Genomic DNA, 72,089 nt, shown 5'->3' on the forward strand with positions numbered 1-72,089 from the left:
TAACAGTTACATTGAATTGCTTTTAAGGCTCGAAAATGATTTATTCCCACTCATTATTGATTGATTTACAGTACATCTAAACCATTCTTTTGCCTTTATGACCAGAAATTATAAATTATTCATAATTCCTACTTTTGTTCCCATTGAATTGTGATTAGTACGTTTGTCAGATATAATAGTTTGTGTTCATGTATTGTGAATGTGTAAATACACTATACCTAAGGCTTAAGGCTTGGATGTTAGATTACTTTCTTTGGAAAGTAACAAATTTTTGAAAATAGGCTTACACGATTGAGTAGCTCTAACGCACAGTAACATATTCGCTGCGTTCACAGGTTTCATCAATGTCTAACCTGACATCAACTGTGTGCCTGTGCAATCATCTGACTACATTCACAATTGTAAAAACGGAGTTTCCATAAAAAGGTGAGAGAGAGACAGACGGACAAACCGACCGACAGACAGAAAGACCGACATAGAGACAGACAGAGAGACACAGAGAAAAACACACAGAGACACAGAGGATAGAAACACAGAGACAGAGAGCAAGACTGTCAGTTGAACACCAGAACGAAGCTTCAAAGAAGAACAGGGGAACAAATGCGCATATTGGCAAACCCGGACACAGACGAACCGTCAATTTAGAGGAAGCTCAGACAGAAATTTACTAATGGAACATTAATTATCAGTTATATACTTACCTAAGGGTTTCCATTGACGATAGCTCTCGTATATACTCTAACCAACATTGACTTGTTTGGGTATAATCTGTCAATTCCTTTATCAATGGAAAGATGTGCGATTGAATTTAGCACGACGAAGAATCCAAATAATATTTCGTCGATGACGTCACAAGGACAACAATGTTATGACAAAAATAGTATACATTTTAAAGAAGTTAAGATAACTTGAGTTTTAAGTTAGCATATTGTTAAATTATTCACAGCTTGAAATGTGGTCAAGACGACTTATGTTGTGTCCACTTAATATTGAAGAACAATTTTTTCAAAGACTTTTGATTTAAATATAGATTCATTGAGACAGCTCACAGAACTGGTACTGCCTGAGAAATAGCTTGAATTCGAGACTTGATGTTCGTCTATTGAGAGTATTTTGGATGGCCGAATGTCAGGAAATTGTCCATATTAATTGTACAGAAAAGTTGCTATATTTAAATCCATCACTCATTCATATCTATGTTTGACTTGACTTCGTATTCACAGAATACGTGTTTGTTATAAGATAGAGGTTCTGAACGTTATTTATCCTTAAATTCATTGATAACTTTGACATTGTAAAGCACGTTTAATTGTATTGTTAACTATTTTGTAAACGTTATTTATCAGTAAATCGATTGTTAACTTAAAAACTGTAAAAACACGTTTAATTGTATTGTTTACAACTTTTAACGTTATTTATGAGTAAATCAATTGTTAATTTTAAAACTGTAAAACACGTTTAATTGTATAGTTTACCATTTTTAATGTTATTTATCAGTCAATCAATCGTTCACTTTGAAACTGTAAAACACGTTTCATTGTATTGCTTACCATTTTTTAACATTTTTTATTAGTAAATCCATTGATAACTTTGAATTGCAAAGCACGTTTAATTGTATCGTTAACCATTTTGTAAACGTTATATATCAGCAAATCCATTGTTAACTTTAAAACAGTAAAACACGTTTAACAGTATTGTTTACTATTTTTGAACATTGATAACTTTGAATTATAAAGCACGTTTGATTTTATCGTTAACCATTTTGTAAACGTTATCTATAAGCAAATCCATTGTTAACTTTAAAACTGTAAAACATGTTTAATTGTATTGTTTACCATTTTTAACATTATTTATGAGTAAATCTATTGTTAACCTTAAAACTGTAAAACACGTTTAATTGTATTGTTTACCATGTTTAACGTTATTTATGAGTAAATCAATTGTTAATTTTAAAACTGTAAGACACGTTTAATTGTATTGTTTACCATTTTTGAACACTATTTATCATTAAATCCATTGTTAATTGTGAAATAGTAAAGCACGTTTACTTGATTATTTACAATCTCTGAACTTCATTTATCATTGAATCCATTGTAAAGCACGTTTAATTGTATTGTTTACAATTTTTGAACGTTATTTATCAGCAAATCCATTAATAATTTTCAAACTGTAAAGCTCGTTTAATTGTATCGTTTACCATGAAAACGTCACCTTCTAGTTCCATAGCTAGTACATTGACTCATATATAACCAGACTTCAGCATTGCATTTAAAGTTACGGAAGCATTTATTGGTAGCCGTAATGTTTAGATATAAATTTATTCGTCAGAGACTATTCCCCACCAAAAATCGAAACCAATAAGTTTTGAAATGAGATTAACACGAAAGTATGCATCCAACTTCACTTATGTGTACTCCCCTAAAAGATGATGATAAAGTTCTGTAACTCCAACTTTAAAATGAGCCCCAAAATGGTAGATCAGAACAGAACTGTGAAAAATTGAGACTCCAAATATCCGTCCTGAGCCACATTGTACCTTAACATGATACTCTACGTGTATTTTTGTCAAATTGAATGATTGTTCATAAAGGATTAGTTATGTTTTACTTGTCAAAGTCATATATGATGTTCCATCAACATGAAGTCAACGTCCGACAAGGTATCATAAATCGTTGTGTAGGATGCTAAAAAAAGTCTTGGAGGAGTGTATGCATCGCCTCCTGAACAGCTAAGAAAATGAATCGTTTACCGATGAGTAGTTTGAACACAAGCAGAATGTTTTTATTACTCTTCATGTCAATAACGTTGGCAAAATTCCACCATTACCAAATTGTATTGCATTGTTAGCGTATTTTAAGGCTTTATTATTCTTTGCTGAATATAAGGCTCACATTAATTCTTTGCTGAATATAAGGCTCATTTTTTCCCTCTGCGAATGCGTTTTGAGGTCGAGGGGTACAGTGGTAGGGAAACACCAGTGTAAATCCATAATGTTGATGTTCATAATAACTATTGTTGCATAAAGAAGCACAGTATGTAATCTTACTTCATGTCAACAACCGTGACAATTGGCAAAAAGAAACTTGTTCCCACATTTATCCCTGTATACAAACAAAACAAACCTCTAGCCCTTTGGGTTAGCTCGGAATCAGACATGTATATATTTGATAAGGTACAGGATTCGTTGCCTTTAGGTAGTTCAACCCGTCAAATATGGAGGCATGAAGCACTTGTGGTCACTGGTTTATAGGTATATTTGCGAAGTTGAAGTCAAAGGTCATCTCGGTCACATGGTATTTTCAATAGATTGTTTCCATATTTATCCCCGTTGATAAAAAAATCAGACCTCTAGCTCTATTGGTTAGCCCAGAATTAGATATAAGCATAATTAAAGAGGTAAGTATACCCATCATAACGAATATAAAGGGTGTAGACCTTGTGGTTACTGATTTATTGGCATATATGCATATTCGAGGTCAAAGATCAGCGATGACACATAATATTTTGGCAAAAGACTTTGTTCCCATATTTGTCCTCGCATACCAAAATAAGACCTTTAGCTCGGTTAGCTTGCCCAGAATGAGGTATACGCAAAGTGAAAAGTGAAAGTGTGGCGCTGTAAGGTCCCCCACCATAGTGAATATGAATGATAAAGCACTTGTTTAACGGAGTTATAGGCTTATATGCATATTCGAGGTCAAAGGTCATCGAGAACGAGTGACATTCTGTCAAAACATTCTGCTCCCACACTGAACCCTGTATACCAAAATAAGACCTCTAGCTCTCTTTGTAAGCCCTGAATTGAACATGTGAATACTTAACGAGGTACAAGAAATGGCTAGTCATGTGACATTTTGTGAAGAAAGCTTTACTCTAATACATTAAATCAGACCTCTAGCCCTATCGCTAGGCCAGAATTAAATATGTGCTTAATAAATGAGGTACAATATGATGTGAGGCTCAAAAGTCTACAGCTACCCAAAAATTTAGGTGTGCACTTTGGTCCCGTACCTGACATTGTTCACTTGGTACTAGCCCTCTTGGACTCTTATATAATTTAGAATATGAGATGACGATAGTGTAGCTGCAGAGATATAGGGCAGGTCAAATGTCATTTAAATATGTGAAAATGTCATACTTCAAACCTTCTTCTCAAAATTAACATTGCATGTGACGTTTGATTGATTAAGTTTATAAAATGAGATGAATTAAAAAGGTTTAAATAAAAATGGCTTATTTGTCATGTGACCAGTCATCATAGTGAAGAAATGAAAAATAGGTTCTTTGAGTTTTAACAATGTGCCAAATTGCATGTTATTTGGTGCAACAGTCTTCAAATGCGAGCCATGATACATGAAAGTAGGTTAAAGGTCATTGAAGGTCCTCAGAAAATTGTCAAAAAAATGTTGCTTCCATATTGACTCGTGTGAACTGAGAACCAAACGTGTAACCCTTGTAATTCTCGAGATATATTGAATTTGAATAATTAATAAGTTATGGAAGATAATTAACTTTAATCACTTAAAATCTTCTCCAATACGACAAGGTCATTGACCTTGAAATTTTAATTTAGCATTTGTATGCTGTCGCCTGAAATATTGTTAACAGTTTTTTTTATTTATCATGCAAAGATGGGGTACCCATATATATGGGGTACCCATGCAAAATTTTTGAAAAAATACATGCCAAAATTGACAGAAAACCACTAAATCTCCCATTTTGCGAAATTTGCACTTACCAGCAGAATATTTATTTTATCGCAAACGATTAACAGATCCCAGTGTGCATACCTTATATTTGCATCGCCAGGACAGCTGAATTAGTACAATCAACTAAAACTTGTGATGTCTTGTCTTAAAAATTTAATATTAGACCCTAAATTTATCATTTAAGTGTAAAATTAGTCTTTTTAAAAATATAAACTTCATATAAATGCACAAAATAATTTTCAAAATGTTAAAAAGTACAGCAATATCTATCAAACAGACAGTGTTCTTTGATTTAGAAGCAAAATAACTTGGGGTCAACACGCAAATTTTCTTACTAAACAGCAAAAAGTGACGAAAAAAAGTGAATTTTGCTAGACCAGAGATTTGACCCTCTAGCTTACTGATATTTTGTCAGAGCTACAATTGTTAATTATTCTACTGATCTTTCAAAATAAAAATAACTGACGATTTTTCAGTGCAAAAACATAATTTCGGTTCTTTGATTCATAAAAACTTCTGAAAGAAATATTATAAGGTCACTAGGATGATTTTTTTCCATTTTGTCCTGTTATTCACGCTTACCAGGTTAGGTAGTCTAAAAGGAACATGTACATCTTCTGGACAAAAGAGGGCGCTGTCCTACATAGAATGGTAGCGTACTACCTTAATAACAGTCTGGGCAATTTCCAAAATTGGCGACGTTATACCATAATATTCTTTCCATGATTAGTAAACCACGGATCGGACTACATTATCGATAAGATAGTCACGGCAAGTTCGCTAGCATTGCATTAATCACTATCGGCTACTTTTGGCCCTCGTATAGGCCGTAAAATACAAAACGTCGCACTTTTTCATGATAAATAAGACCCTATGTTCTCTAAAACCACTTTGACAAACAATAGGACCATCAAAGCAGCAACTAACATAGTTACGATTCATTTCGACTACCCCGTTCCTGATTTCCTTTACCTCTCGTGTAGAATTGTTTGATAGCTGCCATCTCCAATATCGAATGGGGTTTTCTGAATGACCTGTGTAGGTACGCTATTTATATTTCGCAGGATTTCAGGCCAGAGTCCGGGATCAAAGCAATATATTGTGTTTGAAGATGTGTGTTGATAGAGTGGCCACACTAATCTTCGAGATTATGACATAATATGGCGTGATTAATAGTTATTTCACAACGACATCGGTTCCGTATTCCCATGAAATGTGCAACGCCAAGTGTTTTGGCGAACCCCTCTTTCACAACTGACAATATTTTTGCCACGGATCTACTATAATACACGAAAATGTTATGTGAATGGTGCAGCGGAGGATTTTATAGCAATATAGAGCTGAACACTATATATATAGCGCACGTAACCATGCACACATGTGGAGGTTCCTGTGGAGCTGTGGTAAATTTGCCGATGGCGGGTTGGTCGCTGATTGGCTAATGATCTCAAAATATTATGGTATAGCGTCGCCAATTTTGAAAACGACTAGACCTGAATAAGCACCGCAAGCCCTGCGTGCAACGGTTTTGGAATCTCGCTTGGCAGAAAGTTAAAAACAGTGGAGAAGAAGATTACGAAGAAAGTTGAACTCCATGCATATTTACATTTTATTCTGGTATTTACTCATTTAAAAATCACCATGCCCACTTGAAATTTAATAGCTTGCTTACAGCGTGCTTTTTGTTGCTGGGCATTTTCTTGGTTTTTTTGCAAATGTGCTGACATAAATAATTATCACCATTCACTTTCGTCAAAAAAGTTAAAGCATTGTTGCAACTTTAATTATTGTTCGAGGATGCTTGGCGTATTTTCGTCTAAATATGCTTAGTCGTATATCCCAAGTTTTTTGTTATTACGTAAGGGTTAATTACATATTGAGTTAGTGTAATTACATAATTATTAAGTTAAGGTTCCAAGACAAGCAATTGACCATTTTAAGCTAACAATCCTCTAGTGGTCAATAAGCTCAGAACCCCGATAAATTATTTATTTTCGAGAAGTCTAGATATAGGGGAACGTTTTGATCACCATAGTCTACCGTTGTTTACGTAACTATCACGTGACTGGAAATTTGCATAACCTTTCAAAAATTGATTAGGCTATCCCTACGTTATGTTTCAATACTTTGAGACATGTTGCTAAAATCTGTGTGAGTGCAAGCTGTTTTAAGGATCTTCCTAAGTGTGTCTCAGGATTTTTAAAACCTTCTAAGACAACGTTTATGCCAGAAAACGTCCAAAGCGGTGACTTTAACCATCGTTGATTTCTTTAAAATTGTGCTGCAAAAAACTAAGCAAGGTACAAAACTTTGGATAAATTCTAATGAGTCCAATTGTGATCGCCGATCGTAAAATATCAGCGACTTGGCCATGAAACCTCAACTTACGATGGAAACGTTCCGTTCGGAGAAGAGCATGCCACGGTGAGTGGCGTCTTTCTGACTCTATAGCTTGCTACTTTCTTGCCAACACGACGTAAAAAAGTAGGTGTCATTCAACTCCTTCACTGTTGACACCTCGTGTATCGGACCGGAGAAACTTATTCGATCGGTAATGACGCTACATTTAAGAACTTTCCTCCTAATTTGCCTATCGCTAGCTCTAGAGAAAGCAACGCTGCTTGAGCGACTACAGGTAAGATGTTCTTCAAGACAGTTTTAAGACAGAGTGTTGACTTTTTGCTGAGCAAGTCGGTCACAACTCATAATAAGATGACGATGGATCTATAGCTAACCTAGTTTCTTTGTCTTATCACTGTTATCAAAATGCGATTGTTTTGACAAAATAAAAAAATGCAAATGAACGTCCGGGCCCAAAGAGACTGTAGCTTTAGTTTTTGGTTACAATTGATATTTTTTATTAGATATCAGTAGAATTTATTTATTTACACTTTTTGCAGAAAACTTAATATCAAAAGTGAAGTGCCTACACTGAAACACAACGCGTTGTGTACAGGATGCAATGTAAAATGGCCACCAAAAATCGACACTGGGACACCTAGCGTATTAGCATCATGATTTGAGGAGCAGAAATTGTATCAAAAAAATACAAAAGGGAAAACAAGAGCTAAAAAAATACACCAAAAGTTACAGCTATTGGAGCTTTAATTATTGAGGACGAGACAGGGCTAGGTAAAAATCAGCATGCTATCCATCCGGCTGCATACTTGTGTGTGGAATTTTAATGTACATATTAAATTGTGGATTTTCACGTCTGCATTTCGGCAAATTATCGGTTAGCCAAGGGAAAGCAAACTCTAGAGAAGTAATTTATGTTCTTTCTACAAAAAATGAAATTGAGACACATTTACGATCGGAGAATAGCCATGCTAGAGGTCGTCGGGATACATAGACAGAGTAAAGACTCTCAGTCCTCAAAGTTATCTTAGCTTTTTGTCTTACTAGCCATAGGTGTTCCGTATCGACAACGTTTCTTACTGAAGAGCCCGATGATGATAAATAGCTGCTAAATCCAAACTACCACCTCAGTTTATACTCGACCAACTTAATTATATTTGTATATATTCGATTTAACCCATTGTAATAATAATTCGAGGTAAGACTTAAACCATACGAACAACTCGAAAATAGTTTACATATCTTAATAAACGGCCGTCTAACTAAGTACACTAACTCCTATTGAAAGGGACAGATATCATTAGAACTGTGTTCCCTTAAACTTCTTGCGGGTTTATGAAGACGTCCGCTCGATGACTTTGTGGATGTTCCGATAGTTAAGCCTACGTCTAGATTGTATGTAAATTAGCTGGCACTTTGGAGTTAATCTACCATGAAATTTGTGTTGTTTGTCACCACTTCCAACATATAAATCTGAATTCAGAAAGTCGTCTGAAGAAAAAATGCATCGGCGGCTTATATAAAATATATCAATCTTTGTGCCGGATACAGCGACGAAGGTGCTTGCGGTGTGAGATGTCTTTGTAATAACGATTTCACGCATCAAGACGTGCTTATGAGAAAGTATAGTAGAGCTGCATTATCGATTTACATGCTGCCTTTTTTTTATTTTTTATCTTGTTCATCTTTCTTGATTTTATTTTTCCTTTTCCGCATATTGAATCAAACAAAATAAAAAAAAAAGATTAAAGAACGTAATTTCAGAGCAAAAATTGTGAAAGCTTTACTTTTCAAATAATTTTAGAGTTGTGTTAGCTGACATAAACCATTTTGAAAGTGTTGCAATTTCACCTCATTCACGATTAGCAAACAGAGAGCCCCATTCCTCAACTTAATTATGAATGCGGTAAACAGATCGACGAACAAGCCACAGAAATTCAAGACGTAAGCCAACAAATATTAGTCCATTATTTCACTGAGTCAGCCTGAAAGAAGAAAACCCACTTGCACAATTGCAATATATCAGGACATTGTGGTGAGAAGTGATGTGATAGAAAACACAAGAGCACTGTAATGTACTATTGGTTTCATTCCGAGACACAAGGAATAATGCACATGCTCATCAGTATTGAACTTTTATGTCAGGTAGTGGATTAGAACTAGAAGATTGCTTTTGGATGAGCAAGGTGTGTATATATTTAATTAAAAAAACAACAACAATCCAATTAAATACTGGGTATACGTAATTGTACTGCATTTAAACTGTTCAAAGTGCTTTGCATGGGTGTCAAGCGCAACATTGCAAACGTTTGTATTGTCCTCGACGCTACGCGTATAGGACAATACTTCCGCTGCACGATGTACTCGGACATAAATCCCGGTATTTTGTGAACAACCTTATATTATTTCATGCGTCCAGTAGTGTCTGATAAATGTCAATACATGTCGAGTCATAAGCAGTCAATTTCAATGTTTGATAACTAAGTTAGTAATTTTGTCAAAATTTTCTAGTCTGTTTACTGGATATCAAACATTATGCGAAGCGTAATACTATTAATGAACCTGTTGTAAAACAGGTGAGCACATTCAGTTCACATCTGGTTGCTGACATTATGATACTTATTACACGCACGATGTTTGGCAATAGTAACAATTAATGTAACCTCCATTAAGTAACCAGGCAAACAAAATAAAGCTAAATATGGACATCAACAGACTGAAAGAAATATTGCGGAATTTTTCATAGCGTAGTCTGCGCACTAAATTGATGCGGCGTTGAGCTTGAAAGGAAATGGGGTTGCTGGTACAGTACTTTTGTGGCTTTATAGGTCTTGAAATATCATATTACGAGCTCGACGATAATGTTACACCGATTAAATTCACGATTGAATATTACGCCATCCATCCGATTCTTGACAACTAGTTGAGAACGTCGTGATTAGTGGACACATTCCCATTCCCAACACTCTTTGTTATGGGGGGAGTCCTCTCCACACTCTAATCAGGGATAGGTACGTACGGTACGTATTTTAAACACCATAGACATATCACCACATACCCTAGATTTGGATGGATAGATGCTGCAAAATGTAGACGAACGTTAAAATCAAATTTGATTTTAATGTTTGAATTATTTCAGGGAAGTCAATGTGTTTTTGAGTATATTTAAATAAAAATTTTTGCAATTTTCTGTGTTAGTTATGGAACTAAATTTTGTCAACCTTTCTACAGATATCGATCTTATAAATATCTATTTGTCGTGTGAAGCACCGAGCAGTGTGAAGTTAATCAAGGGTTCATTTGCATAGTTAATGAAGTTTTTTGATTAGTGATAATACTCCAAAATTACAGCATTAAATTTCATGAAACGTGCTACAGATGTTGATCTAATAGATATCTAATTATCGTATATTAAATGAAATTTTGTAATAAGTGAAAGTAAATGTACATGTAATGACATGACAGATTTTTTTTCTGTGAAGCGTACTACTATGTGATGAACCTGTTGTAATCAAGTGAGCACATTCATTTCACATCGATCTAGATCTGAATTTTTACATGATTTAAACAAGCGAAAGATATGAAATTGTTCAAGTTATCAAACTAGGTGACGTGAATGCATCAAGGGGCGACTCGACTTAAACAGGTTGCATTGCCTACAATACTTGGAACACACGCATGCTTTTATAATGACAAATCTCGAGAATTGTAGGTACACGATGGATGGCGTGCATTTATATCGACGCTCACCCTTAGTCCTGCCATCCATCTGTCACACGCGAAGCTATTCTGTGATTGAAAGGCTTATGATTCAACCGCTACCATTGCGGCAATACAAAGCAGTGTGTGAATATTATAATGTGACAAAAGACGACGAAAGGAACTGATGAGTCCTAGGATAGGCTACTAATTATAATTGGTCTTCAGTCCACTGAATCACGATGTAGATTTGGCGACGAGACAATGCAGATGTGACGAAAGCTGACCAATAGTATGCTTGCAAACACTACGCGCTCGTTCGTTTTTCACGTTCGTTTAGTGAAAGATCGCTATTGGCACTATCGTTATCGTCCATGTCAACCTCGTTATTCTGTTTTCATTTGAAAGTGAAATCGAGGGTGAATCAGTCCTATTATATTATTACTACGAAGTGATGTTCACCGTGAGAATACTTTGACTTACACATTATGTATTATTATCAACCACAAAGAAGTCGGTGATGCTCGGCCGTATGGCTGAATGCACGACGTCGTCTTGTATTTTTGATTAACTCGTGACACTCTCGCCATCATTGTATTATTTTTTTCGTTTTGGTATTTCAACACTTAAGTTTGAGCATCTTCATACTTTGATAACTACTAATTATCAACAAACAAGTTTTCGTCATTTACATCTTGTATCATTGTCAAGATCCTGTAATTTGCACTTGCCTGAAGATGTATACTGAAACAGGCTGTAGGGTAAACCACGTACTAATGAGTAGTTGTACGCCTAGCAATACCTTTGCCCTTCGGAATCGCATTGAGCACGACATATTGCCTAAATTGACACCAAGCAATGGTAAAGACTCCCTATATAATGTCTAAGATTACAAACAGAGAGATGGAAATTTCGATCACATGCATTAAACAGATAATCTCTTTGGTAAAATCGTGGTGGAATCTCGGCTCTGGTATAGATCAGCATGTAACAGAGAATAATAATGTTCTATAATTATAAACGTATTTGAAATTCATCTGCAGTGCAACAAATTGGCATATAGTTCTTGTATTTATGTCGTCCTTCATGTCCATCGGGTAAGCCCTCAAAATATGCATTCTCGATATAACGCTGCTACCAATCTCGAGCATTCTCGTTTAAATTTAAGAAATTTAAATGTGGTGAGTAAGACAGTAATTTTGAAGCAAAAAATATTTCTCGAAGCGAAAACTAAACTTACCGCCTTTTTATCATACCCTTGTCAAAGTGTTGCTGTAACTAGTCTGGTCAACAGGTCATCATTTATCCGGTGTTATCTCTTTTGAACCGTTCGTAAATCAATCAATATGCGTCCTGCGAGCTTATTTCCGACACGATGCTTATTATTTCAAGCGCAAGACAAAAAGCAGATATTTTCGAACGATGTACAGTAAAGTAGGTGAGCACTGACTATTCTACATGTTTTTTGTTTCTAAATAGATATGAAACTGAATCTGTTTTCAATACGAGTGTTTGCTCGATTGGTACAAGCATGAGTCGCTAAAAATGCGTCATTCGACGAACGAGGCCGTAATCATGAACAAGAGCGGTGTGGGTACAAGCCAGCCTTTTTTATTTATTTTTGTGTAATTTCGTACACAAAAGGGAACATGTGCTCTCCAAGATATTATTTGCTGAAATTTAGTCCACAGTTATCGAGGTTTTAACAATGTACATTGTATATAGGACCAGCGTTTGGCTTGAAAATGAGGCACCTATGTTTTGCGACAGAGCTGCCTATACGTGGCACGATTCAGAGGTACAACTCTATATCTGCAAAGGTGTGAGTGAGAGCATAGATAGTAATCAAATAGTTTACTGAGTTGAGGAATCTGGAACCCAGACCCATTTATCAGGTGAAATGTTTCCTCAGAAAGTACGGCTATGAATAGTTGCGATTGTTATGCGAATTGAAGACGTACCCATACTAGCAGACCTGCTGATTAGACTCTTCGTGTAGGATTACAAGAAACATTGTTTGAAATTTCACTTCTGATCCTGTTAATTCCATGAACTTTTGTAGAAAAGATGAAATAGCTTTGTTAAAAACCAAGTTAAATTTGATGCTCTGTACAACTGTACCGTGGTTTGCTTAATTTCTGTATACATAGAACCGGATAATCTCTCTCTCTCTCTCTCTCTCTCTCTCTCTCTCTCTCTCTCTCTCTCTCTCTCTCTCTCTCTCTCTCTCTCTCTCTCTCTCTCTCATGTTATATATATACCCAAAACATCCCAACAAACACAACTACATAATATTATTTATATTATATATGTATATATATATCCAAAAAAACAACCAAAAAACCAAAATAAATACACACGTTATAAAAGTTTGAGAGTCAAAATATCTGATTCTGTGGCGCACACACTTTTGATACACAATTGATATGATTTGCAGTAAATGAAAGTTGGAACACTATCGGCTAAATAAAGGTGCTTTTCTGAACGATTTAGTTACACTGCACAAAAACACTTCCTTTTTCGTAGGTCTATATTCATAAATAGCTCCATGCATGGTGGCAACAAAAGCCTTTCTACGTCGCGATCGCTCACAGTCTGTACCGCTTCAAGAATCAACAATCATCACCATCATGAGAAAACATGCCGCCAGGAACTGTCCGGTTTCGCAGACTCGTTATGTATTCAAATATATGGCATAAAATCAGCATAATGAGGCGTTAGCTGATGACGTAGGACTATCAAGTACGGTTTCCCTGGATTAGTGGGAGGAGAACTTCGATGAGGTGCTAAATGTACTCTTTGTATAAACACCAACTGCTACTTCAGTCGACCGAACGACGGTAAAATTGTAGTTCTTATTCCATTATTCTGTGACAGCGAATTCTCGAGTTCAACGTTTATGCTGTATAAGAATTAACAAAAATCGTAAACACAACAAAAAAGAAATACAACATTAAAAAAACCAAAAACAAAATGATAAAACACCGTAACAGACAAAATGGCCGTGGAAATAAATCAGCCATCTTCAAAAGAAAAGCCGACAACAACATGAAATTCATCAAGAACCTTCCATCGCTCAAACTAACAAACACCGAAATAATAGCACTAGGCAAAGGCCTAAAATTCATTCCGACACCAACAAAACCAAGCAGAATAAAACTGCTTCAGGATTTCAACAAATATGGTCGCAAAGTGAGACTGCGCTACATCATGAGACACAAACAATTGCAACATTATCCATTCAAGGAAAAATCAAGCTGGACTCCCCGAACAACAAATAACACAGAACTTCAAAGCTATCTGAAGCTGCTAAACTCGCACTTCTAGAGATATCCTTTCAAACAAGGAAACAAGAAAGTCGCGTGCCCAAAGAATCGCGATAAACCAGCTTGCAAACAATAGACAAATTACCATAAAAACCCTTCGACAAGGGTCGGGGTATCGTCATTGTAAACACATAAGATTACGTACACGAATGCGAAGAGCAACTACGCAACACTCAGTTTTATACTCAACTAGACAGTGACGACACAGAACAAACAGTAAACAAAGTACACGAACTGTTAAACAAAATGAACGACAAGAAACACATCGACCATGATACTTATAAGTATCTTGATCCAAAAACACAAAATCCGTACCCCGCAGTGGTACTTATTGCCTAAAAGTTTACAAACCGCCGCAAAAAATCTAAAAGACACACTAGTCTAAACAAAATTTACAAAAGTAAAGAAACATAGAACAGACAAACCGAACCACCAAACGGACTCACAACGAGACCCCTCGCTACTCGAAGAGCAAGACCACTAAAATGCATTAAAATACATTTTCACAAACACAAACTAAGGAAAGAATCTACACTGCGACTGATGAGAAACCACACTCGGGTTTCGAAACGCAAGCGTCAAAGGGCCACTCTATCAACATTGTAACACCGTAGGCCCGGCTGCGTCTCGCCATAAGCTCTCCCTACACAAACAAAACATTACCGTACACACTAATCCAAACTTCCCTACAAATATCCGAATCGAAACAAACATTTCATTAACACAAACAATCGGATAAGAATGTAGGAACACATTTTCGAAAAGAATCAAACACAAACTCGACACAAAAAACATTTGGGATAATTAGGTGGGAGCCTCTTTCACATTGTTACATACGAAATATTTGGATTTTTTGTTTCACTCAAGGATTGACACTGATACTTGACTTCTTTTGTCACCAAAATAAACAATCACTGTCTTGAGTGACAGCTTACGCTCTGCATATATGCATAGAAAATGAACACGTGATGGCTAATCTATGCATAAATGCATGTCAATTAATCGGGTTCCCCGTTATTTTCACGGGTTGAAGCGGTTCGAAATCGGACACTTCCAGGCGGCAGTGCTTGGCATGATCGCCGAGTGAGGGCGTAAGGAGACCGTGTTTTCACTGTCAATGAGGCTCACCGGGTCATTAAGCCATTGGATTGTGGTCAGAAAGAAGAAGCAAATTTAAGGCGCCTTCCTACACTTAATTCATTGTGTTTAAGGTAAGAACGGCAAAAATAGTGGTATTAGTAGACTTTCGGCTTTCCCCCACTGTGAGATCGTGGAATAGCCTTTTTTTTGCAAATGTAGTCTGCATATTTTTCAAAAATTGCTTCTCCGCGTATTCCTGACAGATCCCATTCCTGATGCATGATACCAGCTCCAAAGCGACATGAGGAAGACACAGGTACGTGTCATCCATAATCGTACAACAGATAAATAGTGAAGTGAAGACGACATTCATATGTGAGACGGAGCTTTTGGATCTTTGAGGCATCTATCGGTAATATTGAGGATTTGCAATTTTTTACGGTTTATATTTATTCTCTCCACATGATGCATCTGTGGTGTTAAACAATACTGTACTCAGTTCATTCAATACTGTACTGTAGCTTATACTGGATACCAAAGCTCCACAAAACACTTACAAAGCTAGGTTTATCGCAGGATCTTCAAAATGTTCAACAACAGAGTTATCGAAGATACTGACTTCTGTTCTTTGTACTATTAAACGGGGACTTCAATCATACTGTGATGTTGTCTTTTCTCGGAGTGGTATAAATCAAATGTGGATATTAAAAAATTCGAAAGAACTCATGGAAAATTTGAAATCAAGATCTGTTTCAAAAATAACATCTATTAAAACTTTCGATTTTTCCACATTGTATACCACAATACCACATGATAAATTGAAAGAGCGCTTGAAAAACATCATCAACCAAGCATTTTTCTACAAAACGGTTCACGCCGTTACAAATATGTGGTATTAGGGTATAATTCTACATATTTTGTTAAAAATACAACTAACGCTAAAGTGTTTTATACCGAGAAAGACATTATCAGTATGCTTGATTTCCTCATTGACAACATATTTGTTGAATTTGGAGGACACATTTTCCAACAGTGTATAGGAATTCCCATGGGCACTAACTGTGCTCCCTTACTTGCCGACTTATTTCTGTTCTCATACGAGGCAGAATTTATCCAGAACCTTATCAAGCAGAAAAAGGTCTCTGTAGCTCGTACTTTCAACCTTACATTTAGATACATAGACGATGTTATTTCATTGAATAACTCTGAATTCAGTAAATATCTCGCTATGATTTATCCTCCAGAATTGGAGATTAAAGAGACTACAGAAACGGCCTCTTCTGCTTCATATCTGGACATTTACTTGAATTTGACTCTAATGGTCACCTTCTACTAGGCTATATGACAAGAGAGATGATTTCAACTTTAGTATAATTAATTTTCCACACCTCATCAGTAATATTCCACTCTCGCCTGCTTATGGGGTATACATTTCCCAGCTTATTCGATATGCAAGAGCATGCAGTTCATATGGTGATTTTGTAGAGAGACATGGCCATCTCTCTTTCAAACTGTTAAATCAAGGTTACACCAGAGCAAGACTTGTCTCTACATTCAAACGCTTTTTTGGCAGGTATCGCAAGCTGGTTGATAAATACGATATCTCTCTTCGACAAATGATCACTGATGGCATCGGTGACATGGGGCCTTAGTTAGTGACCACTACCTATCTGACTTCAGATTGATATATGGCGGGTGCCACATGTGGGGCAGGATGCGCTTACTATTTTCGAAACACCTGACATCACTTCTTGGTCTTCTGGCCAGAGGTCCATATATCTTTCTTTCATGAATATGACTTTGTTTGTGTACCGTCTATTTACTGTCTGTTTTGTGCTGTTTTGTGTCTATGTTTACAACTATTGTCTTACAAATTTTGACCTAGTGTTATTGGATTATGGATTGGTATGATTGCGATTATTTCGTGTTGATAGCACATGACAATTTATCACACAGAAGAACAAAACACAGCAGTATATGAAGGAGAATCATGCACGCAACAACACAACAGGAAAAATTGCAGACCAATGGTAGTAGTCTGTGCACTCACGTTTAGGTCAATGTCTCTTCAGAACAGTTACATTGTCACGGACTGGCAGAATACAGCCAAAACTGTAGACTCATTCCTCAAAATAATATTATTAGGTTCAATAGAGTCATTGTCCAGCAGGTTTTTGACTTCTTTCCGGAGATATTTCGCTTTCGTTGGATTCAGTCTATAGGGATGTTGTTTCACAAGCTTACTGTCCCCGACATCAACATCGTGATAGACAATATTTGTCTTCATTGGAACATCTTGGAACAAGTGTTCGTATTCATTGATCAGTTCTTAAATCTTTTGTGAAGGCTTTGAGTGTGCAAATTTTGACTCAAGATTCTCCAAGATTTCTGAATTGGAGTTTGACCAATCCCACCTTTGACTTCAGAGTATTTTCACTATAGTCACGTGTCACTATTTCTGCCTTCATAATGCTTTGAACTGACTGCACTGAAAGGTTGTGTTACTGTAGGATTGTTCCTATCTAGATATGGCTTAAGCATATTAATGTGGCATAATTGGTTTTGCTTTCGCATGTCAGGTGTTATCAAGATATTATTTAGATAACTTACTATCTTATCAATTAGATAGGGACCAAAGTAACGAGCATGGAGTGTTTTTCCAGGAAATGGAAGAAAAACAAGAACTTTTTTACCATGTTCAAACTTCCGTTTTGAGGTGTTTTTATTGTATTTGATTTTCATGGACTGCTGAGATTAGTCAAGATTTTCCCTGGCTGATTCACATGTCTTTGTAAGTTTCTGCAGAAAATTCTGACACATATTGCAAAATATTTAGACAATCATTGTGTCTGATAGGAATTTCTCTTTCAAGTGCTTAAGTGGCCCAAGGACTGTATGCCAAAATAAAAGCTCAGATTGGCTAAAACCAAGAGATTCTTGAATCGACTCTCTAACAGCAAAGAGAATAAAATACATTCCTTCATCTCACTGCTTCTCTGTGTCAAAACAGTAGCTCCTGGTCATATTTTTCAAGGGTTGCTTGACTTTCTTGGTGATAGGCGGAGGGCCTATACTGTTTGATGTCTAGCTGATCCATGACTTGTTCAAAAGTTCAAGACTTAAAGTTGGAGCCTTGATCAGACTGTACACATTCAAGAAGGCAAAATAAAGTGCAAAAATTGACTAAAACTTTCACTATAGACTTTGCCTTTATGTTTCTCAGTGATATGGTTTCTAGGAACCAAGTAGATGTACACATAATTGTCAACATGCATGTACTCATATGTGGATTACGTATGTAATCATACAAGGTGGGTAGCAGAAATTTGCCCTACACTAACTAAATGTTTCACAATATTGTACCAAATTTCTTTTTTGCACATAGATCTTTTGACTTCTACTTTAAGGAAAGCCTAGTGCAATTAGGTTGTCTTTTCTGGGGGAATCAAATGTATACTAATCAAGGTCCTCCATAAATAAGTCTGTCTTGAATTCTGCCATGATGAAAATTCGCTGATTCACAATATACTGTAGTTTGGTAATGGTTGGCGAAATGTTATAAAAAGACTTAAAATGTTCGCTCTTGGACGAGCCCCTAATTTTGTTACGTGAAAAAAAACGGCGAAGTCAGCGGATTCTTTAAAACAAAATTTATTTAAAAAAATAAAATTAATCCCTAGGTCAAGGGATAGAGTACAAACTGTAAATGTTGACAGGCTACTTATCTCAGCTGGGACGACACAAAAGTCCCGAGTTGAGTTAGACAGTAAGACAGTGAGACAGACCGATGGGTGAGTGAGCAGTTCTTGGCCTGCAGGCTTGAGTCAACGTCCACAGTAGCGTAAAGACCCCAGAATAAACCCAGCGTGGCAGTGAAGATCTTGAAATATCATGAAATTAATACTGCTGGAGTTTCCAAAGTCTGGATGTAACGTCAGTGACATGATCCCAGATGTCTGACTGAAAATTTTGCCATCCCCTATTTATACTCAAATGGATATATAAGAGAACGATCTGGAACCTCTATTATAATGCTAATTACAGTTCTATTAATATGTCTACTTATAATAAACACACAACCTGTACGTGCATGTTGCGATATTACAAAGTACTCATAAAACAAGCGTGTAAGCCAAAAAGAAAAGCAGATGAGGTTACATTTACAGATTAAAGCGACATTACGTCACCATCCAATTATCCGAAATTAGTTCCAACCGTGCCACTGGTTAAACAAATGATCGAAGCTGTCAACCAAGTATTTCCATCTGTCGTTTTATTATTCATGGTCCTTTGAGAAATGAATTTATGAGTTTTTCATCAATTTTACCTACCATTATTAATTTACGAAATTGTTAACATACTGTTGCCTAATTACCTCGCACATGGAAACTGAGCAATTGAATAAAAATAATCTCGCATCTCTCAAAGAAACATGTTAAAACACGCTCATTTCAAACAATTCAACAGATAAGATTGAATTTGCAGATTAAAGCGACATTAGGTCACCATCCAATTATCGAAAATTAGTTCCAATTGTTAAACAAATGATCGAAGCTGTCAAACAAATAGGATTATTTTTATAGATTTTCATTATGATAGTTTTTATCAATGTATAGTAATTCTACCGTAACGATATATATATATATATATATATATATATATATATATATATATATATATATATATATATATATATATATATATATATATATATTATTCCTCAATATTTTTCTTCGTTCAGCGAAGGAAAATACGAGTGACATAATGACCGTGTCACCACGAGTCGAAGACGAGTGGTGACACGGTCATTACGTCACTCGTATTTTCCTTCGCTGAACGAAGAAAAATATTAGGGAATAATATACTTATCACATGGACAAGCCAAGAATTCGTTATTTTTTGCAAAATAAAATAAGTTTTCCATGACGATTCCGCGTTTAAACTTTTGAACTACTTTAGGAATAATATCTGTACGCGGTGCACAAGTTGTCAATCATTTCCAGTCGTCCGTCGTGTGCGTTAGCGCTCACGTTCGTTCGTGTGTGGAGCAAATGACAGCTCTCGGTATACACGTAGGCTACCTTCCACAAAGTTATACTCTATTTCAAAGATAGCATTGTCCTAAAAATTTATCACAGACGAAGATACGCTATTTTTCGGGAACAAATATCGACTGAATCTCGACGGCGCGAACACTGTAAACGTCGCGCCTGACCCTGTTTGCAATGCGTACGGAACCCACGGTATATACGCGACCAGTTTCGAGTTCGTTGTTTCCGCAAATTATTCACGTAATTCCTTCGGAATATACAGGCGGTACACTCTTGTGTTTACATTGTTCGGATTATTAATGTCGTAGTCTGTGAAAATATCGATTTCATTACATGACTTTTGATCGTGGGAGAAACATCGGCCGCCATGTTGTTTGTTTACATTATTTACGAGCACACCGAAGATCGACCAAAAAAAAGAGGTCCGACGCACCAAAATTGATGACATAGACGCGGGTTGTCGTGACGTACTAGTAGAACGACCAGAGAATAAATCCCGTATTTTTTTTCTGAGACGACAAACTTGGCTCGAGTGATGTGTCCGTATTTTGACGAGTTGCGCAGCAACGAGTCAAAATGCGGACACATCACGAGAATACGACGCGGTATCGCCTAAACTTCGTGTAATAACTCCCTTATCATACATGCATGCTTTGGTTATGGCTGTTTTCCCATGGACGTTCCGAAATTAGCGACAAAATCCACTGAAATCGACCTTGCTTGCTCATCGCTGTACTGATAAAAAGTTGGTTGCTAAGGAGTGATGAGAACCGTATCACTTCTTGACAGTATTCCGCTGTTGGTGCATTCCACTTCAAGGGAGGGTTTATGACACACTTTTGAAGCGAACAATGAATTTAAATATTAAGATGTCGACACAGGTTTTCATACATTCGAGAAGATTTATTTTTAGCTTGAAATGGCGATGGAAGTAAAAAATAGGCTGAAGTGTGTAAAATGAGTGTGTTTTCGTGTTTTGAAACATACACTCATCTAATCGCGAAAGTTATGAGGCCGGTCAAAATCGGGTCAAAATACTCGCACCGCGCCAACCCTCGATTTCAAACTCGATCGAGCAGCTGATCAACATAAAGCAAGCAGCTCTGCGACATCTATGAATGCACAGTGGAAATAATAGCCGTACCAGTCAGTTTATCTCCAAGAATTATACATGTCCTTAGTCGTCAAATATGCCGAATTTACAACCTTAGAAAGGAATTTGTGAGCGGATTAGGGAAAACGTGAAGTGAGCAAATTGTAAGCTGTAGCGTCGTTCGTGATTATGTTGCTGTACGAATAAAACATTTCAAAGGTATTTTCATCGTCTGCTCGTATATTTTCCTTACTGGCTTGCCTAAATAGAACTAATTTTCTTTCACGACAACATAAACGAAAGTTTTACTTTCCCTAGTATCATGACCAGTGAATTTCACTGACAGATCTGTAAAATCTGGAATATAATATGTGCACATCGTCTGTTGCGAGTATTTTCAGTGCGGTTGGACTTTTGTGGCTCATTTATGGCAGTAAACGATGTAATTCACCAGTAAGATACTTAAACTCGTCAACAGGAAACTTTTCATATAGCGGTTCTGTCAACCATCGTAATCTTCGGCAGCGCAGAGTAGACGACATGAAAACACCACCGTATGGGACTGGCCGTGAACGACATGATGACAGGTGTCGGGTCGGCAAAACGTTAACATACACATTTTCAATGCGTTCGTTTGTATTTTTTGGTACAACTGTACTTGTACCTAAGTGCAATGCCCATGAACTGACTGCTAACAACAAAATTTTGACCATAATCACATTCACAATGACGTTTCGGAGTGTCACAGTCTAATTCGCTCAGCAGTTTTACATGTATGTGAACATCCCAGCGAAGGTCACGCGTACGCGTAGCTCTAAGTAGTTCGGTTACAGTGAAAATATAATTGGGATTTTCACTAGTTAAAATACGGGTTCATACTAGTATCGTCTAAACAATAGGAGAATGGCAATACAGGCATAGCATGTATGATAAATATATAATATTATATGATACATATGGGGAAATGCATTTTCTTTTGCTCTTTAAATTTATATAGATCTACGTACGGCATTAAGCATTTTCTATCTAGCGTTATATTATTCATGGTCCTTTGAGAAATGAGTTTATGAGTTTTTAATCAATTTTACCTACCATTATTAATTCACGCAATTGTTATGAGAGAGTTGCCTAATTACCTAGCGCATAGAAACTGAGCAATAGAATAATCTCGCATCTCTCATAGAAACACGTTAAAACACGCTCATTTCAAATGTTCAACTGAAACGTTTACCACAGCTCATATCCGCTCTGTTGCTACCATGATTAAGCAGCTTATAATACTGATTGCAACGCTTTTGCAGGTAAGATTTTATATTTTGTGTTGTCTATTCAACATGTTGAAACGTAAATTTAAGCCCATAGGAATAAAAGGAAGTAGCTATTTTCAGTGAACTTTTGCATATCCTGACACTATGAACCACTAAACTCCGCTGAAATGTTTCCATTCAGGAAACGTTTCCTCCATAAGTGTCACACATTAAAATTATTCTCTTCCCTTTAAAACAGCCATGCGTACAGTATTTGTTACCGACAATAGAGAGGTTTTGTTACACGTAATTGCGTTCCATTAGTACGTGTAGCGTCTCTATTACGTTATAAAATGGCAAGTTCCTGTTGCGCAGACGTTCGGAACGGGAAATGGCACTTCTAATGGTTGTCATAATTATAAAAAGTATTTTTTAAATTTGTTTACGTTTTCCGTGAATTTAGACAAGCATTCCGTAAAGCACGATCATAAATTAACAAACATGTTTGATATCAGAATATTTTGCAGAGTTTGCATCAGTACAAGAAATACTCACAATGATCAATTCGCTTTATGAAAGAAATATAAATGTATTTCCATTTTCTTCTGACGCTTCTACAAGATTTCGTTCAACGAATAAGTGCATAGAAAAAATCGGCATTTTTAATTCGAGATTACAACGAGGTTTAAGAAGAGACAGCAGTGGAGAAATTATTCTATCTTAAAAACCACATGCGGTACACGGGTGTTTATGAGAAAAGAATGAAGTAAAATCGTCGCGAACGCACAACTCAACCAAAAACATCACACATCAGCTTTGAACACGTACGCCCAGTGCACTCCATCAGGTGTGAGCGTAGATACGTGTATCTATGCATTAGCGACTGTTTTGTGAATGCGTCACTGTCATCAAATTAAACTGACAGAAAATTTGTGACAGTTATACAGTTGATTGTTGTACAGCCAAAAATGCTTTAATGTCGAAAAATTGATAATAATTGTTGGAATGTTTGGATATTATAGTGAATCTCCGGTTGGTGTGCATGATGTGACGTGACCATGCGGTAATATTTACAAGAAGTTTATTCACCTACAAAACATGGTGACGTCAATTCATCACTTTTACGTTTTCGACAATGAAATTGACATGAAGCTCACAGGAATGTGTTAGTATCGTATTTAGATAGTTTACAGCGAAAGAACAATAAACGTTTTACTCTCCAGAGTATTTATACCGTAACATTAAATATAACAGGAAAATAATTCAAGAAACGTGGAGAATGATTCGTGAGGATATTTTCCAGGCAATGTAATGTTTACAATTGTTTTTGTTTGAGCCTGTCAACTCGTTTTGAAGGTTGTTTAGTACAGAATTTTTCATCATTTGTTTAACTTAATGTAAACTGTGTATTTGAGAAGTCACCGCACTATCTTCTCTATAATATATGGAAGTGTACATTATTTTCCTACCTACCCAATTTTTTTCATGATAAACAGTTTTACTTTTTTTTAAGGTTTTATATCTTTAAAAGAGAGCATAACTAATTTTATCACATGCACAAGCCAAGTTTGTCGTCTCCGAACAAAAAATACGGGATTTATTCTCTAGTCGTTGTACGTCACGACAACCCGCGTCTATGTCATCAATTTTGGTGCGTCGGACCTTTTTTGCGTCGATCTTGGTGGATAGGTGTGCTCGTAAGTGTAAAACAAACAACATGACGGCAGGTATTTCTTCCACGATCAAAATGTGTCTGACGTGAAAATATCGTAAACATTAATCATAATTATTAGAGTCCGACAAAATACATCAACTAGGAAATTTTTTGAGTCCTCGTGTTTTAGTTTTGTCACCAATATGCATGGGAGTTCGTATTCGTACAGACCCTGCCGACGCCTGAACTTCCAACACACTGAGCAGTGTACTGTCATGCGGCAGACATACGGTTTCCACTGTTAACAAGGGGTCAGGTGCGGTGTCCAGGCCTCCAAAAGTCATGTAATGAAATCGATATTTTCACAGACTACGACAATAATAATCAGACCAATGTAAACACAAGAGTGTACCGCCTGTATATTCCGAAGAAATTACGTGAACAATTTGTGGAAACAACGAACTCTAAGCTGGTCGCGTTACCGTGGTTCCGTAAGCATTTCAACCAGGGTGGCGTGACGTTAACAGTGTTCGCGCCGTCGAGATTCAGTCGATTTTTGTTCCCGAAAAATAGCATATCTTCGTCTGAGGTAAATTTGTAGGCCTATGCTATCTTTGAAATAGTGTATAACTTTGCGGAAGGTACGTGTAGACCGAGAGGTCGTCTGGTATTTGCTCCATACACGAACGAACGTGAACGCCCTGTTCCTCGCTCACGCGACGGACGACTGGAATGACTGACAACTTGCGAACGGCGTATTGATATTATTTCTAAAGTAGTTCAAAAGTTTAAACGCGGAATCGTCATGGAAAACTTCTGTTACTTTTCAAAAAATAACGAATTCTTGGCTTGTGCATCTGATAAGTATATTATTCCCCAATATTGTTCTTCTTGCAGCTCGGAAAATACTCGTGACGTAATGACTGTGTCACCACTCGTCTAATATCTAAATATCATACATGCTATGCCTGTATTGTCATTCTCCTATTCTTTAGACGGTACTGAAATGAACCCCTATTTTAACTAGTGAAAATACCAATTATATTTTCACTGTAACCGAACTACCTACAGCAACGCGTATGCGTGACCTTCGCTGGTATGCCTGACCTTCGTAGGTACATTCATTATGTAAAACAGCTGAGCGAATAAGACTTCTGAAGATAAAGGTCCCCGCCCCCGTTTACAGTGCATCATGATGGAACCGTTATACGACAAGTTCCTGTTGACGAGTTTAAGTGTCTAGATGGTGAAATTCGTCGTTTACAACCATAAATGAGCCACAAAAATCCAACTGCACTGAAAATATTCGCGAAAGACAAGGTGCACATATTAATAATTTGTACCTGTCAGTGAGATTCCCAGAGCTTGATAGTGTCCGGTGCAGGTGTCGGATACAATGTAAGATACTAGGGAAAGTCAAACTTTCGTTTAGGTTCTTCAAAGAAGTTTAGTTCTATTTAATCAAACCAGTAACGGAAATATGCGAGCAGACGATGTAAATACCTTTCAAATGTTTTATTCGTAAAGTAACAAAAATCGAGTTACGACGCTACAGCTTACAGTGTACTCACTTCACTTTTTCCCGAATCCGCTCACATATTCCTTTCTAAGATGGTAAATTCGGCATATTTGACGTCTGAGGACATGTATAATTCATGGAGATAAACTGACTGGTACGGCTATTATTGGTGAGCATTCATAGATATCGCAGAGCTGCTTGCTCTCACTCCGTCATCTGTTCATACTCGATCGAGTTTGAAATCGAACGCTGCTGGTGCGGCGCGAGTATTTTGATTCGATTTTAGCGGGCCTAATAACTTTCGCGAAGGGATAAGGTGATGTTTCAAAACACGAAAACACACTCATTTTACACATTTCTGTCTATTTTTTACGCCCATCGCCACTTTAAGCTCGAAATAAATCTTCTTCAAATTTTCTTCAAATGCAGATTTGGATACTAAACAAGCAAATTACCCCTATTTACAGGTATTTGAAATGAATTGTCGCCACCCCTGTGATATCTCTAAAGGGGAAATAAAATTATCAATTTTCAAAAATCACCCAACAATTGAAAAAATTATTTACTTCATAAGCATCTAAATGATGTTAAAGTTCGAATATCTATCATCGAAGTGCAGTCTGCCTAACTTATTGTAGTAAACTTATCCTGGGCTTACTGTTCCGTCATACCAAAAGGGATCTTTGTTTCATGATTAACGCCATTATCGTACAAGTTCAGTCTGTAATCTTTGAAAATGTCTACCGTTTTCTCTTTTTCTCTTTTTAGATTTTCTCTGTTGGAGCGAATCAAAGTAAGTACTTGACAACTTATTGTTACGGATGGGTTGAATCGTTTACCAAACAGATCCTCGTACAGTCTGGAATTGGTTTTAGATCGTTCGTGTTAAATTGATAAAAATATAAATATTTAATAAAAAAGCTAAACGTTTATATCACGATCACCTTTTCAGTGATTCTAAATAAATCACAGGTCATGTTATTCAGATTACATGATTTTAAAATATAGGTTTGATTTTGATTTTGTTTCTTAAAACTCGTCTTCAAGTTGATCAAAGTATTTAATTGGCGAAGAGTCCCAACTACGAGCGGCGTTAAACATTGTATGTCAGAAGAAAGAACTCACGTTGAAGCAACCCCTTCCGAAAGTTAAGCATTTTATTTCGAATCTATCGCTTGGCTTTGTCTGAAGAACTGAAACAAAATAATGATTGCCTATTTCAGGATCAAACTGAATATGAAAACAATATTCATCTTTAACATCAAGTACACATTTATTTTTTTAAAATGTTAAATCAACGCTTGTGCAAAAAATCTAACACTGAGTAAATTATATGTCTTTCCTTCCATGGTGTTGTTCAAGATTTATGACCCAAAGCACATTGTTACCCTGACGACTGGCGGTGATTCAGTATTTGATTGTCACAACATAATCCTTGCCAATGAATGTGTCATGCACTGCTCCGTTAAAGTTATATTAAGTTACAGGACGGAATACAGCAAAGGGGTCACACTTTCTTTAGCTGTACACAAAGAGCGCTGGCATTTTTATATCCCAGCGGGGTATAATATTCTTGCTCAGTGGGCAACTTTGAAAACTTTGCGTGTTTAGCATATATAACTGTTTTGGGGCACACCTCTCCTTGTTTACAATATTATCCAATACCGGTGTCTAGCCTGTATAGGTCAGAGGCTGATTCTTCGAATATGCCTTTTGTTTTGAGTATAATATAGCCATTCACAGCATAAAGAAACTTTTTAATGTTACTCAAGAATACAAACATTTTTCTTGTAATATTGTAACCATGAAAACAGGATATATATATATAACACTTTAATTTTAACATACATGGTAAATGATCTGAACACCAACATTATTTCGTTTAGATGTGTTGGGAAAATATCACCAATTACTATTAAATCCAAACATAAAAAAGATCCACATGAACGACACTATTGTAGTTGTTGAAATGTAGCTCTGTAGCTGAAACAATGTGTAAGAGTAAGCTGCAGTCATAGTAATGACATGATTCATGATCCGAATCATTCATGTCATTTCCAGTAAATCTAGTAATTCTAGAAATTCATCACACTGTTCTTTACTAACATGTTCATGCTTAAAAGGGTTGCCACAGTTATCGCTGCCTTGGCAGGAACAAAGGTCTGTGCAGGGAAGATTAATTTGACAGCAGACACAATTGGTGACATGTAATAAGAGAAAGCAGCTCCACACATCGTTCATATCTTAGTTGTTTGAATTTTGTGTATGACAGTGTATATTCAGGTGCCGCCAACGGGTAAATTTCATCAATTTCGCAAAACCATCTCAAAATATGTTTCGAAGGTACATAAGGGGAACGCTCCATTAACTTAGAAGTACCCGAGTAACCCGAGTTGGTTATCAGAGGATTAATCTCTATGTCAACATATGGGAACAGATGATCTTTTAGAGTAAACAAAACATTAGCACTGCGGAACTACTTTTAGCATGGTCCACGCCGGTCGGCGCTTAACTTGATGACGGCTCTGCTCTGTCCGGCACTCAGGATTTCCGACCAGCGTTAAAAGTGCCGTCCAGCACTTGCTGTTACTTTAAGGTCATCATTTAGTTCATAAAATTGCCTGAAGAGTTTACAAAAACAATGGTTCTATAGAATCCCTTCCAATAAAATCGCTGTTTAAACAATACCAGCAGTTAATTAACGTACGCTGATTTTGCATACGAAAAGCTATTTAAGCTGGTTGAGGGTATGTTCACAAAGATCATTGCCCTTTGAACACACAATATCTCTGTACGATCGAAAGGAGACAAACTGACGATTTTTTGCTTTGTATGAATTATAATAACCCTATAAAAGAAAGTATGTTAGCGAAAATCAGCACAACAAAACAGGACTTTTACTAAAACGTACTCTTTCAATTCTTCAGTTCAGACTCGATGAGTGGCATTGCGGAAAGGTGCATGCAGTGCAATGAAAGTCATGACGAGCAAACTTTGGTGTCAACGAATCCAGTCTTTGAATTATCAAGGAACACTCACTTATTTTTCTGGTCAAAAAGCTAAAGGCTACTTGTCCATCGCAACAAGCCTCTCTGTTTGCAGCGTGTTCATTTTTAGCCGGATGCCGGCCAAATTGTCCGGCTACTTCCGTATTTTGACCGGCTACTTTTCAGCAATGTTTCGCTCTCTAGCCCCGAAATTCTGCTTTTGATGATAATATTTTGATATTTTTGTTGTCTTGCAAGCCGGAGATAACATTTCAGAAGTGCCGATGTGGCTCACTATATGTAGTCTAGCAATTTACGCGGTGAACTTGTTACTATCTAGTATCAGCCTGAAGTACCGCGATCTGCGAACGTGTACTGTACTGGGAATCGCTCTCGAGGTCAACCTTGCTTTCCCGACTACAGCCCGAATTATTCCGACGTTCACATCGGGTGTAGCTTACCATTGGACTGACGTTACGCCCACGAATAGCCGACCATTTCCGAATAAAGCCGACGTTTGTTTCTCTCAAATGCGAAAGAGAAGAAACTCAAACGCGGAAGAGAAAGTCGACGCTTGAGAGCTTTGGTTTTTTGCGTAAGAGTAGGGCCTTGTCTGATGGGTTTGGTAGTTTTTGATCAAATGTAAAGCGACCAAAAGTAACTGAGTTTCATTTTCCTCATACTAATTAAAACGCCACGTCAATCCATCCATGGTCGATCCATGGAGGTAGTAGAGATACTGTCAATATTCAAGTCATCGCATCGCGTTTTGTGGAAGGGCCGTGGTCAAGCGGAAGGGAAAGTCTACGCTTGAATACTTTCATTTTCTGCGTAAGAGAAGGACTTTGTCTTTTGACTGAGGGAGAAATAGTCATATTGAATTTTCTACTCTACCCTGGGAAAGTCACTGAAATTTGTCCATTGTCTTCTGGCTCTGTGTCACACTCGTGCTACCGTCCACCGGCAAGCCTCGTCAACTGTCTCTACCATTTCTCCTTTCTTATATGTAAGAGTGGCCATACTGTTAAAAACGGTTTCTGGCTAGCAATTCATTGATTTCGTTCTTTTTATCGGAGATGTCACAGGATACGCGCAGCTCTTGGAGCATGAAAAAGCTGGACACGTGAAAAGGACGTTCCATACTGGTCTGATAACATTTGCATATGTGATCAATGCGCGTTACTGTGAAGCGTCCGAAAATAGGAAACTTGAATGAAAATGAACGAAGAATGATATTTTGTTTCACCATATTTCTAAAACTTAGTTTAGAGCCTAAATTCAAGAAGAAACTAGATTACTTGCATTGAAAAGTTGTGTAGTTCACTTTTTCCTGTCAACATAGTTCCATGTGCAAGCATATGTGTGTGCCCGTGGTATTGAAGGAGTCGTTACAGCCCTGACGTTCCTATCAAAGCACCAGCTGGATAAGATAAACGCAACAATGGAACATTAACACCTTTGGGGATTAAAAGTCTTCTGTTTGTCACCCTGTATATTGTAAGTGTATATTATGTTATGTTTGGCCGTTTTATGTATAGTGTTGATTTGCCATGGCGAGACGTAGCCCTAATCTACGTGTCCTGCCCTATGGGGTAGCAAGACTAATGTGACACTGCGATCCTTTGATGCTACCTTTCGAGAATAGAGTTGTCTTCATCAGTCCTTCATTTTCTTTTGTTGAAACATGTGCACTGATTGAATGATTGTAGGTGTTACCAATCGAGTTGTTCCACTGAAGTTCAGTTTTTTTCAAGTACGGAAGCTAGAATGTCTACTGTTCGTGCAGGCTGTATTTGTGTATGCTCAATTTGAATAGGAGATCGGACTGTTGTAGGTTTTGTGAAGTTTGGCATCATCGTAACGCTGATATTTCCGTTTCTTATGTATGTGATTAGGCTACGCTCACAAATAACGATGAGGGGCGGAGGAATTCGGGTTGGATTCGAAAATTACGAATTACGATTCCAAGGTTTTGAAAGTAATTTAATGAGAATTTAATAACAACTAAATGTCATCCGATTGTCCAAAATTAGTAATAATTAAACAAGATTTAGAATCGTTTTGTCGCATTTCATTACTTTTATCTCGAAAATATCTTGTATTTTGTATTGTCTTGTTGTTGCATGATTGTTCTAATATATATATCGTAATGTTTCGCGTTTAACAAGGCCCTCCAATGATGCCATTTGGTTTCATGAACCGCAATGTATCTGTTGGTTTTGTGTGTGTTTTGCAGTCGAGAATGTTCTCTTTGTTGCACCGATGACCTTTATGATTTCTTGAGAAGAGCTTTCGAAAATTTGAAAATATGATGCATTTGTTTATGTTTGATATGAATTCATTCAGCTCGTGTTGAGTTCCAATGAGAATCATACATCGTCTCTGAATCTCAGTAAGAGCGATATTTGTTCAGTGTGTTGCTGAATTATTCTCATTTTGTCCTGTGAGATACAATGTCGGGAACTTTAGGTAAAACCAGAGATCCCGTACTGCACCCAAATATTTGACGGTAAAATTCATTGTTGAATTGAAACGTGTTGTTAAGATTATTTTCAGCATTGCTATCATGTATTTTGTTGTTGGTTGTTTGATTATGCAATCATTTGATGATCTTTGCTGATTTAATGCTCTGTCGACTGATTCCATTGCTTAATTGTGCTGTGTATTAGTGTACATTGACACAATGTCTAGTGTTACCAATGTCGCATTGTCCGGAACTTTTATTGTCTCAATTTTCCGTGTAAAACCTGTCGTATCCTTGATGTATGTTGTTTATTTCTTCACGATTTGTTTGAGAAAATAGTCAATGAATTCTGATCTGTGAAAGGTTGGACTGCATCATCCACTTATAATTGGGCGGCCCACGAACTTTCCTGGTCGGCGTCATTTTGTTCACTTGTATTTCTAGCGTGAGATACCAACTTGTAAGTTGTGCTAGTATTATACTGTTAACTGGAATAATCGCCATGGCTAATTAACACTTTATATAAAACAGCCAAACATAATATATACCCTGACAATGTATACAACATTATACACGAAACGCAAACAACGAAGAAATGAATGGTATGTTGAGTTGCTTTCCCTTCATTATATAACAATAAATACGATAAATGAAATATGGTGCCTTCCGTCTACATATTCCACATAACTGAACTGAAAATAAAAATGTAACACAGATGTAGTAACAAATGATTTCTCCATCAAAACAACATTTCTAAAGAAGTTGAAACAAAAATGACATCAATAATACATAAGGGCCATTCAACATCGGCTATTTATAACAAGATTGGAACTAATTTGGGATACTTGGATGGTGAATTAATGTCGGTTTAATTTGCAAATTTAAGCTCATCTGCTTTTCTTTTTACTTGTTTTTAAGAGTAACTTGTAATAGTTCAACACTCAACTATAGAGCACAAAACACGTTTTAGAAAATTTGCAAAATATGAAGACCCAATAATCCCGAATTAGTTCCAATTGGTTATATGTATTCTTGTTGTTCAGCTATATGGGAATTAGATGGGAAAAGGTTCCAGTCTGCGTATCCTTAATAAACAACAAAATCAATTGCACAAAATATTCAGATATTTATCCCTATAACGTGAGCATTATTCGTATTTACTACTCAATATTTTGAATAATAAAAACGAGTCAAGATGTTTCCGATTTAATTGAAAATATACAATAAGAATATTTTGATTACGCGTTTAGAGTTCATGATTTTATTCTACATGCAAATACCTATCACTTGATATATCACTTGATATTTGAAAAGTAAGTTGAGAGTACTTAACAATGGTGGACTTTTGTAATTTTATATTGTATTCATGCAAATTAGGTACCCGTGTGCATTATGCAAATTAAATAATTACAGCCCTATTTGTCAGCTGCATATCGTCATTTTTCATGAGGCAGAGAAAATAGGCTTTTAAATAACGTTTTATGTGGTTGTGTGATGCGGTTCCATGTGTTAAAATTATTAAAATATCGTTATTCAAAAGGGAAAGTATATTGTTCTACATTAGTACAAAAACATTTTAGTAAAATCATTTTAATATCTGTTTGGATATCCGTTTTGTATTCTCCATGCAAATACCTTTCATTTGATAAAGCACTCGATAGTTTAAGGTATGTTTATAGTAGTTAATAAATTTCTAATTTTATATCGCATTTATACAAATTGGTTACCCATGTAAATTATGCAAATTAAGGGCCACGTCCATACTTGACAGTTCCACATTGTCAATTTTCTTGAAGTAGAGATAGTAAGCTTTCAAATGACTTATGATGATGCAGTACGATTTGGCTTTTTGTATTAATTTATTTTAAATATTGTTTTTGAAAAGGGGAAAACATTTTTTTTCAATATAAATATGACAATATTTCAGTCAAATGAATTTCAATATCGTTTTTGATGTCTGTTTAGTATTCTACATGCAAATCCTTTCATTTGATATATCACTCGATAGTTTAAAAGTATATTTCGAGTAGTTAATAATAAATATTTAATATTATATCGCATTTATGCAAATTGGGTACCCGTCGGATTTATGCAAATTAGGGGCTACGGCCGTACTTTACAGTTAAATGTTGTCTATTGATAATAAGCTTTCAAATGATTTATGGTGTGGCTGTATGATGAGGCTGTATGTGTTTAATTTTCTAAAATATTGTTATTCAAAAGGGGAAAATATTTTTTCAATATAAATATGAAAGTATTCAGTACAATCATTGTAAATATCCTTTTGGATATCAATTTTGTGTTCTACATGCAAATACCTTTCATTTGATATATCACTCGATAGTTTAAAAGTATGTTTAGAGTAGTTAACAATGAATTTCCTTGTTTTATATCACATTTATGCAAATTGGGTACCCATGTGAATTATGCAAATTAAGGGGTTACGGCCACACTTGGCAGTTCCACATCGTCAATTTTCTTGAAGAAAAGATAATAAGCTTTCAAATGACGTATGATGTGGCTGTATGTAAGGTGGGTACATTGAGTCTGAAAAATAGGTGAGCATGCCGCTCGCCTATATTGTTTAACTTCACATTCGGATGACTGTAAAGATGCCATTGCCATTCCTCTTTTCAAAACAAAAGAGGAATTTACACACTGTATGAGCAGGCATCAACTTGGTTTAGCTATATATGGAGGTCATATTGAGTTGACTGTAGCTGTTAAGATGCTATTAAAGTAGAACCCGGTATTCACTTTGGTTGAGCCTTGCCTGCACATTTATCACTAATTTGCTATTTTCTAAATAAGGCCATTTCTCACATTTACTTGAGCCAACATGCTGATTCTATGCACATACATAGATCTTCCTATAATAGTGACTGCGTTTAATATGTGGTTGGATTCATTTTCTTTACCACTACACTGTCTCCCTAGTACATCCGATTGGCCATGGTGTTCACATAAGTCTCACTTTGATTTCGTTTGACGAATCCTCATTGGTCATTTTCTGTCCCCGCACGCTAGCCGCGATTATTGTATCATGAATGCGGTGACCGCGTTCTTTAAAAATGTAAATGTTACGCGAGCACACGATTCATATCAAAGTGAATTGGGTTGTGCACTCCCCATTAATGACCGTCACAACTATGTGTGAAGATTGATCACAGCACGATGCAATGTATATGACAACTAATACTTTGCCGATTTATTGATACTAAATGTTGTTTGAGCAATAAGAAGAAACTTCAAAATAAAGATGTTTCGTATACCATTATGTGTGAATGGATGTTGACTTTGGTAGAAAAAGTTATTTCAGGGAGTTTTTTTCACAATATTGTTTTCTATAACAAAATATGATACCTGAAATTTTCTCAACTATCGAAGGGACGTAAGAGAAATAATCCAACAACACATTGGGCTGACATGAAATGTGTCACACTTTTGTGAAAATATCCGTCTCAAACTCGCCTCCGGGTAGTGCGAGACAGAAATTCATCCACTTGAGTGAGATGAAACATCATCTAAACCCTAAGCTTGTGGGATTCTATCAATGAAGTTCCAACTGGCTAAAAAAAAGTTCAGTCAGAGAATATTTTCTTTCAAAACTTATTCTTCACTATATTGAAAGAGCACTTGGGAAAAAAAACGTCCAGTGTTATAGTTCAAATGATAGCGGATGCTAAATGTGCGATGAGCGATAACCATCTGACAATACAAGAGCAAGAATTTTCATTCAAACAGCGTAAGGAACTTCAAGAGTTCATTGACAACGAGGATTAAAGACCAGTCAAGGGTAGCATCGGTATGCCATTGACATTTTCACCCTTTTACCAGGATAATGTTATTCTTGTAAAGCAAGGCTCATCGAGCATAACACCATTGAAGAATTCATAACCACCAGGTTCTAACGATGGCATAAAGTGTCTGTAGACGGAAACGGATTGATGGATGGATTGATGGGTGTGTGTGTGTGCGCGCGCGCGTGTGTGTGTATGTGTGTGTGTGTGTGTGTGTGTGTGTGTGTGTGTGTGCGCGCGCGCATGCATGCATACGGATGTATGTACCTTCTCACATAGATATGTATGCATGTATGTGCGTGTATATGTTTACGCGAGTCGTGGTATACAAAATTGCTTCTAAAATACACTTAAATGAACGATTTTATTTTGTCATCACTGCAGCACTACTGGAGGAGGTCGCATTCTGGCCATTCGATCAAAATGAGTTGCTTAGCGATGTATCTGGTTATGGTAATCACGGCATCAATGGTGGTGGCGCTATTCTTGTTCCTAATGCACAAGGCACCATAGCTGGGGCTTATCAGTTCACAGGCAATGCTGACTCGTACGTTGAATTCCCAAACAACGGTGCATACGACACAAGATACTCTATACACGTGCTTATGTACATCTTTCCTCAAGGAACGAATGGTCCAACTTTCAACTTTAAACGAGACGATTGGAGAGTGCACATGTCGGGTGGTAATGAGCAATTCGCTGCTAGGTTCATGACACGAAACACTTTATCGTTGACTGCAACCGTAAATACACAGACTTTGGAATTAAACAATTGGAATTTTGTCGGAGCCAGTTACAACCACAATACCGGACTAGCCAAATTGTGGGTAATGGATCAGTTGAAATCATCGAAGGATATTGGTATAATTGAGCTGGCAACCAATTATGAAGTCAGAATTGGTGCAGTTAACATTCACAGCAATTTTTTGAGAGCCATGGTATCGTGTATGCAGGTGTACGACAGAGAGTTGTCGCCATCAGAAATCTTGGCTGCAGAATCTAGATGCAAGATAGGTACGGATTTTACTTCAGTAAAGGAAACTTAAAATATGATGCATGGTGCTAGGCAAATCACACTTTCACAAGTTCACAAGTGTTTTCGAACAAGAAGTAAATTGCAAAACGAATAAGAAGGTACATTTTGCTCGTCTTATTTTCACATGCTCATATACAGTATTCGGTATGGATCTTTATGAATGTGATTTTAAGCTATCTTTTTAAGAAGTAACATATATCAACTGAATTGCTTGCGTCTGTGTTCGCTTTTATATTCTTTGAAATTTTCAGTATTATCCCATACTAATGCAATATAATATAAAGTGGAAATGCATAATGCACGGTGTACAACTTTAAATGTTGTATCAAAACAGATAATACCATTGAGAGAGCACCTGTTCCGTTAAACAAACACAATACCTGCCGATCAGTGACAACACAATAAAAAGTGAAGACGCAATCTGTTCCCGAGGTGATATTTTCACCTGATTGACCATTTGTTGAGAATTCTAAATATGTTCCTACACGGGGGTGGGGTCGAAAACGTATTTGTAAACACAAGCCTTTTACCTAGATTTATGCATATCATGTCAATTGACTGGGATAAACCTTACCACAAATTATCCAGTTTGCATCACTGCAGTAAAAATATATGCCCAAATGCCCATGCATAAGTGCTCGTAGTAAAGTAAAATATTACAGGTAATTGGGCCATGTGATTTGAAACTGAATGTGCTGAATTTGATTGAATTTAGAGGTACATTCACTCACCGATAATTGTCAGGATGAAATATAATAGTATCGCATAGTATTTAGCATAGATGAACTGTTGTATGATGAATGATATTACTTCGTGACTGCAAGAGAATTTTGTCGACAGCAATTTGAGAATGGTCAGAGAGAATTTTGTCTCATAAAGTAATTACATAATGACAAGGGGGAGGACAGTCAAATAAGATGTCACATGATTTTGAAACGCTATATAGTCTGCCATCAAAAGGTACTATAAAACTAATGCGATTTTAGAAAATTTCATCTAAATGGTTTCCTATTCTGCTTACAGACACAGAGAACCCTGTAATCAACTGTACATCGGACCTCTCGACATCGACCTTTATCGATATCCCTATGACGTCGGTGACATGGCCTATTCCTCTTGCCGCTGATAACTCTGGCACTGTACAAATACGTGGAAGCCATGAGCCTGGGAGTAACTTTTCAATAGGCAATACAGTTGTGTCTTATGAGGCGTCGGACCCAAATGACAATAAGGCAACTTGTTCATTTACCATAACTGTGGAAGGTAATTTATAATACGAATTTAAGATGACTTTTTCTTAAATTATACTGTCGCACCGTTGTCCTCCAATCAGAGGAGAGTTCAGGGATTTGGAACCATTTTACAAGTGGTATAGCCACAAACTGATGACGTCAAAATCGCCGTACACTAAACACAGACGCCCCATAATTGCGACACTGACTAACTAGTGAGGTTGAAATAATATAAATTTGCACTTTCTTCAAATCACTGTCACTATTTCGGACTGCTTAGTTCTTGTGTCGGGTTAAGCACAGTGGGAGCCAGGAATCGGGGTTAGCTGACCAAATTGTCGGAACTCCGCTCGCTTACGCTCGTTCCGTTCCGAAAATTCGATCGGCTTACCCCAATTCCTGGCCCATTGTGCTTCATCCGACACAAAATCAAGCAAGTGAAGACCATCACAGACTTTTTAGGGTTAGCGTTAGTTAGTTCATGTGATCGCGGCAATAATTCCGTCTCATTCCGGGTACAATATGTCCCCTCTGACGTTTTATTCATCAAATTTGTTGTCATGTACAATGCGACCCCGACGGCATTGACCATATTGACCGCTTTTTAAATACAGCAGATGCCAAAGACGGCACACGGTTACGTAAGAGAATTCAGAGTTCATTCAAATGCAGATAATAATCAATATGACGGGCAAATTATTTCTTCTTCAGACAAAAAATCACACCTGTACATATACTTCAAACTCTGTTATTTATTTGTATTATTTTGTCCAGAAATTTGTTTCCTTTATCTTTGGGATCATGCCTCCCAATAGATTTTGGCCCGGCTGTATTATGGAAATTTATGAATCCATGGATGTAAAAAACATATACAACGAATTCAAGTTCCAGAAGTCCAAATGGAGCTTGGGTATGTAATAAAGGGAAAGCGGCTCCACACATCGCCTACACTATTTTTTCGTTCTCTGTGTTCATGTTTAATTTTGTGTGTTCGGCTATTAGTGTAGATATAAGCCATGGCGAGACGTAGCCGTAATCTGGCTGTCGAATGAAAGTGTGATCTCCTTTGATTTTTGTTTCACTGTTTGTGGATTAATCATTGTCGGTGTTTTGTTCGTCCAGTAAGGAGGCTAGAATACGTATATTTGGGTCAGTTTGTTGTGTTTCATTTTGTTCGGTCGTTTCTGTAAAATTGTGTACTTGTGCACTTATGAGTGTGTCGCCAATGTTTGGATTTCATTTGTATGCGATGATCTGTTTCTTCGTGAATAAATTATTTAGTGTTTGGTATTTTTCTATTTCTTCCCAGTTCTTCAGGAGTGCTTGTTTGTCTTTTGACACAGTGACAGACATTTTGTGTAGGTCATTGGTCGCGATATTTGTGCTTGCCTTTTAATTTCTGTTGACCGGCGTAATGCCAATGCTATATCGATTTGTTCCTCCAGGTTCTAGTATTATTCTGATGAATGGGGGGTAGGGGGCTTATTCTTCGTTGTCTGAGTCTCCTTGGTTCTCTCATTTCACAGCTAATCATTGTCTTCATTTTGTGGATCCTCAAATCTTTGCCCACATCAACACCTTGGAATGCGTATGGATGCATGCCAAGCGAACTTGGATGGGCTTCACATCTTCAGACTTATTTCCAACTTATCTTTATGAGTTCATGTGGCGATATATAAGCGAAGGTGTGATGTCACTTCTTCAACATATTTCAATTCTTTATCCGTGTGAGTTAACAGCCCCTTCATCGATTTAACACTGCACATAGCACAATGTTGTGCCAAATGTTTTGTCTAGAAACTCATGTCACGCCAAATATACTGCTCAGGAGCCCACTGCCGCTGATGTGTGACACTTGGAATGCACAAACCAGAAGAAGAATGAGTTCGTGCTTGTGACAGTATATGCACCCTAAATCATTATATTGGCAGCGAATTTCGTTTGCTTAATTCACTTCGTCGATTGGTGGAATTTATAAAGTAGTTTTCGTGGCATATCCGACGATTTTTTGTTCATATTTTCATCTACGATAGCAATGAAATATTGCATTTCATACGTGTTGAGTCATGAACCTCTTTATACAAAATGTACAGTATCATAAACAGTCTATGATACTCTGTTACAAAATGTACCGTGTCAAAAACGGAACACACCTTTTGTATTATAAAAAAGCAGCAAATGACGAAATTCAATGATAAATATCAAACACAGTTTTCAAAGATAAAATATCCTTAAACAAGCAACAATTTTATGCGTTAACTGTGCAAATACAACAAATACTATAAAAAAATATTCAAACAATAACAAATCTTCACAAGAAACACGATAATGGAAAGAAAAAATAAAGACAGCCAATAAAGCAATCAATGCAGAGGCATAAATTCAATAAAAGAAGGAAAATGCGTAAAAGACGTTCGAATCATTACAAACGAACATTATAAATTAATGAGTTCCTGCTTAGTATTATCATCCTAACGTTTGTATGGAACATTGCATCCCTTTCTCGCAACTTGTTCGCGTGGAGTACAGGTTGCTGGGTTTGAGTTCCGGTAGCGGTAATGTTTGTTATGTTAAAAAGTTTAACTAAATAAAAACACTTCTCTCCCTGTCATCAATCAACCATTGCTTCCACATAGGTTTCAGGGTGGCTGAAGAAGAGGTGGATAGTGTAATAGGATACTAAAAAAGGGACAGGATTGAAGATAGTAAAAATTGGGACCCTTTTCAATCATTTCCCTCTAGGTTTCCAAGTCCCAATTCCTAACTCTTACCCCAAAATAATTTATCGCCCCGTTTAGGACGTAACTTTTGTCCTCATTTCCGTAAGTACGCACATCTTTGACGTCATCATTTTGTGGCTATACCACTTGTTAAATGGTGCCAGGGATTTCCATGACTAATGTTACAGTAATATGTGACAGGCATTAAGTCCTGCTTATGATATGCCTTCGAGAAAGTAACAATAATACATCATTAAGGAATTGGACAGAAATTACTGGATGCGCGGAGCTTTTCAAAACGACGTTGCACAAAACATAGTGATCCTTTTTCTCTGGGTGTCACTATCTACATCAATATTATCTTAATTTACATGTAATTTCTAATTTGACCTTTGAACTGTCAACAATTACCCTTTAACCTTTACAAATCATTTTTATGCAAGGTTTCAAGTACTTCAATAATAAATCGCATTTCATACTCAATACTTCTGTAAACTGCTTGAGGTGCAATTGGCTATTCAAAAAATCAAAAGGGAAACTAGCTGTTATGCTTACTTACCTTCATTTCAAGGTTTTGCTAGTGATTGTGCAGGGAACATTATTATTGCTGGTCAATGACCCATTAAAGCCTAAAAATCAATTTTTATGCACAGATATCGCAAGTTTGGTAGGGGCAAAATGTTTGATACTTTTCCAATAGCCTACAATAAGAAGTTAATGAATATTTTCGGGTGAAATTAATATCATATTTGGTGTGAATGAGTTCACGTCTGCACTTTCAAACGTCCCCTTCTAATCATGTACATTTACATCAATATATTGTCAAACCTTTATAAAAGCACAGACTTAGCTAGTTTAGTATTATAAAAGTATTTATATTTTTATGACAGACTGCCATGTATACAGTATAAACGTTTTTGTTAAAGTCCAAAATCAAATTTCTTGTACACTTACGCACTTGTTACCTGCCTATTCTAATCAATTGCATTTTAATCAATTATCAAACGTCTATAAATGCACTGGTATTGCTAGTTATACTTTGAAAATTGTTATATAGTTTTTTCATAGATTACCATGTACTATGATTTGCTATTTGGGGACGAAATACTCTATCGGCCACATCTTGTCTTCTTATTTTGCGCGAAAATGGTGATCCTCCCTAAACGGCATGCATAAAATTTCATGACCCTTCAAAATGCGTGTATTTCAAATCATGATACCGTGTATCATTATTTGATATTTTGGACAAAGCACTTAATCGCCAACATCTTGTCTGCTTATATTTGCAAGAAATGGTGACCCTCCTAAATGTCATGCTTGCACAAGTATGGCAACCCACCGCCTACTAACACTGGCCTTCCCCATTGTACTTTCTGTCCAGTCTATTTACAGACAGATAGAACATATGTGTATATAATATGTAATGTAATTTGGCACGGTCGAGCGGTAGTGTGTTTCGTGATCGTTCCGGTACGCATATTGTTCTTGGTTGTCGGTGCTTTTCCGCATGACTTGTCTAAAGGTCCGGTAACTAACGCACACACAGGCACTACACCATGATTCAGTTAGCTTATAAATCACAATACTTCTACATGATTACAATATCTAGAAAGGTCTGCTGTCTACAAAGACGTTGTTCACCACAGTCAAACAGACTGGGCTTCTCACTGAAGTCTGTACGTCAAGGTGTCAGAGCGTCTACATCTCATTCTCTATAGTCGAATGAGGGAATGTCTCTCGCTAAAAAGGGTACAACTTAAATTGTCTCCAAATCTACACGTTGTCATGCCTTTGGTATGCATCTATAATTAACAAAAGACACTCGGGGAGGAAGGTCACTCCCATCTAAGTACATCTGTCGACATACAGCATGGAGGTCAAGATTCAACGTCCGGTAAATGCTAATGACTCAATACGGCCACTTCAAAAGTCACGTAAATGAACAAGGGGAAAGGGGTCTGAGTTTTGGTACATAGGGATAACTATAGGAGCAAAGTTTTTTGACAAAATGACACATGACCAGCTTCTTCTACATAAAAATACATGAGCCTTGATCCTAAAAATCAAATTAAACTACAACTGCACGAAACCACAGTTGTATGTAATATGTAGGAAGACCAATCATTAGCGGTTTTTCAAGTCCCTCATACAACATCTGTGGATTCATAAATTACTGCATTAAACCGATCGTCCCAAAATAAAAAAACATACACACGAGATTCAACGGACCCTATACGGAAAAGCAACGAATAGGGTATAGGCTAACGGAAAACAGAAACTGAGAAATATAATTCTAGTCACACTTGACGTTGTTTCTTTGTACACAAACACTATACGTGATGAAGCAATGACACAAAAAACGTTTACAAAGTAAAAGAACGCCCACGAAGAATATGTTATGTATGCTAACACTCATAATCAACGGTAACTATCAACAAATCCTCGGATGGGCTCCTCATCATCCCAAGAAATAGCCGATGTTACATTCTACGATCTAGAAAGGAAAATCGTCCAGCAGAACGAGAAACGAATAGCACTCTGCTACAGATTCAGAGACGACATTTTCATAATCTTTTACGGAACTCAATATGAACTAGTCGAATTCATTGCCAAATCAAAAAAACACGCCTGACATTCGAATTTTATATGAAAGTTCGACACAAGAGGTAACATATCTTGATCTAGTCATTTTCTATGGCCACAGATAAAACAAAAAAAAACAAAACATTCTTGACACCAGAACACACTCAAAAACAATATATAGACATTCCAATTCCTGCACAAAGATTCATGTCACCCTACAGACACGTGATGTCATAAATATGTAATTACCTATGTTGACAGTAGTCGACGACAGTGGCGTTGTCTGTTGAAAACCGTATAGTTGGAACAACCAATTGTTTGCTAAGACGAACAAAAGGTACCAAGCGCATCTTCCATTAAAGTAGTAATGTAAACTATGTAACTTATAGACGTCTATAACTAATAGACGGGGTGCAGAACGTCGTTTCAGGCCAAAGCGACTATTTGCACCCCGTCAAGGTCTGTGTGGGCGCAGGGCTGTCATATTGCAGCTATATTTATTCTCAGTTTTAAAAGAAAATAGTTGAAAGATTCCTTAAGGAAAGATTGAGCAAAAACTTTAGGACTTTTACTTTCGAGACGCATACTACCTTACGAGGAAGTGTGTGTATGTCATGACGTAGTAAAATCTAGGCGCATTCCCTGGGATTATTTCTTGCTTAAATAAATGATACACACATGGTTAGGGAATACCATTTAACCAATAACAGTGCAGTTGTGAATCATATATTCATAGTATATTTCAAAATCCCAGGGGTTTGACAGAAATTCCAGGTTTGTGACAATTATTCTTTTTTTCTATATCCTCACTGAATACATAATTATTTACACAGCAAAGATCAGACCATTGTTTGATAGAGTGAATGGAACAAGCGAGGCGTTGACGACAAATGAAGTAAGTATACGTCCTTATGGCAGTTCTTATTTCCATTTTCATATAATGTTAACATCAACAGAAGTCGTTTGTGTGGTGCTGTTACTGCAGTGGATTTCAGTGTCATTAGCTAGATAAGAAAAATCTCTTACAGTTGGGACCATGTCAATTATAATGACATCCCGTATACTCTTCCCCTCGCAAACGTCGGTGGGTTTGTTTATGATGTAACTTTGTTCTACTTCAGAACTGTTTTGCCGTTTTAAACAACAGATCGCGTAAGTAAATAGTAAAAATAACATTAATTATGTACCAAGACCCAAAGTTAGCACATATCAGTAATCATCTTCGGTGACCTTCCCCTTTAATCAATCTAACCTATTAATTAACAGAAAACACCGACGGATATTATGCTACATAGGCAGAAGAAATCCAAAACTGTGCCTTCGGTGTTTGTTGACAAACTACTTTTTGATAACTTTGTTTTTCTTCCAACAGGTTATCAAACGTTTGGATGAATTATCAACCTCGATAACTGGTCTTTATAATATGAATGTGTCACAGGAGCAGAGCAAAGACATAGCATATGGTAAATAAAAACATAGACTCTTAACATTCTATGTTGAATGCGTTTGGACAGATAAGCTGAGAGATATGAAGTCCATGTAGTTTGAAATTGATTCTTCACAGCACATAAATCATAGTTTATCCAGTCTGTGAGGGCAAATATCGGCTTCGAGTTGGATTAATTGAAATTTATTTTAGCCGCATTCTGACAAGTTTGCTGCAAAAAAGTTGAGCAAGTTTGTTACGTGATAGAAAACGAACAAAAGGTGAATTCAGCAGTTTCCGTATAAAACGAAATTTATTACGAATAAATAAAACTAATCGCTAGTACAAGGGATAAAATACAAACTGTAAAAGTGTACAGGCTACTTATCTCAGCTGGGACGGCAACGCTCCAGTCTCAGAGTTGTAACAGTCAGTCGGATAAGGAACAGTCCTTTGGCTTGCAAGCTTGAAGTTGCACAAACTCCACAGTATAAATCCAGCATGGTAGTGAAGGTCTTAAAAAGTCTTGAAATTAGTACTGCTGGAGTTTCCAAAGTCTTGAAGTAACACACAAGAGACGCGATCCCAATTGTCTGACTGCAAGCCTGCTGTCCAAGTATTTATACTCATGTTGTTATATATTTAAAACAATCTAGAACTTTTATTGACATGCTAATTACTGTTCTAAAATTATCTCTCTAACACAACAAATTAAATTTCCAGAACATTCCAAACATGACTAATTGAAATCAAGGTTGTGAAGTCGTGAAGGACAGTGACCTTGAAAATGTTCTAGACAAATTAAACACAGGTCACGAGTGTGGGGGAAAAGACCTACATAACAAGTTAAAGAACTTACACAAACAAATAAATCTATGTGTATGCGTGGTTGAGTATACCTTTTCTGTTCAGAACGGTCCTCAATGTCACAATATGCCTCTCATAATCAGACGTATGTTACCGGTAATCTATGGGTCAACTTAATAATTTGGAATCTTTAAAATAATAAAATCGAATATATATATAGGTATGTCTCATCGCAACTTCCTGTACATTGTTTTACAGGAAGAATTGTCATGTCAACCAAATAATGGAAATAAATTGGTTAATTACGGCCGATAAGCAATTTACTTTGCATGACATCACTCAATTTTACATTTAATAGAAAATGTATTCACTGAAATCCTGTCCCAACTATCACTGTTTAAATCAGCTTAACGTGTCAAGATGAATATTCGATCAAAATGATTCGATCTGCAACGCATAACGTCTAGCTATGTTTCATGCCTTCTTTTAACATCTACTTTTTTCAGTCGTGTTAAATGCAATAGATGTCGTCGCTGTAGCTATTTTGTCTTCATTCCCTGACGTTGAGAGCGGTCGTAATGACACAGATGCTTTCATACAATCCTTGCTGAATACGGCAGATAAACTTGCGACGTTTGTTCTTCTGAACAAAGAGCCAGGTACTGACCCCTTGCTACTGGAAACATCATCACTTCTATTAAATTTGGATAGCGGCTCGCCAAGCAAGTTTGTCAACTCCTCTATAGAAGTAGGCATTGGGTATGGATTTATTCTACCAGGAGATGATAAACTTTTTTTCAGTCTAACAGAGAAAGAAGGCTCATTGAACAGGATAGTGAGTACATTTTTGAATATTCACAAACTGTATAGGTGTTATCTTTACAGCGTGGTGGGCAACGTAGTACGTATTCAGATTGGTCGTATATGTCCGATATTATTAGCGGGTACATGGCGCAAGATCATGCAGTTTTTTATATACAGTCAGTTATTGAAAAAATAAAAATAAAAAACCTTATAATTAAGTCAGGCTCTATCAGTTTTTGTATTCTATCACCATTGCAATAGCAGAAATCTGTAAGAAAGAGGCCAGGGTAAACATAATGATTAAAAGCTATTGCAGTGTCCACTAGGATTATATCAGGTACATTGAGGTCGTTTATTAGTTTGTGGCTCAGCACACTTCTGATCAATAGAAACAGAGAATGTTTGATCACTCCATTGTTATCTCTTACAGGTGAAACGTCTAAAAAGGAGATCTTTGCAAAAAGAGAATGATGGAAATGGATCTTCGGAAAATGACGTTCTGGCGTTGTCGTTCACAGACAGGGAAGGCAATGAAGTAGAAGGTATAAATATCAAATGCAATGCAATACAACGTTTTACTTTTTTACCTCGGTCACGTAGAACTGTAACAACAGAAGTATATCATCCATATTTACTTGCAAGTGCTGCAAGAAACTGCATACAAAACTGTCGTTGTAGTTTGTTGTTTATACAAGCAACCCGCAAAATGTTTTATTGTCTCTATATTAGACAACATGATTGTGCATCCTTATATCGCTATGTATGGTGAAAATGATTTAGTTCATTATCCTTTTTATATGCAAGCATTTTAGTTTTAAAAATGTGAGAATCGGAACACTTGCCCAGTAAATCACAACCAACATGTTCATCATTTTGTTATTTTACCATCACTAAATATTTTGTTACTTTTCAATTTGTATTATTTTCACTGATGTGTCATGAATATTTGATGTATGCACAAAGTGAATAATACAACGGATGAAATTCAAATTATGTTTGCGAGTGACTTCCCTGCCAATGAAGAACATGTATTAGTTGAAGGTATCTATCTCGACATGGATGATGTCACATACTTTGGAACAGTTTTCAAGGTGGGTCGATCATGAACAATGTTATACCGTATTGTACTGTATTTCATAATACATGCTATGCCTGTATCACCATTCTCTTACTATTTAGAGAGTACAGATATGAACCCGTAGTTTAACATGTTATTTTCCACTGTAATAGAAACTACTTAGAGCTAGGCGTACGCGTGACCATCGTTGGTATTTTCACATACATGTAGGACAGCTAGCTGAACGAACAGGACTTATGACTCTCCTAAGCGTCATTTATAATAATAATCAAAATTTTGATGTTTTGATTCAGCTCTTGGGCATTGCACCTAATAAGTACAGTACAGCTTTACCCAAAACAATCAAATGGACGCGTTGAATATTTGTACCCATTATTGCGACCGACGCCTTTCTCATTCACGGCCTGTCCCGCACGATGTTTTCATGTCATCTACTCTGCTGAGGAGTACGGTTCTGGTCGCCTGTACATCATGACAGAACCTCTATAAGACAGATTTCCTGTTGACACGTTGAAACACCTGGGTAGTGAATTATAGCGAGTATAGCCATAAATGAGCCATGAAATTCCGAAAATACTTGCCACAGAGAAGGTAAATATATTGTTTCCGATTTGTACAGTGAGATTCAAAGGTCATGATCGTGTTCTGTGCAGGTTTCGAAAACAACATGTTGTAAGATACTCCCAAGAAAGTTATTAAGGTATATAAAATAAGTTTAGTTGTATTTAGGAAAGCCAATAAAGAAAATATATGAGTAGACGATGTAAATTAATATCTTTGAAATGTTCTTTTTTTCTCACTGAAGAAAAGTGAACGAGTTACGAACCTGTACCCCTTCGGATTTTCCCTAATGCGCTCGCAAATTCCTTCCTAAGATATTAAATTTGGCATATTTAACGTATAAGGACATGTGCAATATGTTGACATAAATTGACTGTTACGGCTATTTATCAACTTTGAATTCATAGCGAGATATCATAGAGCTTCCCACTCTGCTATCAGGTGAGCAGTTTGCTCAATCGAGCTTGAAATCTAAAGTTGGCGCGATCATTTTGATCCGATAGCCTAGCCTATGTTTTACGTCTGCAAACACACGAAAAATAAATAGAAATGCTCTTTAAATTGTGAAAACCTGTCGACATCTTAATGTCAAAATTGTTCGCTCTAAAAGTATAACATAAACCATCCTTTGAAGTGGAATGGCCAAACAGGGGGAAAATATCGACAGGTGATAATGTTGCCAACACTCGTTAGCAACCATTGTATTCTATTGTATTGTATTTATTGTATTGTATTGTTTTCTATTCTATTTTGCTGTTTTGTATTGTACTGTTTTGAATTGTTTGGTATTGTACTGCACTGCACTGTACTGCACTGTACTGTACTGTACAGTACTGCACTGTACTGTACTGTACTGTACTGTACTGTACTGTACTGTACCGTGTACTGTACTGCACTGTACTGTATGTATGTATGAATGTATGTATGCACAGCACTACTAGAGGATATTATAGTAGACCATAATCTTGACTACATGATGTAGGCTGATGACACACAGATGTTCATTATCCGCAATAAACCTGAAGATGTTACCGCCGGTGTTGAAATGTGTGTTGATGATATTCGCGCATGGATGAGAAGTAACATGCTGGTGGTGTCGAACGATAACAAGACGCTTGAAATACGATATGGCAGAATCGAATAGCCTCAGGATTGGTGAACTTAATATCGCTCCCTCTCCTTTCGTACGGAATCTTGGTGTTATTCCCAACAGGAATGGTTTCATGTGTGAACATATCAGTCAGCTTTGTAGAAATGCATATTTCTCTTTATCAAGAATCGGTAAAATTCGTAAATTACTCGACAAGCCCACTACTGAGAAATTCATCCATGCATTCGTTACCTTTAGACTCGACTATTGTAACAGTCTGTTCTATGGCATTTCAAATGACCAACTGATCCGTACGCGTCTGCAGTACGTTCAGAATGCAGCATCCCGTCTCGTCACAGGTACACGCAAATATAACCACATCACTCCTGTTTTCATTGATTTACACTGGTTACCTGTGAAAGCTCGTATACATTTCAAAATTGTATTGACTACTTTTAAGGTTGTTAGAGGTGGTGCACCGCTTCATCTGAAAGATTTAATTGATCTCTATGTACCGACAAGAAATCTGCGATCTTCTGAGAAATTGCGTGTAACTCCTCCTCGCGGCTATTTTAATAAGTCCTACGGTCAGAGAGCATTTTCAGTATGTGCTCCTTTGCTGTGGAATGCACTGCCTTCAGAAATTCGTTGTGCCAGAAATGTAACTTCTTTTAAACGTTGTTTGAAGACCACCTTTTTACTAAGTTTTACTCGTGATTGTAATTTTTTTAGATTTTAGCTGGTTGTTTTTATATCTTTTAAACACTTGTGTTCAGCGCACTGAGACGTGTGTATGTATGTATGTATGTATGTATGTATGTATGTATGTATGTATGTATGTATGTATGTATGTATGTATGTATGTATGTATGTATGTATGCATGCATGCATGTATGTATGTATGTATGTATGTATGTATGTATGTATATGTATCTATGTATCTATGTATGTGTATCTATGTATTGTTGTATGGTTGTATAGTTGTATGGTTTTAATTATTGTAGGATTGTATTTTTGTATGGTTGGTTGTATGGTTCGATGGTTTAAACGAAAACCTAATTTGTGTGTCTGACGCTAAGGGAAACAGTGTCGTCATCACTAATATATAACTTGATTGTCGCTTTTTATGTTAGTCTCATTTCTTTCACACTTCCCCTGCATTTCCTTTCCAGGTGTCGAAGTTGGATCATGCAGTTGTCATTATGTTGGAAAATTCTGAACCTCTCTATGGAAATGCCACGTCATATATATTCAACGACGTGGTCAAGTATTCAAATCAGTACCGTGGATACCAGTTCTCTGTTAATGTCCAGTTCAGTGGAAACCATTCGAAAATTTTCATTCCAGACGACTATTTTATGACAACTGGATTTTACTTTTTGACCTTCACTATTCTAGGGAGTGAGTAACATACTTTTTCAAATCGTATTCCCTTCCACCTTCATTGTGATTGCTATTAAACTGGATATTTGTGGCTTTACCTTATAAATAACACCATCATACATTCATGTACAGTTGTCATTTGTATAATGTTTTCATAATTCTCTGACTGAAATAGGCTTTTGTTAATTCAATGTTCAGAACGAGAAATGAAGTTCTCGGTGGCTGTTAAGGAGATCATGTGCACGTACATGGAAAAGCGAAGTAGTACATGGGGTAGAGACGGTTGCCAGGTTGGTGTTAGCAGTTACTTTGAATTGCTTTTAAGCCTCGAAAATGATTTATTCTCACTCACTGTTGATTGATTTACAGTACATCAAAACCATACTTTTGCCTTTATGACCAGAAATTAATAATTATTCAATTCTTACTTTTGTTCCCATTGAGTTGTGATTAGTACGTTTGTCAGATGTTTATTGCACCCCCCTTAAGTTAATAGTTTGTGTTCATGTATTGTGAATGCGTAAATGCACTATCTCTGAGGCTTAAGGCTTGGATGTTAGATTACTTTCTTTGGAAAGTAACAAATGTTTGAAAATAGGCTTACACGATTGAGTAGCTCTAACGCACAGTAACATATTCCCTGCGTTCACAGGTTTCATCAATGTCTAACCTGACATCAACTGTGTGCCTGTGCAATCATCTGACTTAATTCACAATTGAAAAAACGGAGTTTCCTCAAAAAGGTGAGAGAGAGACAGAGACAGACGGGTTAATGTCCAGTTCAGTGGAAACCATTCGAAAATTTTCATTCCAGACGACTATTTTATGACAACTGGATTTTACTTTTTGACCTTCACTATTCCAGGGAGTGAGTAACGTACATTTTCAAATCGTATTCCCTTCCACCTTCATTGTGATTGCTATTAACTGGATATTTGTTTGAAAATAGGCTTACACGATTGAGTAGCTCTAACGCACAGTAACATATTCCCTGCGTTCACAGGTTTCATCAATGTCTAACCTGACATCAACTGTGTGCCTGTGCAATCATCTGACTTAATTCACAATTGAAAAAACGGAGTTTCCTCAAAAAGGTGAGAGAGAGACAGACAGACGGGTTAATGTCCAGTTCAGTGGAAACCATTCGAAAATTTTCATTCCAGACGACTATTTTATGACAACTGGATTTTACTTTTTGACCTTCACTATTCTAGGGAGTGAGTAACATACTTTTTCAAATCGTATTCCCTTCCACCTTCATTGTGATTGCTATTAAACTGGATATTTGTGGCTTTACCTTATAAATAACACCATCATACATTCATGTACAGTTGTCATTTGTATAATGTTTTCATAATTCTCTGACTGAAATAGGCTTTTGTTAATTCAATGTTCAGAACGAGAAATGAAGTTCTCGGTGGCTGTTAAGGAGATCATGTGCACGTACATGGAAAAGCGAAGTAGTACATGGGGTAGAGACGGTTGCCAGGTTGGTGTTAGCAGTTACTTTGAATTGCTTTTAAGCCTCGAAAATGATTTATTCTCACTCACTGTTGATTGATTTACAGTACATCAAAACCATACTTTTGCCTTTATGACCAGAAATTATAAATTATTCATAATTCTTACTTTTGTTCCCATTGAGTTGTGATTAGTACGTTTGTCAGATGTTTATTGCACCCCTTAAGTTAATAGTTTGTGTTCATGTATTGTGAATGCGTAAATGCACTATCTCTGAGGCTTAAGGCTTGGATGTTAGATTACTTTCTTTGGAAAGTAACAAATGTTTGAAAATAGGCTTACACGATTGAGTAGCTCTAACGCACAGTAACATATTCCCTGCGTTCACAGGTTTCATCAATGTCTAACCTGACATCAACTGTGTGCCTGTGCAATCATCTGACTTAATTCACAATTGTAAAAACGGAGTTTCCTCAAAAAGGTGAGAGAGAGACAGACAGACGGACAAACCGATCGACAGACAGAAAGACCGACATAAAGACAGACAGACAGTCAGACACAGAGAAAAAACACAGAGACACAGCGGACAGAAACACAGATACAGAGAGAGCAAGACTGTCAGTTGAACACCAGAACGAAGCTTCAAAGAAGAACAAGGGAACAAATGCGCATATTGGCAAACCCGGACACAGACGAACCGTCAATTTAGAGGAAGCTCAGACAGAAATTTACGAATGGAACATTAATTATCAGTTATATACTTGTCTAAGGGTTTCCATTGCCGATAGCTCTCGTATATACTCTGACCAACATTGACTTGTTTGGGTATAATCTGTCCATTTCTTTATCAATGGAAAGATGTGCGACTGAATTTAGCACGACGAAGAATCCCAATATTGTTTCGTCGATGACATCACAAGGACAACAATGTTATGACAAAAATTGTTTACCATTTTTGAAAGTTACTAATCATTAAATCCATTTATAACTTTGAAATTGTAAAGCACGTTTAATTGTATTGTTAACTTTTTGTAAACATTATTTATCAGTAAATCCATTGTTAACTTTAAAACTGTAAAACACGTTTCTTGGTATTGTTTACCATTTTTGAAAGTTACTTATCATTAAATCCATTGATAACTTTGAAATTGTAAAGCACGTTTAATTGTATTGTTAACTTTTTGTAAACATTATTTATCAGCAAATCCATTGTTAACTTTAAAACTGCAAAACACGTTTCTTGGTATTGTTTACCATTTTTAAACATTATTTACCAGTAAATCCATTGATAACTTTGAAATTGTAGAGCACGTTTAATTGTTCAGTATCATTAACCATTTTTGAACGTTATTTACCATTGGATCTATTGATAACTTTGAAATTGTAAAGCATGTTTTATTGTATTTTTAACTTTTTGTAAACATTATTTATCAGTAAATCCATTGTTAACTTTGATACTGTAAAACACGTTTGATTGTATTATTTTCCATTTTTGAAAATTTTTTGTCAGTAAATCCATTGATAACTTTGAATAATAAAAGCACCTTTGATTGTATCGTTAACCATTTTGTAAACGTTATTTATCAGCAAATATATTGTTAACTTTAAAAATGTAAAACACGTTTAATTGTATTGTTTACCATCTTTTAACATTATTTATGAGTAAATCCATTGTTAATTTTAAAACTGTAAAACACGTTTAATTGTATTGTTTACCATATTTGAACATTATATATCATTAAATCCATTGTTAATTGTGAAATTGTAAAGCACGTTTACTTGACAATCTCTGAACTTCATTTATCATTGAATCCATTGTAAAGTACGTTTAATTGTATTGTTTATCATTTTTGAACTTTATTTATCAGTAAATCCATTAATAAATTTTAAATTGTAAAGCACGTTTAATTGTATTGTTAACCAATTTTGAACGTTATTTATCAGCAAATCCATTAATAATTTTCAAACTGTAAAGCTCGTTTAATTGTATCGTTTACCATGAAAACGTCCTCTTTTCGTTCCATAGCTAGTACATTGACTCATATATAGCCAGACTTCAGCATTACATTTCAAGTAACGGAAACATTTATTGGTAGCCGTAATACTTAGATATAAATTTTCTTCGTCAGAGACTATTCCCCACAAAAATCGAAACCAATAAGTTTTGAAATGAGATTAACACGAAAGTATGCATCCAACTTCACTTATGTGTACCCCCCTAAAAGTTGACGATAAAGTTCTGTAACTCCAACTTTAAAATGAGCCCGAAATGATAGATCAGAACAGAACTGTGAAAAATTGAGACTCCAAATATCCGTCCAGAGCCACATTCTACCTAAACATGATATTCTACGTATATTTTTGTCAATTTAAATGATTGTTCATTAAGGATTAGTTATGTTTTACTTGTCAAACTCATATTTGATGTTTCATCAACATGAAGTCAACGTCCGACAAGGTATCATAAATCGTTGTGTAAGATGCTAAAAAAAGTCTTGGAATGGTGTATGCATCACCTCCTGAATAAGGTACAATATGATGTGAGAGTCAAAAGTCTACAGCTACCCCAAATGTAGGTGTGCACTTTGGTCCCGTACCTGACATTGTTCACTTGATACTAGCCCTCTTGGACTATTATATAGGTTAGAATATGATATGACGATAGTATAGCTGCAGAGGTATAGGGCAGGTCAAATGTCATTTAAATATGTGAAAATGTAATACTTCAAAAACCTTCTTCTCAAAATTAACATTGCATGTGAAGTTTGATTGATTAATTTTATAAAATGAGATGGATTAAAAAGGTTTAATTGTAAATGGCTTATTTGTCATGTGACCAGTCATCATATTGAAGAAATGAAAAAATAGGTTCTTTGAGTTTTAAGAATGTGCCATATTGCAAGTTATTTGGTGCAACAGTCTTCAAATGCGAGCCATGATACATGAAAGTAGGTTAAAGGTCATTGAAGGTCCTAAGAAAATTGTCAAAAAAATGTTGGTTCCATATTGACTCATGTGAACTGAGAACCAAAAGTGTAGCCCTTGTAATTGCCGAGATACATTGAATTTGAATAATTAATAAGTTATGGAAGAAATATAACTTTAATCACATAAAATATTCTTCTCCAACACGACAAGGTTACATGACCCACTGTATTTAAAGAGTCATGTGCACTGGTACTCAGTAGGCTTAATAACAGTCAGGGCAATTTCCAAAATTGGCGACGTATTTCTTTCCACGATTAGTAAATCACCGATCGGACTACGTCATCGATAAGATACTCACGGCAGGTTCGCTAGCATTGTATGAATCACTATCGGCTACTTTCGGCCCTCGTATAGGCCGTAAAATACAAAACTTTGCACTTTTTTCATGATGAATAAGACCCTATGTTCTCTAAAACCACTTTGACAAACAATAGGACCATCAAAGCAGCAACCAAGACAGTTACGATTAATTTCGATTACCCCTTTCCTGATTTCCTTTATCTCTCTCGCGTAGAATTCGGATAGCTGCCATCTCCGATATCGAATGGGGTTTTCTGAACGACCTGTGTAGGTACGCAATTTATATTTCGCAGGGCTTCAGGCCAGAGTCCGGGATCAAAGCAATATATTGTGTTTGAAGATGTGTGTTGACAGAGTGGCCACACTAATCTTCGAGATTATGACATAAGGGACTGGTCAGTTTCTTCGGCCTGGGGGGGGGGGGTGGTGGATTATTTTTTGCCAACGTCAAAAAGTGGCTGACCCACCCCCCCCCTTCCAATTTTGAAAACAGGGTGACCTCCCCCCTGGCGCGCGACATAGGTAAAACAAAAAGGTGGACATAAATTATATATATATATATATATATATATATATATATATATATATATATATATATATATATATATATATTATATTACATTTTACATATATTTATATTTTAAATAGTCATGCTATATTTTAATGAAATTGTTGACATGTCAGTTGTAAGATAGGAATTTCAAAGTGTCAATCTTAAAGTGTGAATACAGTACATTTTGAATGAGCTGTATTTTGAATGAGCTGTGAATGTATCTCACACTTTCTATGCTTAACCAGATGTCCGAACTGTTGTACAGAAATGGATGTCAATCATTAATATCAAAGAGGAAAAAGCAGTGAATCAAAGACTTTGATAGGTGTTAAGACTTGCCAACCATCCAATTAAATCTCCTGAGGAGCAAAGAGAGCTTTTTTAGCCAAATCTGATGTGTACAGTGTCTGAGAGGACCTTTTCTTGTAACATTGAAACCATAGAAGCACAGCTAATAATGACAAAAACTGCCTTTTTTAACTGTTATTTTGTTCATAAAAAAAGCATCTTTCTACAGAAAACCTGTGACAAAAAGGAAAATAGTTGCATTAATGAGAAGGAAAGATATCTTGTCATTTTTCTATCTCTAAAATAAGTCACTGTATCAAATATATATTGTGAAATATTTGTGCATGTTGCTTTCTCATACTGAATCCTCATAGAGAGAAAAAAGAAAAGTATCAGGAATTTGTCATCCTTTTCATATGAAATGCAGATTTCATAATGGTACACTTTCACTTAGCAAACATCAAGATATCTCTGATTTATTGAAGTATGGCGCCCGAAGGACGCGCCGAAAAATATGAAACATCCTGATATCTCTGATATATATGCCTTATATATTAAAGTCATGCACCTGAAGGGCATGCTGAAAAATGTCTGATATATTAAAGTAATGAGCTTGTAGAGCACACTGAAAAATATGGAACGTACAGATATCTCTGATGTATGTATGCTTGATATGTTAAAGTGGGGCGAGCTGAAAAATATGACTGATTATTAAAGTTACGCGCCCGAAGGGCGCGCCGAAAAATACAACGAATGATGAAATTTGTGGCTGACACTAGCATTTTAGGCAATGATGAGCCTGTGTCAAAATTCAAAAACACACTGACCCCCCCCCCCCTATTGGGCATTTCAAAAACATGGTGACCCCCCCTATCACCAAAGTCAAAAACAGGGTGACCCCTCCCCCATGAATCCATCGGCCCCCCCCAGGCTGAAGAAACTGACCAGTCCCTAATATGGCGTGATTGATAGTTATATTTAATCCAACAACATCGGTTCCGTATTCCCATGAAATGTGCAACGCCAAGTGTTTTGGCGAACCTCTCTTTCACAACTGACAATGTTTTTGACACGGATCTACGATAATACACGAAAACGTTAAATGAATGGTGCAGCGGTGGAGTTTGTAGCAAGATAGAGCTCAACACTCTATATAGCGCACGTAACCATGGACACATGTAAATGTTCCTGTTGAGCTGTGGCACAGAGTAATATACACAGAGTGGCAACACCTATTGTTTAAGGCGTGAAGCGGTTACGTAAGCAATCCATGTTTGCCTCGCCTCACGAAGCTCTTGGCTCTCTTTTCCGAAGAGTGCCGACCATGCACCCTTCGGTAATTTTCGGATTTTCACCAATTGTTAAGCGAAAGTATGTTCGACAAAGTTTGTGTTGTTGTTGTCGTGTGGTGCTGATCGGAATTGATGTGCTGGCAAAAACGGGAATGTTTTGAGCTTCAGGAAAGTGGGTTTTACCGTTTTAAAAATTCCTCTCATATTTTTATGAATATATAATGAGTGTGTTTGAACCAAATTTGAAAGTCTTTTATCGATACTGTCTGGTTTTACTCAATGGTTTACGGTCAGTCATACCGTCTTTTACACGTGCGTCAAGGAAGGACATGTTTATGAAACTGCTGGCGTGTTATGTTTTGATTGGCGTGAAGCAGTGTTTCTGGCCTGAGAGCTCACAAAGTAACTATGGCTGCTACGCGACTGGCAGTACGATGCCATCTCGTCGTATGTTTCGCATAATCTCGTGTAATTATCAACCACAAACAAAGCCTCCAAAAAGTTTAACACCTTTGAAGCTCATTTTAATATGAAAAGCCAATAGTCTACCGAGACGACCATGGAACAAAAGGCATGCAAGTGTTGCCACTCTGTCTATGGTCCTGTTTGGCTGTGGTAAATTTGCCGATGGCGGGTTGGCCGCTGATTGGCTAATGATCTCAAAATATTATGGTATAGCGTCGCCAATTTTGAAAACGACCAGACCTGAATAAGCCAACGGTTTTGGTTACGATTGATATTTTTTATTAGATAACAGTAGACCTCATTTATTTACACTTTTTGCAGAAAACTTAATATCAAAAAATGAAGTGCCTACACTGAAACACAACACGTTTTGTACAAGATGCAACGTAAATTGGTCACCAAAAATCGACCCTGGACACTTAGCATTTTGGCATCATGATTGGAGGAGCAGAAACTGAATTTAAAAAAAAATTACAAAAGGGAAAACAAGAGTTAAAAAATACGCCAAAAGTTACACCTATTGGAGTTTTAATTATTGCGGACGAGACAGGGATAGGTAAAAATCAGCATGCTATCCATCTTAGTCAGGTGGCTTAGCAACAAAAAACAGCAAGATCGTTACACGGATGACAAAAGTGCCAAATTTGCTACATGGTTCACATATATGTGTAGATCAAAATTAGCTATTGCTCCAAACATTTGGGCCACCAGAAAGACCCCATTACGTCATAAATACAAAATGGCCGCCATTATATTGCTTAAAAATGGTCAAATACGGTTTATTCGGCTAGTTTTCAATATTTTTTAAAATAAACTGACACAAACACTCTCAATTATAAATAAAACATTAAATTTGACGCAAATCAATTATTACAATGACGTCATAAAGCCAAAATGGCCGACCAAATTCAAAATATCTGTCGTAACATTGTCTAAAATGTTAAAGCACTGTCGCCTGAACTGATATTAACACCCAAAATTACAGACAAAACATATAATTGATGTAAATTAATTATTGTGATGACGTCATAAAACCAATATGGCAACCGAAAATTACAAAATGGCCTATTATGAAGTTCACTATGCTTGGTACAATAACCCATTTACGTGACAAAATGATTGTTTCAAGGTAATGTACAATATGTATTAATATTCCATAAACTCAAAATAAAAGATAAATGTACCAAAACTTAGCCAATAAGTTCAACACAAGTCACAGACTCTTATGAGATTATTCATTATTAAACAATAATCTGTGTTTGAAAAATCGAATCGATATAAAAGGAAATGAAGGCAACTTCACACACTGGTTCAACCTTGTTAATGATACGGTATAGTGAGTAGATCAATGTGGTTTCGTGATAGAGAAAGATGGTGAGAAACCAGTGAATCGATAGTGTTTTGACCCTCGTAATGTGACCTTGGTCCCAGAAAAATGTTTTATGATGGTGATTCCTCCTAGTGGCATTTCGGGCCAAAGTGAGGTCCCTTCTTCAGTCACTTGATGGTCTTGTATTCCAACATGCTTAGTTTGATGGTAGCCATCAAAGAGAGATGCCAAGATCATTATGTTGTAGTCTGATTGTTGCGTGAATTGTTGCTCAGACCGTTCATTTGTACTCTCCTTGTGTTTGAATTTTGCTTGAAGGAGGATATCTTGTATGTTTTTCTTTCTTTTATTCGTTATTATAGGTTTTCTGGAAGACCATAGCCAGCGTATAATCGTCCTTCATTATTTTCCTGTTTCTTATTACATAGTTTGATTAGGCTGTTTATGATGAGGTTGTGCTGACAAGGTTTTTGTTACATCATTACTCTTATTTTTGTTGATGAAGGATGGCTGACCTTTTGTGACATTAACTTCTTTTTGATACAAGTTATGTCTTTCTTTTTGTAATCTCGTTGTTGAAGTTTTTGTGTTGAGAAATTGACCTTTTTTTTGAAGTCCATATTGTTGTTGCATGTGCGAACATATCTGAGTAATTAACCTTTAATGAAGCATTTGAAGGTTGGTGGCAGATAAATATTGTCAGATGGTTTGTGTGGGTTTTACAATCGAGCCATCTCTCTCGATTGCGTCTCTGGCATTTGAAGACCACAAGGTCAGGGGTATGAGATTTTGTCGATAAAATGTTCAATTATGAATTCCCAAGTTGAACGTAGGGTACAGGGCGTTGCACTCCTCGACAAATGTTCTGAATGTTATACGTTTATGTTCTGTTCCTGAGTAAATCATGAAAATGTTACCTTTTAAACGTTTCCATACGGATATTTGACCGGATTTGGGATTTAATATAGTTTTCTCCGTTTCATGGTATGTGATATCAGCTATTTCTGGTGAGCCCATGCTTCATCCATAGATTCGTTTGTATTTTTCTCAGTTGAATTAAAATATGTTGCGTTTCAGAATAAGCGACAGTTAGGCTTTCATGTACGTTGTTGGTGAGTTTTTTGTATCGTATCAGTTGGCTGGTACTGTTTCAGAGTCAAACGCTACGATCGCTGTATTTATGGCTTCATTTTTGGCATGTTTTTCTGCATTGATTCCACCCCTAATGTTACCAGAATAGAGTTTGCTTGTATTTTATTGATTCTATCTAGTTAATGAAGTTTTTGTGTCCCTGATATATGTAAGTCGTCTTTGCATAATTGGTTTTATGACAAAGTCTAGAAATTCCGAGATTTGGTTTATTGGGCTCGAGCAGCCATTTCTATTGAGACGTTGGGTGATGATTGTTCCTTCTGCTTTGGTTTTGTGTATTTTTGGCAGGAGATACCATCGTGTTGTACAAATTATCCTACTTATGGGAATGGGAAAACTGTAAATCACCTCGTCAATGATCTTCTTGTCGCAGATAAATGATTCCATATACAATTTCCACCGTATGTTTAATGTCGCCAAGTGTTGCCTTCATGTACAGAAATAGTGTACATTTCGCAGCTGTCTATAACTTTCTTTAATGTCGCTTGTCGTATTCACAATTGCTATGCCTCTTCCTTTATTGATGGGTTTTCTTGTGATTTATTTTTTTAGACAGATTGTTCAGAGCAGTCTTTTCTGTTAGAGTTGTGTTCTTTCTGATGTGGGTTTTGAATGGAATTTCCTCTATCGATCTAAATTGCTTCGAGACAGTTTTACAATTTTGGATTTTCCGCTGTTAGTAGCGTCGACATTGGATTTATCTTCAAACAGATGTCTGATTGATGAATTGATCGTTTGTTTCTCATGATATTGCACAATCTTATGATGCGAATAGATTTGTTGATATCTGACAGGACAATTTTTCTGTATAGGCACTTCGGAGTGGGAATAAATTTCAAGCCTTTGCTTAATGCTTTGATTTCAACATTTGGTAAGATTTGATTTGCAAGATTTTTGATGAAACTGAGAATCTTTCTGAGCTCTCGCTTTTGTTTAATCTTCGAATTTCTGTTTATGTTCTTCCTGGCGTTTTTATGTTTTTGGTTTCCAAACAGCAAAACGATACCAAAACGAAAGGCAAAGACGCTTTTCATAAAATTCACGAAAGCTGCAAAAAAGCAAGGGAAGCTAGCTTCAAAAGTCAAAAAAGTCTTCTCGTTGTTCATAAAACCCAGACCAAGCGGTCTTTTTTAGGCCAGCACATCCTCCAAAAAGAGAACTACTGTTGCACAAAACTATGTGTCTGTCATCACACATAAAAAACATAAAATTCAACAAACGAAAAAGGCTTCTCAAACAAAGGAAGCAAAAGACCAAAATCACAAACATAAAACCTTTTTCGGGGGCCAAGGTCCCATGACCAGGGTCAAGGCATGATTTATTCACCGGTTTCTCGCCATGGTTTTCGTTATCATGAAATCACACTACTATTGATCTACTCACTATATCGTAACACTTTCAAAGGTAGAACCGATGCGTAAAGTTGCCCTCATTCCCTTAACATTGATTCACTTTTTCAGACAGAGGCCATTGTTAAATAATCAATAATTTCATAATAGTTTGCAACTTGTGTTGAGCTTATTGGCTAAGTTTTGGTACATTTATCATTTATTTTGAGTTTACGGATCATCAAGACAAATTGTACATTACCTTGAAACTATCATTTTGTCACGTAAAATGGGCTATTGTACTAAGCATAGTGAACTTCATAAGAGGCCATTTTGTAATTTTTGGTTGCCATTTGGTTTTTATGACGTCATCACAGTAATTAATTTGCATCAATTATACGTTTTGTCTGTAATTTGGGGTGTTAATTTCAGTTCAGGCACCAAAATGCTGGACACAGGCTTCATCAACAGTAATTGAACATTATCACACGATATTATGGGGGATATTTTAAATTTGGTCGGCCATTTTGGCTTTATGACGTCATCACAATAATTAATTTGCATCAATTTCATGTTTTCATTGTAATTTGGGATGTTTGTGTCACTTTATTCAAAATAATATTAAAAACTGCCTGAATTAGCAGTGTTTTACCATTTTAAGCAATATAACGGCGGCCATTTTGAATTTATGACGTCATCGAGCCTTTCCGCTGGCCCAAATTTTTGGAGCAATAGCTAATTTTGATCTACACATGTATGCGAACCTCTGTAGCAAATTTGGCACTTTTGTCATCCGTGTAACGATATTTTTGTTAAGCCACCTGACTATCTGGCGGCATACTTGTGTGTCGAATTTTAATGCATATATTAAATTGTGGATTTTCACATCTGCATTTCGGCAAATTATCGGTTAGCCAAGGGAATGCAAACTATTGAGAAGTAATTGATGTTCTTTGTACAAAAAATGAAATTGAGACACTTACATTTACGATGTGCATCTCAAGTAGCAATACCTTTCTGAAATGGGTTTGTCTACTGGTAGCGAGAGTGACATTATTGCAGTTCACGCTTGTCTGTCATCAGAGAATCGCCATGCCGGAGGCCGTCGGGATACATAGACGAGTAAAGACTCTCAGTCTTCAAAGTTAACATAGTTTTTTGTCTTACGAGCCATAGGTGTTCCATATCGACAACGTTTCTTACCGAAGAGCCCGATGATGATAAAAAGCTGCTAAACCCAAACTACCATATCAGTTTATACTCGATCAACTTAATTATATTTGTATTTATTCGATTTAATCCTTAATAATTAAAGGTAAAAGTTAAACCATACGAACAACTCGAAAATAGTTTACATATGTGGCGGTGTGATATGTCTTTGTAATAACATAAGACACGACTGATTTCACGCATCAAGACGTGCTTATGAGAAAGTAAAGTAGACCTGCATTATTGATTTACATGCCGCCTTTCTCTTTATCTCGTCCATCTTTCTTAATTTTATTTCTCCTTTTCCGCATATTGAATTAAACAAAATAAAAATAAGATTAAAGAACGTTATTTCGGAGCAAATATTGTGAAAGCTTTGCTTTTCAAATAATTTTAGAGTTGTGTTAGCTGACATAAACCATTTTGAAAGTGTTGCAATTTCACCTCATTCACGATGAGCAAACAGAGAGCCCCATTCCTCAACTTAATTATGAATGCGGTAAACAGATGGACGAACAAGCCACATAAGTTCACGACGTTGGCCAACAAATATTAGTCCATTATTTTACTGACTCAGCCTGAAAGAAAGGAAACCCACTGGCACAATTGCAATATATCAGGACGTTAGTGGTTTCTTCTCTGGCCAGTCTTTGACTTTGCAACCGAGAGTTAACGTTACCACGTGATTTCAATAGTATCTCTGAACAGTCTTTGAACACTTGGTTACGTTAGCAATCTTTCACTAATAAACGAATGAGAAACAAGGACGAGAACGACCGGGCTTGTCGTGTTTTCAGGCATTCTACTTGTCAGTTTTTCATATTTGCATGTCTGCAACGCGGTTGGACAGTAGCCTAATAGCCGTCAGTTCTTTCCGTCGTATCTCGTCTCATTATAATATTCGGGTAGTGCTTTGTGTCACGGACAAGCCGATTGACAAAAAAGTTGCTTAGAGGGACCCTTCATCGGTGCTGTTGACAGGGAGGGTCATATTATCATGTAAGGGTCACATCTGGAGCCTTGGATTAGCGGCGAGATTTTCATATGATAGCGTTCACATCGTGAGTAGCACGACTTCTATATGTCAGGAAGTAAGTAACTCATTTTTGCTGAGATTAAATACTTATTACACGCACAATGTTTGGCAATAGTAACAATGATTTAAATTCACTTCCATTAAGTAACCGGGCAAACAAAATAAAACTAAATAGGGACATTATAACAGACTGAAAGAAATTGCGGGATTTTTTACAGCGTAGTCTTCGCACTAAATTGATGTGGCGTTGAGCGTGAAAGGCACACACATCGGCAACTACTGGCATGAACCAATGGGGTTGGTGGTACAGTTCTTTTGTGGCCTTATAGGTCTTAGAATATAATATTAATGACGTTAATATTACACTGATTAAATCACGGGCATTCTGTTGTTCTTAAATGATGGTGTATAAGCGTGTAAACATGATTTCGTATTTCACTTTAGTTTCCGTTTGCCGCTGGAGAATTTATATCGTGATTTTAAAAAAAATAAAAGCCTCAACAAAAATGAGGTATTATTAATACAAAAGAGACAGTCGCATTCTGCTGGTTCACTCAACTGATTATTCTTTCTCTGTCACCCGGTCATTCTGCTCCGCGGCATGCACGGCAGAGTTCTTACCAGCGCAGATTTACCGCAATCATGAAGCGCGTATACGTAGAATGACGATGGTACGTTGCTATGACTGCCGTGTGTACATGAGCGCGGTGGCTGGAATGGAACGTGCACGCGACGACAGCTATGCACGCGAGCGCCTCTGAACTGTCGTCTGGTGTCCCGGCCTCAGAAGTGTATATACAAGGGTATGTTCATATGAATATGGAACCTGACGATGTGCGTTACAAAAAAGGGGGACAGGGGGGACAGATACTATTACCCTCTAAAACGTCCGCAAGAGGTAAACAATTTTTTTATTTTTGCAATGTAACCTACTGTCGATAGAACGTAAAATATAGAATGAAAACAAAGAAAAAAATGTGAAAATGTAACCCTTGACCTGCAAGGCTTGTTCATCTTCCGTACGACCAAAACAGACTGAGTAAAAAGAAATGCACATTTGAAAAAAATCTTTCGGGTTCTATTGAAAGGCTTTCACTAAAACTAACCTTAAGTGTTCTTCTCTGGAATATTATATTGGAAGGTTTTTACTACGAAGAGAAATAAAAAAATATGTCCTTTCTTCTGCGCATGACGAAATCACAGAACGGCATTTGCTATATTAGCGTACTTTGCGACGTTTGAACATCCAAAGTCGCTACCGGATAACGGCAATTTGTAATGCACATAGTAAGGATTAGCGATGCATTTATTCTCGGTCATATTTCGAATATCTACTACATGTCTGTCATTTTCATAACTTGATGTGTGCTACGATGCCATTTCAAATTTCATACGTCGTTTTCTTGACGGAATTCGACTCACTTCTTCGGTAAATAATGTCGTCCAGAAATGATTTGCACACCCTTGTGTATATATATCATTATGTGAAAAGACCTAGCGCAGGTCGCGCGAGCGTACGTATAGTACGCGTATGTATGCGTGCGTCGTTCCGCGGCGGCGTAGTATCGAAAGAATGCGGTCGATGTGGTCGCTTGTGACGTTCACGTAGACACGTCCGACCTTGATCTGGTTGTAGCTAAGTCGGCATTTCAATCTTAACGGCATTCTGTTATAAATTTCTTACACAGTTATCATCAAAGTTCGTATTTATATACAAGCTGCTTAGTTTATTCAGACTATCGATCCAGAACAACAGAGTGCCCGTGATTAAATTCACGATTGGCGATCCATCTGATTCTCGCCATTCTCGCCATCTCGTGATTGGTGGACATATTCCCATTCCCAACACTGTGTGTTATGAGGGGGACCGTCGTCCTCTCCACAATCTGATCAGGGGTTGGTACGTACGGTATTTTAAACACCATGGACAGATCACCACATACCCTAGCTTTGGTTAGACAGATGCTGCAAAATTTAGACGAACGTTTAAATCAAATTTGATTTAATGCTTGAATAATTTCAGGGAAGTCAATGTGTTTTCGAATATATTTTAGAATAAGTATATTTGCAAATTTTTTGCGTTAGTTATGGCACCAAATTTGGTGAAACTTTCTACAGATATCGATCTGATAAATATCTAATTGTCCCGTGAAGCACTGAGCAGTGTAAAGTAAATCACGGGCTTATTTGTATAATTAATGAACTTTGCAATTAGTGATATTACTCCGATCTGACTGATATCTACCTGTGGTTTAAGGTAGCTACATACCTTTTAGACACTTAAAGATTTTTATTTTTTTCTCAATTGAACACGTCCAAAACCCCAATAAAGTATACATTTTCTGAAAGCCCTGATATAGAGTTATCCGACCAAGCACAGTACACGGTCATTATTTGCATAAGAGTCACGTGACAAGCGTTTTGCTGAACCTTCCAAAAACCGGTTTTTCCCGCCTTATGCGAACACGCTGCAAGATTTCCGTTTGGAATTTCTTCATTGACAAGCCTTGACAATATCCTTCGAAACTGTGTCTGTGATTTTTCCCGGAGGCTCCATTCAAATTATATGGCATGATAATTAAATTCCTTGAAAAGCACCTTCATCTAACACCTTTAAGAGCGCATTAAAAAAGAACAAAGGCATATAAAGAAAATCCCAGACACGGTTTTGAAGGATATTGTCAAGGCTTGTCAATGAAGAAATTACAACCGGAAATCTTGCAGCGTGTTTGCATAAGGCGGGAAAAACTGGTTTTTGGAAGGTTCAGCAAACGCTTGTCACGTGACTCTTATGCAAATAATGACCGTGTACTGTGCATGGTCGGATAGCTCTATATCAGGGCTTTCAGAAAATGTATACTTTATTGGGATTGAGGACGTGTTCAATTGAAAAAACAATAAAATTCTGAAAGTGTCTAAAAGGTATATAGCTACCTGTGGTTTAAAGCACTTAGTAGTGTCAAGTTAATTAAGGGTTCATTTGCATATTTAATGAACTTTGTAATTAGGTATATAACTCTGAAATTACGGCACTTAGGTCAGTGAAATCTGGTACAGATATTCATCTGATAAATATCTAATTGTACTGACAAGCATTTGGCAGTGTCAAGTTAACAAATAGCTCATTTGCATATTTTATGAAATTTTGTAATTAGTCATATAACTCCAACATAACTGCACCAAATTTGATGAATCTGTTGCAGATACTAATCCGATAGATATTCAATTGTGGTGTAAAGCATTTAGTTGTATGGAGTTAATTAAGGGTTCATTTGCATATTTAACGAACTTTGCAATTAGTGATATTACTCCAAAATTACAGCATTACATTTGATGAAACGTGCTACAGATATTGATCTGATAAATATTCAATTGTACTGAGAAGCATTGGGCGTGTCAAGTTAATAATTAGCTCATTTACATATTAAATAAAGTTTTGTAATTAGTGATTTAACTCTGAGAGTACTGTGCGAAAGTTGATGAAACCTGCTACATATAATGATAAAACAGATATCTGATGGTTCTTATTACACGCCTCACACGGGTGTCCATTATATTGGTATGAATTGGGTTTATTGACAGGAATATTGAAAAACATACTACAATAAATCCTCGTCAGAGATAGTTACTCTGGCAGTGGACTGAATATACGTCCAGTCTTATCAGAAGTCTGTCTTCCACTCCGCGTCGTGTGCTCAATTGAACTGCTGTCAGAATATACACTGTCTGTCTTTGTTCTTGTGTTTTGGTTTGTGATTAATCTGAGTTATGCAAATGCCACGTAACATCTCCTTGCTCGTCGTCGTTTGAGACAGGTCAAAGGTACAATTGATTTACTCGTCCTTGTTTGAGACAGGTCAAAGGTACAATTGTTTTACACAATTTCATAACAGTCAAAAAGTATGCAGTAATTCATGTCATACTGTATTATTTCATACGTCCAGTAGTGTCTGATAAATGTCAATACATGTCGAGTTTTCAGCAGTCAATTTCAATGCTTGATAACTAAGTTTGTAATTTTGTCAAACTCAAAATCTGTACAAGTCATTCATGTAACACGTCATTCCTTCCATTCAGAGGTCACATTAGCACACGTTGTTCTGTTGAGTAAATGCTAAAATTTTCTAGTCTGTTCACCGGATATCAACACGTGAGCACATTCAGTTCATAGGCCTATCTGGTCTGTAATTTGGTACACACAAGGGGTACAGGTGCTCTCCAAGGAAATATTCCTGAAATTTAGTCTACAGTTATTGAGGTTTAACAATGTACATTGTATATAGGACCAGCGTTGGGCTTGAACATGATTTAGCATGAGGCATTGTGTTTTTGCGCCACTGCAGCCTAAACGTGGCACGATACAGAGGTACAACTATCTGCTAGGGTTTTTACCGGGCAAAGGTGTGGGTGAGAGTATAGATAGTAATCAAATAGTCAAATAGTCTAGTGCTGAGGTATCTTGAAGACAGAGCGACTTATCAGGTGATTTATTCCTCAGAAAGAGCGCCTAGAAATAGTTGTTATGCAAATTAAAGATATAGCCATACAAGCAGACCTGCTGATTACAATGAGGCCGACACTGACATATTTACTTAACATAATAGAAATCTCCACAAAGCAGAGAAATGAAATCAATTTCGACAGATCACATCCTTAATGGAAGTTTTAAAGACGTGAATCAACTGCAGTAAAATCACAAAGAAATCAAAAGTTCGTAACAAAAATAGTTGCAAAGCGGAAATGGTGCTCTGCGTATTGAAGACGGCATTACGCGGCGAAATAAGCAACTGAGAATGACTTTCGCAAGGCAGCATGCCATACCAGTACGATTGATAAGTCGTACGACATTATCGCACTACATTAGCTCAATTTACTTCACAACGGCGCATAGTATTGGGCTTTTTGAACTGCTGAACGGGATACTTTTAATGTCGTTACTTAATTTTGGCGGACATTCCATACGTCATTATAATTGTCTTAAAGTGCTCCTCCTGTACTAATGTTCACACCCTTTATTACACAATTGATATGATTTTGCAGTAAAGGGAAGTTGGAACACCAACGGCTTAATCAAGATGTTTTAGCGGACGATTGAGTTATGCTGTGCAAAACACTTGTTTTCTCGTAGGTCTATATTCATAAAAAGATCCATGCATGGTGGCCACAAAAGCCTTTGTACCTCGCGAGCGCTCACAGTATGCACCGCTTCAAGAATCAACAAACATCACCATCGCCGAGGAAGGGCGTAAGCAGACCGTGCCTTCCTCCGTCAATGAGGAACATCGGGTCATTAAACCATTGAATTGTGGTCAGAAAGAAGACAGGCAAATTTCAGGCGCCTTCCTACACTTAATTCAATGTATTTAAGGTATGTACGGCAAAAATAGTTGTATTAGTAGACTTTCGACTTTCCCCCACTGTGAGATCGTGGAATAGCCTTTTTTTTGCAAATGTAGTCTGCGTATTTTTCAAGAAATGCTTCTCCACGTATTCCTGATAGATTCCATTCCTGATGCATAATACCAGCTCCAAAGCAACATAAGGAGGACACAGGTACGTGTCATCCATAATCGTACAACGGATGAAGACGACATTCACATGTGAGACGGACTTTTTGAATCTGTAAAAATCATTCTTGGTGAACTTCCCCTTTAAGCATTTGACACTCCCCCAGATATGAAGGTAGATTACCGAGTGGTATATTTTGAAACGGTGACCGAATTTATAAAATAACAAATGCACACAAGAATAATGCTATTAATTTATTGACTTGGAAAGGTAAGAAGAAACTATGTCGAAGCCCGATTGGCTTTAATTTCTGATGCACACAAATCGTTTTGCTCTGCTTGTAAAAATAAGCTTCTTGCTCTTCTCAAAAAAGCATGTCGCAATGTCCAGTGTTTAACTATTCATCATTGCTTGTTTTGTGTATTGTCCGATGTTATCACTTAATGTTGTAGTCTAGTCCGGACTAGAATTCCTATGCGAACAAAATCATCGCGTTTCCTACGCTTTGAAGAGTCTGAAAGGCTAACAGTTTGTATTTTAGCAAATTTTTAATGAACTGTTTTTTCTGGGACAAAACGAATGAAATATTACCAAAAGTTAGAACCATGTAGAAAGATTAATATCTACTTGATTGCCATGTTATCATGCAAATTTGTGCAAGAACTGCACAGATCAAAGTTCTCAAGTATTTCCAAAGTGGTAACAGATTCGCGTAAAACTTATTCAACTTACACAACCTAGCTACTAAATGTATGAGGTCATGCTCATTGAACGAAATCTGAGACTGCTCTATTTCTAATGTAACTTCTTATCCTGCAAGCTGCATTTCCTCCACGATAATTCGAGAAACCGAGTTCCATCCGGTGTAGGGATGACCTCTTATTCTTTCATGTCTACATCCTCCGATACGGATTTCCACATTTACTCTACCAGCATATATACCGAAGCACAGCCCTCGATCCATTTTGATGCTCTTGAAGATTTAATACTTTATTATTGGGGAAGATACAGGGTTTCGGCTTTGTTAACGGAAAATAGGGTTTAAATAAAAAAAAGATGGGAGCAAAGCTATGAACAACTTTGAATTACAGCGGAAAGTTAACAGTCAGTAATTTATTATGCAGTTTACTCATTGACAAATGCAAGAACAGTGAATGTAATTAGATGAAAATGGGTAAGACGTGCTAACTCTTAGTCTGTGCTCAAACTGCTTTACATCAGGGCAGGGTATAATCCCCGGTCATTTTATTTACAGCCTCAAAGTTGTACTTCTTGCTGCATTCCCGGCTCCCCTGGCAGCCCGGGACGAAATGGGCGAGATGGACGTGATGGGCTCAAGGGTGAAGGGTGATCCTGGATCCCCTGGGAGTGCAGTGAATCCTAGTGGTCCTCTGACTCATGTCATTAAACAGTGTGCGTGGCTTGATTTGAACGATGACCGTACCGATGGTGTTATCACGGTATGTCAATAGTTTGATCAATAGTTAAACCATTCACAGGGACTTATATGTTGACCATGGTCAATAAACGATAACTGCTTAGTCCAAACGAGAATTAATTTGTTAACGGTAACTTTGCATAATTTTAATTATGTAACGAGTTTCAGAGAGTTCCGCCACCACTCTATATTGTAACATACTTTTGTGAGAAAAAACAAGAATTTACTCGTTTTAATCGAACAAAGAAAAACTTAAAAAATATTATCGAATGTTCAATCTATGCACACTGTAAAATTGTCGATTCTTTAACGTAATGGGCAACTGTTGGACTTACGATCCATTGTAGTGTGATCTCGCTGGAGTTGTTCCTATGATATTTTCAGGAGCAAGCCTCAAATATTAACTCTCAGCAGTTCATTTGATTGGAGCGGTTTCAGCTTAATAACATCAGGTGCAGTGTCGGGCATATCGTCGTGTCATGGTTTTCATAGCTGTTGTGGCAAGAGCAATGATACAGTACCTGGTGCAATCGTTTTATTGTGATTTCAACTGTACAACACCGTACGATGTATCGTCAAAACTTAGAATTTGCCACTGTATCCTGATAGAGCTAAAAATCTGATCGCGGAATGGAGATTTTGTAAGAAAAAATAAACTTTCCACTTTGGACATAGTAAACATATTATACCTACCGCAGATGGATCTTGCTTTTCTTCACATGCGACTACATTGATGATAACAAGGCAAACTGCCACAAAAATTGGAGAAAAGAAAAGGCAAGGTGACTTCATTGTGATGTTGCTCATGACCAGTGAGTATAATGTATGTCTAAACAGTGCTTCCTGCAGAGCTTATATTCATTTTTGTTTGGCCACGAACAATTTTTCTATTGTTGTAAGGCAATTCATATTTTCTGTAACACTTCTAGTCATTGAATCAGTAAGATCATACAGGTTCAAGCTTTCATCGCTACCTCAGTTAGGACGAGCTATCATTGATGAAGTGTAGGGTGGAGAAAACTCTATCACCCTATATATCTGCCGAAAATCAATGCTACTGTACTAAGTTTAAAAATGTTCCTAAGCAAATGTGTATCAGACAACTTTCATAACTTTGTCTACTGAAGTTAGCTTTCTTTCTCATTTGAAGCTTTTTAATATTTTTTCTGAAGAACGTAGGCAAAACCTGAATCACTGGGAAGTGTTCATATCTACACCTTACGGTTTCTTCTGAAATCAATAAAAAATTGCCAATTTTAACAAAACACAAAATATATTTTTCGTCTTGCCTAGTCACACTAGAACATTAAGACCTGTGTTTTTTATTTACTTAATAAAAATAGAAACTCGATAGGTGTTGTTAACGCATGCTGAGAGACGCCCATTTGCTCTTCCGATAGCCTCTGTAGTGTATTTTTGCTGGTCAGGAAATAGCATTGTCGGTTAAGATCCGAGTCAAATAACGTGTGACAGAGTTGAAAGGCAGTCAGACAGACTGACACACCACAGTTGTACAATACTCAACGTGAAGAGCTTAATTATTTTACATAATAAATGTTCAAGATTTTAGTTAAAATTTGTATTGCACGATTGAATTTATAGTACAGTGTTGATTGAACATTATGTACTTTACTCAGTAAATAGATCTTGGATTTGTAGTTGTACTTTTTGTTGTCTTCTGCGATTTCCTTAATGCACTCACATCATAATGCAGAAACGGCTGTTTTACGATTTGTAATGAAGTTATTTAGGGAAGGATTCAATTTGTCAGTTTCACTACTACTATGCGTGTTAATCGTCCTTATAATAGCATGGGCATTTGAAACATGTAAAGCATTGAGTTCGGGACAATTTTCGCTTTATTACATAGGGTCACATCGTTTTCAACGAACCATCGAGACTTTTGTAGTCAGCTGGTCTTACCTCACTTTTTCGCTATTTTTGTCATTACTTACGTTTGTGTACAACAGTTTCACTTTGTTACTATTGATCCCTAAAGACTACCTGTTAGAGGGGCAGCATGGTTGCCTATGA

General features: G+C 36.7%; 1 protein-coding gene and 1 long non-coding RNA gene across 2 annotated transcripts; both read left to right on the forward strand.

Annotated features, from left to right (window-relative positions):
• Positions 1-22,511: 22,511 nt before the first annotated feature.
• On the forward strand, positions 22,512-50,069 carry LOC139136024 (uncharacterized). Its single transcript, XM_070703844.1, has 11 exons — positions 22,512-22,617; positions 26,505-26,529; positions 35,372-36,001; positions 37,047-37,286; positions 43,392-43,453; positions 43,931-44,021; positions 45,298-45,626; positions 46,026-46,137; positions 46,559-46,686; positions 49,497-49,725; positions 49,906-50,069. Exons 1-11 carry the CDS (start codon positions 22,576-22,578, stop codon positions 50,067-50,069), a joined length of 2,052 nt encoding a protein of 683 aa, XP_070559945.1. The 5' UTR covers positions 22,512-22,575.
• A 761-nt stretch (positions 50,070-50,830) lies between these two features.
• On the forward strand, positions 50,831-52,318 carry LOC139134251 (uncharacterized). Its single transcript, XR_011552749.1, has 3 exons — positions 50,831-50,924; positions 51,105-51,196; positions 51,559-52,318. It is a non-coding gene; the product is annotated as an uncharacterized lncRNA (long non-coding RNA).
• The last annotated feature ends 19,771 nt before the right edge of the window (positions 52,319-72,089 follow it).

This window comes from Ptychodera flava, chromosome 6, assembly GCF_041260155.1.
Source record: "Ptychodera flava strain L36383 chromosome 6, AS_Pfla_20210202, whole genome shotgun sequence".
Lineage (NCBI taxonomy): Eukaryota > Metazoa > Hemichordata > Enteropneusta > Ptychoderidae > Ptychodera > Ptychodera flava.

Excerpts from the sequence above, each read along its gene's own strand:
- LOC139136024 (XM_070703844.1), top strand. The coding sequence starts at position 22,576 with ATGATTAAGCAGCTTATAATACTGATTGCAACGCTTTTGCAG. Across the intron at positions 36,002-37,046 it reads AGAATCTAGATGCAAGATAG|ACACAGAGAACCCTGTAATC; the intron begins GTACGGATTTTA and ends TTCTGCTTACAG. Across the intron at positions 46,138-46,558 it reads GGAAGGCAATGAAGTAGAAG|TGAATAATACAACGGATGAA; the intron begins GTATAAATATCA and ends GTATGCACAAAG.